At 34.5% G+C, this 72,089-nt stretch overlaps 2 protein-coding genes, 1 long non-coding RNA gene and 1 pseudogene across 3 annotated transcripts; all 4 read right to left on the minus strand.

Annotated features, from left to right (window-relative positions):
- Positions 1-4,780: 4,780 nt before the first annotated feature.
- Positions 4,781-6,268, minus strand: LOC133296391 (uncharacterized). The gene is made up of 4 exons (XR_009749498.1): positions 5,990-6,268; positions 5,616-5,692; positions 5,452-5,516; positions 4,781-5,020 (listed from the first exon to the last, which is right to left on the minus strand). It is a non-coding gene; the product is annotated as an uncharacterized LOC133296391 (long non-coding RNA).
- Positions 6,269-7,074: 806 nt separating this feature from the next.
- On the minus strand, positions 7,075-10,493 carry LOC133296312 (BTB/POZ domain-containing protein At1g67900-like). The gene is made up of 4 exons (XM_061495275.1): positions 10,181-10,493; positions 10,020-10,089; positions 8,625-9,887; positions 7,075-7,962 (listed from the first exon to the last, which is right to left on the minus strand). Exons 1-4 carry the CDS (start codon positions 10,237-10,239, stop codon positions 7,465-7,467), a joined length of 1,890 nt encoding a protein of 629 aa, XP_061351259.1. The 5' UTR covers positions 10,240-10,493; the 3' UTR covers positions 7,075-7,464.
- Positions 10,494-22,993: 12,500 nt separating this feature from the next.
- LOC133296304 (protein DETOXIFICATION 27-like) lies at positions 22,994-32,215 on the minus strand (annotated as a pseudogene).
- A 4,820-nt stretch (positions 32,216-37,035) lies between these two features.
- LOC133296324 (protein DETOXIFICATION 27-like) lies at positions 37,036-41,876 on the minus strand. The gene is made up of 8 exons (XM_061495291.1): positions 41,531-41,876; positions 40,872-41,413; positions 40,655-40,741; positions 40,427-40,483; positions 38,432-38,670; positions 38,199-38,317; positions 37,982-38,071; positions 37,036-37,869 (listed from the first exon to the last, which is right to left on the minus strand). The coding sequence occupies exons 1-8, from the start codon at positions 41,810-41,812 to the stop codon at positions 37,810-37,812; spliced, it is 1,476 nt and encodes a 491-aa protein (XP_061351275.1). The 5' UTR covers positions 41,813-41,876; the 3' UTR covers positions 37,036-37,809.
- Positions 41,877-72,089: the final 30,213 nt, after the last annotated feature.

Raw genomic sequence — 72,089 nt, forward strand, 5'->3', positions numbered from 1 at the left:
TATCCTCCAACGTCTGAATGGTCCTCTCAGTCTGACCATCCGTCTGTGGGTGATAAGCAGTGCTCAGTCTCAACTGAGTGCCAAGAGCCTCCTGCAATGCTCCCCAGAAGCGAGAAGTGAACTTCGGGTCCCGAATCCCACTACGAAATCCATGGAGATACTCTCCCATTTCCATTCAGGAACATCCAGAGGTTGCAACATACCAGAAGGCTTTTGATGCTCACTCTTTACCTTCTGACAAATGAGACACTTAGAGACAAATTCGGCAATATCTTTCTTCATACCAGGCCACCAGAAATTCATCTTTAGGTCCTGATACATCTTTGTAGCTCCCGGATGAACTGTAAAATGACCCTTATGAGCCTCTGTCATCACTTCTTCCGCCAACTGCCTAGGTACAACTACACGACCCTGATATAATAGTATACCCTCATCATTGCAGGATACACCACTCTGACCTTTTAGTCGTCTAGCACTTTCATTTTGCAGCTGGGCTTCTTTGATTCTGGTCATCAATTCATTCTCAATGCTTGTGATTTCAAAGCCACAAATTTTACATGGAAAGATTTTAGATAATTGAATATCTCTGAACCTCTCAATCACATCATAATCTCTAATCATCATGCTTGATATGCTCACAGATTTTCGGCTCAGTGCATCAGCTACAACATTAGCCTTGCCAGGATGATATTTCAATTCAAAATCATAGTCTTTTAGGAACTCGGTCCACCGTCGTTGTCTCATATTCAGCTCCTTCTGATCAAACAAGTATTTCAAACTCTTGTGATCGCTGAATATTGCAAATTGCATTCCATACAAGAAATGCCTCCACTGCTTCAACCCAAAAACAATTGCAGCAAGCTCAAGGTCATGGGTTGGATAATTTTCTTCATGCGGTTTCAATTGCCTCGATGCATAAGCTACCACTCGCCTATCTTGCATCAGCACACATCCCAATCCCTTCTTGGAAGCATCGCTGTATAGCTCAAATTCACCTTCCGGTCCGGTAATAACCAGCCAAACCCAGAAAACTTCTTATTTCTGTTACTGTCTTGGGTCTCTCCCAATCAACAACTGCCTCTATCTTGCTAGGATCAACCGCTACTCCCTCAGCAGAGATAACGTGACCCAGAAATTGCACTTGAGAAAGCCAAAATTCACATTTAGAAGGCTTTGCATATAACTGTTTCTCTCTGAGAATTTGCAACACAGTTCTCAAGTGACCTTCATGCTCTTCCTTACTCTTGGAATATATCAGGATATCATCAATAAACACAATCACGAATTGATCCAGAAACGGCTTAAATATGCGATTCATGTAATCCATAAACACCGCAGGAGCATTAGTGAGTCCAGATCAAGCAAATCATCTATGCGAGGGAGAGGATACTTGTTCTTAATGGTAACCTTATTCAACTGACGGTAATCAGTGCACAATCTCATGCTACCGTCCTTCTTCTTAACAAATATGACTGGTGCTCCCCACGGGGACACACTTGGCCGGATAAACTGCTTAGCCGAAAGCTCTTCAATATGCTTCTTTAACTCGGCTAATTCCGGTGGTGACATCCTATACGGAGCCAGAGAGATAGGCCCCACACCAGGCAACAGATCAATCGTGAACTCAATCTCTCTATGAGGCGGAAGTTGTGGAATTTCATCTGGAAACACATCCACAAACTCCCTCACCACGGAAATAGTGCCAATCTCCTCATGACTTCCGCCTACTAAACCCCCCACAAAGACATATCCCAATGCCCCGGCCCTCAAAGCCTTTCTAACCTGCAACACAGATAGATATGGGGAAGAACTAGTAGCAGAATCATCAGCATCAAGCACAATCCTTTTACCGCAGCAGTCTATCATAGCACAGTTCTTTGACAACCAGTCCATACCCAAGATAACTTGAAGGCTGATCATAGGTAAACAAATAAAATCCAGCACGTAATCTCGGCCTTCATATTTGAATTCAACATCTTTACACAACACGGATGTATAACACTCCTCTCCAGTAGCAGTAACCACTTTCATTGGAGGGCGAATGTCATACATTTGCAAATTTAGCCCAACGGCCATAAAATCAGACATACAGGAGTGTGTAGCTCCTGAATCAAACAACACTTCAACATCCATATTATCAATGTAAATTGTACCTTTCACTAGATTCGGAGCCTTCTCCGATTGTTGACGGTCCATGGTATATACTCTACCAACCGTCTGAGACTCTAGCATAGGTTGAACAACAGAGACCGGAACAGCAGTAGCTTGAACTGCCATAGTCCTTGCTTCATTCTGAGGACACTGCCTGGAGTAGTGACCGGATCTTCCACATTTAAAGCAAATCACCTCACCAGTAGCACATGGACCTCTATGCTCTTTGCCACATCCCTTGCACTTGGGAGGAGGTCCTCTATCAACAAACTTCTTCTGAGTACCGGGTTTTTTGAACAAGTCAAAGGGCTTATTCGCATTCAGCTTCTTGCCTTGCACCTTCCTGTTCTTCCAATAACCTGAGCCCGTTGCTTTATTGGAACTAGGTGCCTGGGCCTCAGAAGACTTCTTGGTTTGGGACACCTTATACACTTCTTCCACCTTTCTACACTGGTTTACAAACCGACTGAACTCTCGGATGTCACAATTTGACATCTTCCGAGACATCTTCTCATTAAGACCCCATTGGAACTTGGAGGTCATTTCAGCCGGGGTGGGTAAGGCTCGCCCATAGTTGGCGTATTTCACCAACTCATTGAATTTTGAGAAGTATTGGTCAATAGACATCGACCCTTGTTTGAGATCGTTATACTCATTCTGCTTTTGTTCCCTAGCCTCTCTAGGGAAGTAGTTATCCAAGAACAATGTCTCGAATAACCGCCATGTGATCTCCCGACCTTCAGCTTCTAATGGCTGCACGGTATTTGTCCACCAATCTTCTGCTTCCTCTTCCAGCATATAAACAGAGTAAGCCAACTTCATTGCGTCAGGGCACCTCATCACCCTGAATATCTTCTCCATAGCTTGGAGCCATTTTGCAGCCGCCATTGGCTCATAACCTCCCTTAAAAGAAGGAGGTTTATGTTTTCGGAAAGCCATCAATCTCCTTTCCTCCATTTCATGATCACCGACATTTTCAACTTGAGGTTGACGAACCTCAGTGTGATGACTCCGACTTCCGGAGTGGTGACTACCTTCACCCTCATTGTTACCCACTCCACCCTCTTCCTGTGAAGGAGGTGGAGAAGGCGTAGCAGTGTGAGGAGGAGGAGTGGGTTGCCGGTTCACGGGCCTAGGACCCCTCAACGTCCTCAGCTCGGTCATCATCGCGGCCATAGCAGTCCGCGAGTCTTCATTTGTCTTTAACAAATTTTCATTGGCTTGCCTGCTAGCAGCCAACTCTCTCTGAACGGCTGCAAGAGCTTCAGCCACGGGATCAGGCTGTACGCCCGTTGCCCCACGGCCACTTCTAGGCCTCACAAGAGCAGCCAAAACAGGTTCTGGCTGAGCATTGGTGTTTGATGGTCCGGGGTTGTTTCGGTTCCTCGTCATGTCACTACACATGTTACACAAAGAAGTGAGTTGATCAGGCCCACACTTAGTGATCACAAATGCAATAATCATACAGAGTACTAAAACAACTATACGTTCTAGAACCGGTTTGTTAACATCGCATTATGATATTAAGCGCAGTTACAATCACATGGGTTCAATTAAAATCCGGATAAATTTTTCATTTTAAAACGTACCGAACTTATAATACCCAATTTCGTGATCATAACCATATTACCTTGCGGAAACAGATAAATTAAGCTTAACATCATGTTCATTTCCCATTTTTAAACCATTAATTTACTTCTTGTTTAGTTCAATACTTCTACTATATTGTAGGTTTCTTCATTAGCTACCTGTGGCTTCAAACCGTGCTCAAATCGGAGCACTGTAGCCCAAGTTAGGACAATTTGAAGCAACACAAGAGAGTGTTGGTCACAGGCCCCGCGCGCTTCAGCGCGCTACCGGGCGCTCAAGCGCGCGCTATCGGGCGCTAAAGCCTCCATCTGGGCGCTTAAGCGCACGGAGGCAGTAAGCATCAGCATTTCCAGTGTGGATGGGCGCTTAAGCGCGCAACAGGGCGCTCAGGCGCGCTAGCCTGGGCGCTCAAGCTCCCACTGGGACGTTTTAGCGCGCAGAGACAGAAGCATCTCCTCCTTCAGTGGCGAAGGGCGCTTAAGCGCGGACCAGGGCGCTCAAGCGCGCAACCCTGGGCGCTTAAGCCCCACCCTGGGCGCTAAAACACGAGGGGGCAGTAAGCCACCCAACTTTCTGCAGTAAAGGGCGCTTAAGCGCACGCCAGGGCGCTCCAGCGCGCAATCCTGGGCGCTTAAGCCCCCACTTGGGCGCTCCAGCGCGAGGAGGCAGAATGCATTGGCACTCGCAGGGGCAGCAGGGCGCTTGGGCGCGCTCCTGGGCGCTTAAGCGCGCTGCCAGGGAATTCCAATTCCCACATTTCTCAAGTCCAAGCCTAGGGGAAAATGCATCCCCATTACAAACCCCAAATGTCCATGCCCCAAAACTAAATCCTAGCACTCATCCAACCTCTCCTCATGAGATTTAGCTAGAATTTGGGCAGCATGACCTTTGTTTTCTCATCGTTTACCAGTTTAAACAAAAGGGTACCTAATTGATTTTCAGCCCACCCAATTCAACAACTCAATACATAACAAGCATGCATATATTGAATTCCAAGTAGACATCATTTACATTACATATCCTTTACAATTCATAGAACTTAGCTTACAAAACACTATGATCATTCCCTTGGCTCCCATCAACAATAGGTGTAACCAAAGGCATGAGCATAGGCTAAGTTCATCCAATGAATCAAGATATACATATGATCATGGGCTTTCAAAATAAAATCCTATACATGTCAACTACAAAAGGCATGCATAAACTCAAAGAAATGCCATATTTCATGCATAATCCAGATATGGCCACTTGCCACCAGAGGCTCCTGCAGCATCCTTACCTGAAAGGGGGTCCCCACAACACGGGGTGAGATATACGAATATATCCAGTAAACCAGGGGTCCTTGGAGCATCTCTCCACCCCACAGTTCCATATCAGTGTAATAGCAATAACAATAATAATGCAGTAAATACATATCTATGCAAAGTGCAATACATCTCCAGGAGAAATCCCTCGAGCTCTCAAGCTGTCCTAAGGAAACTCAGATGCAAATAGTCCTACTGGCCAGCTAACTACCAAGTATGATTTACGCATCGTCATGCAACATACCAACATAGGGAAACACCATCCTATGCCACACCAAATGCATACACATACGTATAACAAAGCATTACACTATTTTATTGCATTTATATACACAATCACAACCTCCACCCTTTCAGGGCTTGGTAGAACAGTCAAGGGAATTACACCCAAGGTCCGAAGGCTTACCTCAATGCTTCAGTCGACCTTTGTTCTTCACCAATGTCAACAATACTCTACTCCAAAACCAACACCTACACATGGTGTAATGCAATCAACACATTGCATCCAAGAGTATTTCACAATCAACCATCAATTACTCAATTCAAAGCACAACCCAAGTATGAGCTTACCAATTCCAATGAGCTATTCAAGCTCCATAGCTTGCTCCAATGGTTGATCACTCACGGTTGGTCCAAATGTCTCAATCCTAGACATCACAAGGATCCAATCAATCATTCAACTCACTAATTGTTCAACATGCTAGAATACTAACCAATCCAAGCATGAATTTTCCAATATTATGAACAATTATCAAATGACTATCTAGGCTCATTTCCACCGATTAAATGACATTCCTAGCATTTTCCATAACATGCTCTAAGCTCCATTCTTCCTAGAACATAGCTAATTCGACTACATTTCATAAAAATCCCAATTTACTATTCACAAACCCTAACTCATGCAAATTTCTAGGAATCATGAGGTTCAAGGGTTAGAATCTTACCACCAATGGTCACACAACCAAGGATTGATGGCTCCTCAAGCTTCAATGGAGGTAGAAACTCTCAAAACCCCAATTTTCACCAAAGGGCCGAATTTTTGAGAGGTAATATCTCTCTCCACAATGCTCCCCACTCAAAACAAAGCTAGGATTATGAAAGAGGGCGAGATTCTAAGCGATTTAGGCTTTTGAATCATCCAAAACCATCAAGGTTTGATCTCTCTCTCTCTCTTCCTCCCTTCCTTCCTCTTCTTTCTCCTTCTTCTTCTCCTTCTTTCTGTTTCTGGCTCGACGAAATGGGTGGGAAATGGGGGTTCATTTTGGCTTTTAGTCACTTAACATAGGTTAAGTGGCTTTAAGCGGGTATTGGTTCGTCTATCTATTCAACCCCAATAATTACCAAACTTTACCCAAAAGTCTGGAATATTATTCTAGGAATATTACTATTTTTATTTTTATATTTTGGGTACTTTTGCCAGTACCCATTTATACCCCTTAATTTTCACTGAGTACACTTTTTAACTCCAAAGTGACTCAGATTCATTTAATTAAGCCTTATACTTAATTTCACTCACTAAAATATGTTTAATTAATTAATTACACTTGATTTACTAATTAATTAAGATGGGCTATTATAAATGCCAAGAAGATTTTGCTTTTAATGGAGTAGCCATATTAGCCGTTATGGTGGATTTTGCTTAGGTTAGTCAATACAGATACATAAGAGATTTATGTAAGTGGTTATTTGAAAGGAACCATGCTGACTCATGTAGATCAAATACCCCATGTAGTTTTAAGTGGTCTTTGTTTTAATAATGCTACTTAGCAAACATATCAATGCCAGATCTTATTCTTTCTTGTTTATTTGATCTACTTCTGGGTCGGCTTTGTATTGCATTAGCTTTGATACCATTGATAACACTGGATTGTTTCACAGGATGATGGATCAATGACAAGTCTCTTCCAAAAAAGAAAAGAAAAGAAAATTAAATACATGTTTGACCTTAATTATGTGCCACAATACTTCAAATCTTGTTCATAATTGGATATCAATTCAATAAGAATCCGTGTGGATACAAATATATAGAGACAAATATAATCGGATATTACAGTATTGCATTGCGTCAGAGACACATGAAAATACGAAATTTTTTGTCAATAAGGTCAGGACAGAAGGAGCTACAGTAAAAAGACAATAGACAGATGTTGCATATTTGTAGACAAACGCAGCACCATTGGCCCCACGATTTGTCACTGACACCTAAGATTCCTATTCCAGCTTTTGACGTATGAAAATTACCAAAGAGATTTCCTCATGTTGAGAAAAATCTTTTCTTATTATTATAGGTTACATCAACAATGGACATTTAGATTCTTTGATTTTCCTAGATGTTACAAGGCATTTTGCAGAAAGAAACATTGAGTATATGCTACCCCTCTAAATTACCATTACCAACTGGAAAATTAACAGAATTCACTCAATTCTTTCCAGTGGCAGTTCTATTGGTAGACCACAACTTACTAAGCATTCTTTTGGGTTGGGTAGGAAGAGCACAGAAAGCCTTAAATCTAGAGTTTCTCCCAATTCCATCGTGGGGGAAATCATTTTCATCTAAGTCATCATCCTCAGCTAGCTTCATCCTCAGAGTTGAAGACCTTGACTTTGGTGATTTGAAGCCAGAGACACTCCAATTATCCTCAGCATGTATACTTGTAGTAGTGCTTAATGGTGCTTTATGTTTTGATGGGTCAATACCATGAGTAGCGAGTAATGCTTTGAGATTGCTTGGCAAGTCAGTCACTTTGCCACCAGCTGCTGCTGCTCGAGCTTGCTCAAAGAAGAGAACTTGGACAACAACACGTAGAGGGAGTAGCTCATTTTGTGCTGCATGCATGCAGGCTTCCATGGACAGTTTTTTGCAGTCAAGAATTCGACATAGTCTTTTCCTTTCGCTCTTGTTGAGTTCTGGATGAGCCTGTATGTTACCAGTTAAAAACAACACATAAATTTTAGTAATACAAGACATCCCAGCAAGCCAGAAATTTTACGTATATTTCTTTCTTCCATACCCTATTTTACAATTTCTACTAGTACTAGTTTGACTGAACTGACAACCAGACCTGTTACATCATTGAAGAGTTCTTTGAGGTGGAATTTAGCTACATGGAGTGAACACATAAATGGTCAAAATCTGTCTTGGTAAATAGGGGAGACACACAATCAATCATTTGAAGGACTACAGAACATGTATCTCCTTTTTCCTTTCTCCCTATCTACTGGACATAGTCGTAGCAATATGATTTAATTCTATCACAGATTTGACAGGCAAATTTTTCTTCATGATTTTCGCCAAATGAAAATACAAACACCAGAATACACACTGCAACTATATCAGTCAGAAACAGTCAGGCTAAATTTCTGGTGGGTCAGTTCACACCTAACCGCCAAGAAATGTTAAATAAGACAAGATTTTAAGGTCAAGAGAGTTGGTTATCCACTAATTGTCACACATTCAAAAATGTGAAAGGGAAATTTATTCAGCCACTGATTTTTTTTTTCTTTTTTACTTATTTTTGTCATAGTATAGAATGAATTAATTTGGAAAACAGAATAGACATTTTTCTTCGAATATTTTACCTTAAGATAAATGTCAATAGCTCTGTAGAGATGATCATGATCAAGTCTTGCAAAATCTGGTATAATTTCAGCAAGAGCAATGAATTTCGACAAGTGAAAATTCACATCTCTGGCAACTTCTTGAAGATACCTATCCACAAGCTTTGCCACCTTCAATTTTGAACTGTGAGATGCTGAAGAGGACCTCCTACTCTCCTGGAACTCAAAGTTAATATTCTCTGCCGAACGAGACCTCCTTCTTTCAAAGGCCAACCTGGATCTTGGAGGGCTTGTTGGGGGACTCTGCCCTTGCAACATAAATTGTTCCAATATAGTCATCACCAACTCAACATCATACAGCGTATCATTTGTGTAAGATAGTGAGGGTATTAAAAGATCATTCACTGTGGCTTCCTCCAATTGAAGTCCTACTCTTCTGGCTAATTCCATCTTTGAAGAGGAAGAAGCATTAAGAATATTGGATGCCTTCAAGAGTTTAAGAAGAAAGCTACAAGAAACAGCCCCTTTCTCTGCTGGAAGCAAGCTTACTATTGATTCCAATAGCAGACGATGCTTTGAAGTTATTTCACTCGCCGAGTCTGAGTCTGAGTCAGAAGCACCTTGCTTCTTGGGATATCCATTATTTGTAATATTTGGTAGCCATCGAGATGCATAAACCTTCAATGCATCACCAATGAGATTTGAAGGTATCTTCCCACCAGATTTAATTGCTACCATGGTTCTCCAGTAGAGGTCTATGCTCAGTTCTGCTAAATCTTCAGCCCACCATCCTTTGTTTGCTGATTTATGTCTAAGGCTTTCGGTCCCATTGCAAGATATATCATCCCTCACCCTTCTGGAATGACTATGTGACAAACTAACCTTTGAGGGGTGGCTTAAGACTTTTGAGGCAACAGCTTCAATGCATCTACTTGTAATTCCCAAGTCCTCTGACAACAAAGGCAATGCTTTTGTGGTCTGAAGACTCACAATAGAATCCTTCCAGCCATGTAGAATGCATGAATTGAAGAAAACCTCAAGCTTATAAATCAAGTTCCCCTTCTCAACCTCCTCAGACATCTGCAAGTATTCAGCAGCACATCGTGCGGCTACAATGTTGTAAGGACAGAGAGTGATGGTAATTCCATAGCAGAACTTTGCACACAACTCAAATGCTTCCACCCCACCAGGGAAATCATGAAGTTGAACTATCTGGTTCTGAGTAGAATCAGGAGATTCTGAGCATAACCTTTGCAGTCGCAAACATTTGGACAGCAGGGGAAACTGAACACCATCAACATGAACTTCAGTTAATTTACATATGAGTAACAAAAAAGAAAAAAGAAAAAGAAAAGAAAAGAACTGTTATTATTAAATCATTCACATCCTCAATTTAAAAAGCTTCCAGAAGCATACCTTGTGAAGAAGATATCTACTTCCCTTCACTTGAATTATGAGGTCACTGGAAACTTCAGAAGAGACTGACCTGCATACAAAGAAAAGATACTCCTGTTAATAACCAGAAGGAGATGCATCATCTAAGGAAAAAGGATCAACTTGAATAGTTAAAGTCTTGCCTCACTGCCTCAGCAGTGTAGAAGGTATCTGGACGAGATCCCAGTTTCATGAACTTCATGGCTGTCAGTTTCTTATCCTCTAAATCATGTGCTAATTACTTGCATAATTCAGGCAGCTGAAACTCTATTTCAGTGTAGAAGAACACAGAAGAAGTGCATCTAACAGCTAGTGCCTCAGAGAGTGTCAGAGCCCTTAAAGAAAACTTCAGAATCAGAACTATCAGAAAAATATAAGAGAAATAAAGGTAGAATTTCCTTGGAGGAGAGAAGATGAAAAGTTTCCAAGAGAAAAGGAAAACCAAGAAGTTTGTTGTGGGAGCAAAATAATATATAGTAGTTTAAATAGGTAAGATAGATGACATAAATGGTTTGAAAGAAACACTGAAGATCAAACACACTTAAGTAATGTCCTTTCAGTCAAACAGTAATATCCCAGAAGTGATTTTGACATTTTAAATAAGAGGATCAAAGGGCAATGCAATCCTATCAAATTCAGGCTCAACTTGCCACTGCCCCACCGAGTTCATCAGTTAAACAAATAAACTGCACGCATAACCTAGCAGCTCGACATTCGAACATTATGCAAAACGAAAAAATTTTAAATTGAAATAATCATAACAAGAATAAATAAATCATACTACAATTAGAAATGCTCAAATAAAATAAGGAATGTGTTCAGAGTTCAAAATAAATAAACCATACTACTACTGAAATGCTCAAATAAAATAAGGAATGGGTTCAGAGTTCATACAAGAGTATCTGGCTACTCGAAAGTTTTTCAATATTACGCGAGTATCAAATTTGGTATTTTTTTATTTTAACCTATATTTTTCTTTATAACTTTTCTTAAGGGTTGTTTGGTATACGGTGATATTTAGGATGCCCCGGAAAGTGGATCTGGGAAGCTTTTATTTCCAAGTTTGATAGAAGGAAAACAGGAAAAATGTCTGGGGATATTTTTTACCTTGGAATTCATTTAACACTAGCGAATGTGATTTCAGAATCCATTTTTGGATGTGGTATTTTTTTCTCCCTGCAGCGTTGGAATCCATTTTACATATTTTTGGTCTAAATTACCCTCCATTTTACATTTTTTGCGCACCGATGGTTTTTTATTTTTTTACTCCTGTTTAAAAAATGTGCAATCACAAGGGTAGTTTCGTAAACATTATTTTCTTTCTCAGCAATATTTTATCATCAACTAAACACATATTTGGTCAAATTAATTAATATTTTCGATAATATTTTTATCTACCAAATACTTTTTTTAACATTCCAGGTAAATTTTTATACCCATCATATTCCCGTATACTTTTTTTCCCCGTGTACCAAACGGTAAGTTCTAAATTTTTTTCCCTTTGTACTTACAATAATTATACCTAAAGTTTCCTTTCAGTATTCTCCCAATACACAATTGCCAATATGTCTGTTTGATTATGTTTTGGTTGTTTTTTTTTTTTTAAATTATTTTGTAGAATAGTTATGAAAGTAAGTATTTTTTATATTTTTTGGTTTGAAAATTTAAAAAAAAAACAACCCATATACCTTGTCTAAATTTGATTTTGAAAATAAAAAAATAGTTATAATTTTTAATTTTTAATTTTTTTTATAAAACAAATCTTATCAAATGAATTATTTTGTTTCAAAAACCAAAAAACTGTTTTTAAAAATAGCTAACAAACAGAGCCTAAGTTTTTTTTTTCTTCCCACCAAAAGTGTTTTTTTTTATGTAAGGAGGTGTTTGGTTTGGTAGTCATTAATTTTTCAGGATTTTTGAGAAACTGATTTTTTTTAAATTTTTAATTTTTGAATATTATCGTAAACTAAATATTTTTATCATATTTTTAAAAATTAAAATTTTTGGATAAAGAAAAATTTCTCCTTTACCAAACGTCAACGAGAGAACTGTTTTTTTGCAACTAGATAGCGTGCAATTCTAAAGGCAAATACCACGTGCTTATCCTGCGCCCACTTGTGCTCCATATTCTCATCATTGCCACTGCAAAATGTAAAATTTCCAATCCTCTTTCCTTTTTTCTATATTTTAAATGTGAGGTACCCCTAGCTTATTTTAGTCAAAGACTATTTTATTTTGTACGCCACATCGTACATACATGATCTCTTTTTCTCTCTCAAGAGGAGAATAACTTAGGGAAGATATTTTATCACTAATTAATTATGAGATAGGATATTTTACAATGAAAGTTTCACTTTTAATATTAAAAATTTATCTCATATATATATATTCAACACAGTTAGATACGAGTACGACTTATTCTCATCCCTTCGGTTGTGTACTATATAAAACTTTTCTTTTTTCCAACCTGGCCCATATAGGGGATATTTTTGTTCAAGATTATTGTTTTCATTTATAATGCTCGAACTCGATATAATGGGGGGCAATTTCTTTATACTTGAAGCAATAGTTATTGGACAAAGCTTTTAAATAAATATTTATTATAATAAATTTTTTATTTAATAAAAATTTAAATTAGTACTTTTAGGTAAAACTTATAATAAAATTTTTGAAAAGAGATTTTTTAGTGAAAAACAAATCAATATAAACATACTTATAATCTTATAAACTATAATAGAAAAAGTTAGGGAAAAAAAATTAAAATATTACTATTTTAATAAATAATTACGAATACATAGCTCTTTCGAAATTATCTACGGATCTATTGCACTTATTCACGTCCAAATTAGGCGTGACTATTCACGCTTAAGTTAGGCGTGACTTCCAAGGCATTCACGCCTAAATTAGGCGTGACTCGTATGGTGTTGACACGTGGCACAAAAAATTAATAGTTTAACCGTAAAATTTTATAAAGCCATAATTTTTGACTCAGGTATCCGATTGGGGTAATTCTTTTTTTGATTTCACATAACTTTTCGAGATCTACGCAATGACATCTCATTTGATATATTTTATCTCTCACAAACACAATTCAAATTTGCAACAATGTTACTATAAAGATGGCACCAAAATGGATTAACTTATCTATAAATAAGATGGCACCAAATTTCTTAATAAATACAAAACGCAATCAGCTCCTATTAAATACAAAACACAATCAACTCCTATATCATTAAATTCAAAATTCAAATAACATTCAGCAAATTTATTTGAATTGGCGACAATCTGTAACCAACTCATAAAATTACAACATAATCAGCTCCTATTAAATACAAAACACAATCTACTCCAATTAAATACAAAATGCAATCAACTTATTGGAGGTTATCTGAATTTTAAATTTTGAATTTAATGTTATAGTACCAAGTGTTTGAAAAAAAATAGTGTACAAGGTTATTTATTTAATTATTAAAATATATATAAATTTATATAATATTCTACCAAGTGTTTAGAATATTTATTTAATTATTTTTTTTATTAATACAGATTTTTCATATTGATTTTTGAGTTTAAATCACAAATTAAATCTTTATTTTGTTTTTCTTATTAATAATAATTTTTTAAATATTTTTGGTAATACACTATATAATACAATTATTGCAAATTTGAATTGTGTTTGTGAGAGATAAAATATATCAAATGAGATGTCATTGCGTAGATCTCGAAATGTTATGTGGAATCAAAAAAAGAATTACCTCATTCGGATACCCGAGTCAAAAGTTATGGCTTTCCAAAGTTTTACAGTTCGTAAGTTGACTTTTTTGCTATGTGTCAACACGAGATGATTCACGCCTAAATTAGACGTGAATGCCTTGGGAGTCACACCTAATTTGGGCGTGAATGAGTACAATAGATCTGTAGATAGTTTCGAAACAACTATGTATTCGTAATTATTTATTAAAATAGTAATATTTTAATTTTTTCCCCAAAAAAGTTATATTAAAAGAAAAGTAATCATATGACTTAACTTTCTATTGTTTTTTATAATAATAATTTAAATATATACTTTTTCTGTATATGCATGTAAGTCATTATAGTATTTTGATATGATCAAAAAATTTCCGACATAAATTCTTTTTATAATTATTATTCGTTATTTTCTTGTTATTTGATTCAATCCTAATTACATTTTGATAAATTTTCCTTTAAAGTTTTAAATAAAATTATTTTGTTAAAAATATATTTTTATCTTCTTACTTTATTGCTATTATTTTAGAAATAAAAAAATATTTAAAAAATATATAAAAGGTTAAAAATATAAAAAGGTTAAGAAAAATACAAATGAAAGAAATAAAAATTTAATAAAAGACAAATAATGGAAGTAAAAAAATTCAAATAATTGTTTTGAAAAATGTCATGTGACAGTTATAGTAGAAGAAATCTCATTATACATGGGTTAATGTTTATCTTTTTAAAGAATATATAATTGTGTCATTTTAATCAAAACTACTATATTTTAATATGAGAGAAACAAAAATGATAAGAGAAAATGAGATTTTTTAATTTAAATATTAAATAAAAATAATAATTTTAACTAAAATGATTGTGGACAAACATTTTTTTCATTATATATATAGGTAAAATCATTTTTCGTGTTGCTGAAAAATGTTTCACTCTCAGATCGAAAAGCGAACCATGTTTTTTTTTTTCCTTCCAAAATTGGTGGGACTTTTTTTTTGTTTTTTGGTAATCGGTGGGACTTTCTGTACTTCTCTCAACTGAAGAATAATAAAATAAAAAGATGGCTGGGATGATTTGAAAGAGAACTTAGAGGAAAAAAATTTAAACATGATAATAAAACAATTGTATTTCTTAGATATCATCACCATCATTTGGTTCCATAGTAATACAGAGATAGGTGTAAATTAACTTTTTAAACAATATCCAAAACATATCAAACCAGCTGATCCAGAAAATTATACTTTCTTGAATCAGAAGGCCAAAATTACGGCAACCCTAGATGCTTCAACGAGCAAAGAAAGCTTTGATATATATATATATATATATATATATATATAGAGGGAGAGATTATATTTACATATATATTTTTTTTATTATCAAATTTTAACCGTTAATTTCCGTTAATCTAACGGTTATAATTTATTGGTCACACTTATTAATTAATTATTAATTTTCAATAAATTATAACCATTAAATTGATAGAAATCAACTGTTAAGATTTCGTAATAAGAAAAAAAGTAGTTAGTATAACCTTTCCTATATATATATATATATATATATATATGACGAGAGATATTTTGACTCTCCAGAGTAAGACTTTTAAGTCTTACTCCTCATCTCAGTCGTTAATGGACGGAAATTATAACTGAATAGTTAATTAATTTACATAACTCAATAAATTATTACCGTTGGATGGACGAAAATCAACGGTTAAGATGAGGAGTAAGACTTATAAGTGTTACTCTGGAGTCAAAAGAATTCTACCATATATATATATATATATATATATATATATATATATATGACTATCATATTTAAAGGTGCCTAAAATATTTTATAAAAAGAAAGAGAGAAAAAGAATGACAAGAAGAAACTTAAAAGAAAATTTTGATACGTGCATGCGTTATCAGTATCAAACATGATTTTCACAATTCCAGTGGATAGCTTCCATATATAAATATATTTCCATCTTATTTTTATATCTATAAAAAGCCATGGATGAAGATTGCCCTTACTTAATAACCTAACTGCCATTCCTTATCAATTTTTCAATTTTCTCTTTGCTTTCTTGATGAGCATTCATTTTCATTTATTGCAAATGGTCCGTAAGATTTAAACTTTGCCAATTATTGGAGTGAAACGAAGAAACCCAAAGTGGTTTGCTCCTGATATGTTGGTATTCGATAAGGTGAAGTCAAGCTTTCTTGTTGACATATAAGCTTTTTGGTGCTCTAATGGAAATGGTTAAAATGTTTTAATCTGGCAGTTGAGGGTCGTCTTCAAACCTTGTTTGGCTTTGGATTCTCACGACGCAATGACTTGTGAGTTACAATATTTATGGAGTTCTTTCTCTCTTAGTTTGATGATCATATATATCAACTATTGACGAACAATGAGACCGATGGGCGTGGGCCCTTTCATTGATAGAATAGAATAAAAAAAGAAAAACAGTCAGTTATGAACGTATGATATTCATGGTTGGTTTCTTTCTATATATCATGAACAAGTAGCGGTATTGTAATTTACACCTTTTATGCTTCGTATATATCAATATTTTGTTGGCGTAATTATTAAAAAAGAAGAATGGCAAAAGGGGGAGAGCGATTCGGGGTTTAATTGTAGGCTTCATCAATTTGAACCAAGCATTAAGAAACCCATATTGCTAGGCTCCACTATAAAGCTTGAACTTTCAAAAAAAGAAAAGAAAAGGTGAAAACATATCAGACTATCCTTGAAAGAATGATCAATACTGTGAAGTATGGGTACTCAAGTACTATATGGCCAATATAATTAAGGGATTTGCATTTGTCATTTAACATGACACAACAAACTTTTCTATACATACAACATTTTGTGGGACCCACACTTTTTGAAGAAAAAAGAAAAAAAAGAAATTACGGCACGCAAAACGAATCTTTATAACATTACACAATCACTTTTCCTACAACATAACTCTTATAAAACCCTATAATTAAATAGTCAATTTTGAGAGGTGAAGAGGTCATTGCCCTCTTAGTCCCTCTTTCCCTCCACCACAAGTCTTATACTTTTGTTTGGTTTTGATGATAACAAATAAGCATGTTATGCCATTTAACAATTTATTGAATTTTTCAAAATTGGTTGCATGTTTTAATATGTATTGAATTGTGAAGAAATGAATATAACAAAATTATAATGAAAAATATTGAAGGTACAAGATACACTCAATCCGCTAGAGCAGAATAGATTCTCCTTGTACATTAAGATTAAAATTTGACTTTTTACAGGGACATTGTTTTTGCCATTTGAATAAAGGTAATATGTCTCTCCTATAAAAGGAGAGACAAAGTCCTCTTGAACCAATGAGATTTTTTTTCATATAATTTCTTATATGATCTTTAAATTTTATTCTTTATTATTCGTTATTACAATTCTAAATTTATATAACTCAATTTTAATATATGTATATATATATATATATATGTGGTTCGCTTTTTCTACTACTACAGATAAGTTATATGCAGTAAGTCTAATATAACGTTGTTTTGGGGCAAAAATCATGATATTTTTGTAATTTTAATTTATTTCAGGGTTATTATAGTCTTTATAATTATAATTTTCTAATCTTTCAATCCCAAAATGACGATGTTTTGGAAGTAAATGCAAATAAGTTATCTGCATTAATTGTAGAAATATTTTTCTGATTATATATATATATATGGGTCAAGATCATTTTACACCAGTGTAAGTTACACTCTCAATCTTGTCCGTTAATCCTACTTATATCTAAGGGCTCAAATTTTTTAGTAATGTGAGCCATTGGATACAAGTGGATCAGTGGTCAAGATTGAGTGTAAGACTTCTAACTCTTACACCGGTGTAAGTTGATCCTATCTCATATATATATATATATATATATATATATATGGGGCAGGATCATCTTACATCGGTGTAAGAATAATAAGTCTTACACCAAATCTTAACCATTAATTTTTTACATCTAACGGTTAAGATTTATTAGGTCTCGCTTATTAATTAATTTTTATTTGCCAATAAATCTCAACTGTTAGATGCATGAAAATCAACGGTTAAGATTTGCTGTAAAATTTATTATTCTTACACCGGTGTAAGTTGATCATATCCCTATATATATATATAGGGGCAGAATATTCTTAAACTAGTGTAAGAGTTAGAAGACTTACCCTTAATTTTGATCATTGATCCACTTATATCTAATGACTCACATTACTAAAAAATTAGAATCCTTAAATATAAGCGGAATCAATAGTCGGTCAAAATTGAAAATGTAACTTACAAAATAATCCTGATATATATAGGCAGGATAGTCATGGTCTATGTCACAAATTTATGTAATTGAAAGGACAGGTCGTATGATCTTTACCCAAGGTGGCGGAGAGGGTTCTGCCGGATGGTGATATAGAGATGCCGGAGACTCTATAAGGGAGAGAGATTGGTAAAGGAAAAGTTATTTAGAAGAGGTAAAACCTGAAATCCACGAAGAAAGAGACAATAAAAATCGACCCAAGTATCACGCTAAGTGGCCAAAAAAACAGTTCCGGCGTAACTTAGAGAGAGATAAGGGAAGGAAAGAGAGATCTTAAATTTGTGGCGTACTGGCGTACATAGCCTGGACCTTTTTTTTTTTTTTTTTTTTTTTAATTGTTGGCAATTGGACCGTTTTCTAACTAAATACTGTAGAATTATCATCAGTTTTATATTAGAGATTAATGTATCTGTAGGATTTTTCAAACACATAAATTCAATTTATTTTGTTCTTTTTGAATATTTGATTAATTATGTGACTTATTATGAGTTGTTATATGTATTAAATGTAAACTATATTATATATATTAAAAGATGTATGATCCTTTGACATCGGTGTCAAATTTTAATTTTGACACCTCATATCAGCGCCGTTAGATAAAAAAAGATCAATGGTATCACATGTTTTCAAATCAGAGTCATTGATTTTTTTTGTCTAACGGTCTGAAATGAGGTGTCAAAATTGAAATTTGATACCGGTGTCAAAAGATCCTACCTCAGATTAAAGATATTATTTAATATCAAAACGTGTGTCGAAATCTAACATTTTTTAAAATTAACAGAGCGCCGTGCATCGTTGGTGGCAGGAGCAAGAGCTTGAACAGAGAATATTAAGGACAAGATCAGATATCATCCATAATGGTGGGCACTTGAATTCTTATGAGAAAAGAATTTGTGCTCAATCTCCAGTGCAGTTGCCCACCAATCGTGTGTTTAGCCAAAACCAAAAGTAGACATAAACACTGCAAAATGACACGCTAGCTAGTTCTTGGCTCAATCAGTGTCCGGTCGATACCCAGACCAGAGGCCGTGTTCGCTACATAAATGCTTCGTGTGAGTGAAATAAAAAGATAAGCAACGGAATTCAATTAGGCAAAAATTAAATTGTAACAGTGATAAATAGTAATGAGCATAGTGGTCAAGAATTGAACTGACAATGAGTGGGGATCCTGGGGATGAAATTGTTACCACACAGGTAAGTAAAAAGAAAAAGAAAACGTTAATAAAGATTGGTGTGGAATGGGAGATTAGAGCCATAGACGCTGCTGTCAATGGGTCTTTCTCAGTGCTACCCAACGGGGCAACCAACCGACAGTGTGGGACCATATATTCTTTTCTTTCCTCATAGTTTGGGACCCTCTTTGTTTTGCCACTCCATCTCTATCCGCATTCCGCATACCGCATAGAGCACTTGGCTAATGGCTGGTATTAAAGAAGGATTTTAAGGTAACTTTACGGGATATGGATACAGTCAAATAATCGACATAAAATAACATTAATTTAGTTGAATAAGTAATTCTGTCGTAGGTTTGCTTATGGATGTCTAGTTGTGACTTGTGAATAACAGCGATACGTACGTATCTAGTTAACGAGCATATATAATATTACACTCTTTTGTGTGTTATTTAACATCATCATATCATATAATGTAAGATGATTAACCCATTTGGATGAGTTTTTTTCTCTTCAAAAGCTGCTTTTTTTAAGAAAAAAAAGCACTTCTCGAAAAAAGTCTGTTTGTATGCCTGCTTTTAAAAAAAGCAGAAGTCATAAAAAAGTCAAAAACTTACTTTTTTCGAAAGCTAAAAATTTTAACTTCTCAAAAAAGCTAAAGTCAAAAGCCAAGTATCTTTTTCAAAAATCAAATATTTTTCTAAAAATCTAAATATCTATAGCTTTTATAAAAAGTACTTTTAAAATAAAGAAGTGATACAAAGGACTTTTTTAAAAAGTGGATACAAACGGGCCTACATATATGGGCGAGTCAATAAAATAAGGGAAGAGAAAAAAAAACAAATTAGAATACCAAGTTATAAAATTATTATCATTAATTTATTTATTGATAGTTAAAATCTATGATGCAAGGACACGGGACACGACACGCCGACACTTAATTCTAAAAAATGTCATATTTCGACATGTTGAGACACGTTTTGATATTAAATAAAATTTTTAATATATATAATATAATTTATATTTAATACATATAAGAGTCCATAATAAGTCACATAACCAATCAAATATTTAAATTTCATAACATAAATATAAATATAAATAATTTTTCGTACTTTTGTTAATTTTTCATGTCAAATTTCATAATAGAAAAAAATTAATTATAAATTATTTCTTTTATATTTAGTTAACAAAATAAAATTAAGATTAAAAAAAAAACGTGTCCGAGCGTGTTTGAACGTTGACCACGTGTCGAAAAAAGTTGACTGCTTGTCGAAAAAACGTGTCAGAGAGTTGACCACGTGTCGGACGTGTGTCCGAGCGAGTCCGTGTCGGACACGTGTCCGACACGCAAATTTTAATGCTTTCCAGTTTCAAATCCTTTCACGTTAGATAATCATGTTAAATAATTCATCAGAAGATCCATTTTCAATATTACCCGATAATTTTTTCGAATTACAAGCTTCGGAAAGAGTAAATAAAGATAAGACATGTCACTGTAAACCAAAAAAGAAATGTTTGATAATATGCTAATCATATTGGAGAAATAAACTAAAAATAATGAAGCATGCTAATGTTATTCAGTCTATTTGTTTAAAGGAGTGAAAAGAAATCATCTGAAGGATAAAACATAGGAAAAATCGATTCTCATGTTGCTCTATAGAAAAATTCCTCCCCGCATGCTTGTGGAAAATCGTAAAGTTTGGAAAATTAAGTTTTTATCTAAAAGCGAAAAGGAATAAAAATTTGAAAAACATAAAATTGTAATAAAAAAACGTAAAAAAGATGAAAACAAGAGAAATATGACAAAAACGTTTTGATGCAAAAAAATAAGATAAAAGTGCCGATTTTAAGTTTTAAAGTGAGTTTTTCACTACATGGGAAACGGTGTCCGCATTTTTTTTTCTTTTTTCTCTTTTCAAATGATTGAACCCATTTCAAAAATTGAATTTGCAATGAGATAATTTCTCTCATATTATAGGACAATTGTTTTTCCCTAAAACAAAATTGAAAGAGAGAGAGAGAGATCAACGAGCTACGAAAAAAGGGAGTTACCGGGATAAAAGAGACAGAGCGATCGTGCAAAATGCATTATTTAACAGGTATAAGATTTTGCAGTATTGCATTCGAAACAACATTGTGGGAGTAGGACTTGGGTCCGTAGGCCATGCAACTGTGGCAAAGCTTGAAAACTTAAATTTGCAACTTTTAGGTGTTGAAAATGGACAGCTTTGATTAATTCCCTTATCAGTAGTTGAATAATTTGTTAGGACACCGGAAAGTGACATGACTTGAAGGGTTAATTATCTGGTGGGTCCACGAAATAGGTTACCCCCGACATATGGCTACGTAGCTAATTGCCATTTCTTGGAGGCTATCAACGTTAAAAACGCAAGCCAGGTAAGGTAAGGGAATCCCTTTCTTGTTGGACCCAAGGTGCCCGAAGCATCTAAAGTCACTGCACCCCCTTTGAGTTATCACTGTTGTTGTTGTCTAGTAAACCCCTTTATGTGACTTAAATTTTGTACGCATTTGAGGATACATACAAATCCCACAAGGCTAATTAAAGAGCCAGTCAATAGTGCATGATGGCATGGCTGGCCAGATGGTGCGTATATATATGGTGGTATCTCGTTGTGCTCATCAAGGGCACAAACTTTATTCTATGACCTGTATCATTCCAGAGAGTAACACAAGGACCAGCGCTGGTAAAATGATATTGGGATTATTGGCCATTGATATATAGCTAGGGTGTCCAAATTATTAAAGTGTCTCATTCAGCTTTTTTCCAATGTGGCTGCACTTTGCTTTCATATTTCGCTGAGGTGTGCCAACATATCTATCTCTCCAGTCTCTAGTCTCTACCATCCTTCATCTTGTGGGGTCACCCTGTCTCTCATAGCTGTAGACACGTACGTACAAGAAGTTGAAAAGGGAAAACACATCAACCGCACCAAGTGGGAAAGCCCAAGTTATATTCAATCCACCTTAACTTTCAATGGCAATTAGCTGCTGTCTCTGGCTAGATTGCCCCATATTTGTTTTCTTCTTTCTTTTCTCTCTTGTTTGTCAGTGGTATAGATATATACTATTCTTTTTGCTTCTTTCTATGGACATCAGAATCACTTTTTCTTTTAAGAGAATCGGGTGTCCTGTGTCCTTGTCTATAATATTGACAATTTCACACACTGACATTGGGTTATTCTGTATAAAGATATCACAGAAAAATATACAACAAACTAAATTTTTCCTTTTTTTTTTTATTTCAATATTGGTCTAAACACATTGGCATAAGTAATTCCATCATTGCAGCTAAAATAATTGCTTTAGCATTTACATAATAATATGGTATATATGTATATCATTATTTACCATTACTTAAGTAGTTGATATGAGAAATTATTGTTAATTCATACCCTACCATGCCATTTTTCGCCATAAAATAAGAAATTTTTAACTTTTAATAACAAGATTTGTGCTTCTCTTCCTAACGATTGAACCGGACTTTAAAAAAAAGGGTTCTGGTCACTTTATATGCAGTAATGCAATTAGGACTCTAGCTAATTTGCACCATAACCACTATATTTTGAGGTTGATGAAAGTGAAAAGCCTATTGCAATATTTTAATCGCATGGGGTTTGTTTTTGTTAGGAAAAAGGCAAATTCGTCATAGAAATCAGAAACTAAAAAAATATAATTTCACATAACTATATAGCTGATCATTGGATTAGTACAACTAGAACCGTACACAGGCCCGCGTCTAAATGATCAACCTCACCTCCATGAAGTTTATTTATATATAGACTCGTCCTCTTCGTTAGGTGCCCCAATCCCATGAGAACATATCATGTATAACTAATAACTTAAAGCTAGTTGGGGCAATGGGGTCAATTTACTATATAAAGGGATGGAGTGAGGTTTAGGTGCTCTCACTTGAAAACTTTCTTCCTAATTGAATAAAAATACATGATGCCAATCATAACTTTCAATATTAATTGGGATATACCATTGTAGATGATATATGGCTTAACGTTTATGTAGATAAGTTATATATATTAACTACCAAAACAATATTATTTTTGAGTTGAAAAATTAAAAAATCATAATGAGAAAGACTATTATAAGTTTGAACTAAATTATAATTACAAAAATACTTTGATTTCTCCCCGAATGACATCGTTTTGGATTCAACGTAAATAACTTATCAATATTGATTGCAAAAAAATGAACCCACGAGATATATATATATATATATATATATATATATATATATATATATATATATATATATATATATATGGGTAAAATCATTTTTGCAATCACTTTACGTACAATGACGATAGGTATATGGTTATGAATCTCCACATTTAATGTTTTCATCCTTTGTATGGTTATGATTCCCTGCGTATTTAATGCTTTTAAGTATATATATGACAAATATTTGATTGCTGTACGTACAGGAGCTGAAGAAATGTAAATTCATATATATATATATATATATAATAGCATCTTTTGGTCTTTCTAGTCTGATCAGAGTGCTAATTTTATTTGCTAGGTGGGGAAGAGACGCGTTGATGGAAGAATACTAGCTGATACAACTGGTCAAAATCCAAGAAGCTTTAAATCTCACAATTAATTGTAGTTGGTAAAATGACGAGGAATATGTAAAACTCGGATCCCCAAGTAGTCACCCACCTTTGATGTGGCCGTTTGTCAAAGATTCGCGTGCAACGCATGGATTGGGCACCATGAATGTGACTCGACAAAATATGTCTCAGCTTTAGCTAATTATTGACTCACAAAAACAAAAGGTGATATGAGGATTTTCTATGTCTTTGATTGTATGATTAGTTCACTAATCCAATTGATTATCATGCTCCCCTTTTTTGAAATTAAAAAACTGTTGTTTGACATGAAAATTTATGTATACCTCAGCAGTCATCATATACCTACCATTTGGTGGGCTTGAAATTCACACTTTTTTTATTCGATAGGCAGAAAGTTCATTTGGGTAGCAAAGGTGGAAAGGACTTGGAATTATGTGTTCGTTTTCCCAAACTCAATTATCTCAGAATGCTAGCTAGAAAGGAGCTTGTTTAAACATATTAATTAGTAAATCTATGTAATGTATTTTGTTATGATAAACATTTCAATGATTGATAATCATATTTTTTTAAGCGAAAGGTTTTTTTTCCTTCCTTTTTACGAGGAAAAGACATATTTAATGGGAGTGTTTTATATTTGCAAATAGTTTTGCTATTTCCTAAAAATGAAAAGTACTTGTAAGTAATGAAAATTCATAGTTAAATAGAAACAAAAAGAAATTCATTTTTTTGGGTCATTAATTATAAAGCAAGATTTTTCTTCTGGATTTTGCTTTCTCAAGCTCTATTCTTAGATTTTAGTTTCTTAATTTGTGGCATGTCCTTGTATTCTGATTTGGAGTGTGTGTAGCGTTGCTTCTTCTTCTCACTGTTAATGGGTTCAATTTATGACCGAACCGTAACTAAAATTGAATCTTTATCGGAAATTGGAAATCACGTTCTAGAAATACTAGCTCATTTATACTCTAGCCATTTCATAGGACTCATTAACATTTAGCATGACTAAAACTTTTACTACTTTAAGTTTTAGGTTGATTGAGTATAAGGGGAGAAATAAATTATAAGAAGGGTTGGGTAAAACGAAGTTTTAGGTTGATTGAGTATAAGAGTAGAAGTTGCTCATGTAACACGAAGTTGCTCTGATTTTATTGGAAAATATAGGGTTGGGTAAAACGACAACATTAACAAGATAAAAAGATTTGGCAAAGTGTGCCGATCCAAAGAAGAATAAGAAGGAGAAGCAACGGTTGTGTATATTCTGAGACATGTTTTCAGCGATTGGGCTCCATGTGACAGCAGAGGGAGGCTTTTAGTGCATAGAGAGCCAAATTGGTATGTTGTATTGGTTGATGTGTGGACAAGACTAGGAAAAGCACTGGACCCAACCCAAACAAATGAGAATGCAATTGGTGGCTCTATCAATATTCAGCGCCAATAATACAAACACAGTGACCATCCCAACATGTGAAGATTGTCACTCGGCGTTGTCAATATTAGCTTGCCTCAACCTTCATTCAACAATAGATCACACAACGATGACAAAACATCCTACCAAGAAACTTTTATGTCACACGTGAGGTTTGCCTGGTGCGTGCAATGTTTGTCCATTCTCACTTGTTACTTAACCAATTGTCCTGATATATCATTTAACAATTCTTTTCTTTTCATTTTTCTTATTAACTAATATGGTAAAATAACACCTAGTTTTATATTTTTTAATATAGTGAACTCACTACAGAAGCATGTTTACGTGGACTACAAAACCATGAGGAAAAAATAATACACATCAGCTACCAATTAGAGTGGGAGCAACAGATGGCGTTTTAAATGATATTCCTGGTGATAAATTTCCAGTGACGTTCATTGATAGAGACAGATGGAATTATGGATCCTTTTCTATTGAATTATCTTCGAAAAACCCCTCCCCATGTTTGTGGAAAAGAAATGGCATATGGATATAGCTTAAAATCTTACATATTTAAGGTAGCTTGTATTTGTTTTCTTCTATATATAGTTCTGTCCCCCATGTTTCTGGAAAAAAAATTATTCTTTGATTTCTTTCCCCCTCATGAGCCCAATAAGAGTGGAGCATAATCAAAAGGATGCGTGGGCTCCAAAGTCCAAGGCCTGCTATTACTTGGCTCGCTATTTGCTATCTATGATTCTAAATAATGGCGGAGAAATTAGCATTCATATGAGGCTCTTTTTTAACGTGAGTTATACTATCATGCATACAAGATAATTCGGTCACTTTGTTCTCAGAGTACGACCATAGAAGCAACCTCTTTATTGGAACAGAGAGAGGGAGACACATCCTCTGGCCTCTAATTTTTTTTCAAGAATTTGCTTTAGGCAGAATTTGAAGTCCTGACTCAATCAAATCCTTGAAAGCTTAATTGCCAATTGAGCTATCCTTGCGAGTTCATAGAAGACAATTAGAGTATGATAATAGCTAACTCTTTAGTTCAATCAAATTTAGATCAAATGTTAGGCCTTGCCCACCCCACATGCCAGGACCCACTGGAAAAAGGAGAGAGAGAGTACTAAAGAGCCCATTTATTAAAGTGCACTTTTGGTATTTCGGTACCAAACTGAGTTCAATTTTTATAGTTTCTACTGTAGTGTATAATATAAATTATAAAAGTTATTTTTTTTTCTCTCTCCAGTACAAAGACAGTTAGCTGATATGACATGTTTCTATTGGCTGGTTGCACTCACACCTATTGTATTCTAGATTTTTCGCATTTATTATTCATTATTCTTCTCCTCACGCCTGCTACTGCATGTGAACGAAGTGTTACTGGTTCAGTTCTTGTTTTGGACCTTCCAATTTACTAAGATGCGGCCTGCAGGCGTTAACCAACAAAATGTATCAAAATAGCTGGCTAAATGCAATTGCAAAGACATTGAATTAATAAACACTAGTGAATTTTGTTTTAGCGAAATTTTTATTCACCTCTCTGTCCCAGTCACATCGAATAGTAATCGAAGACAGTATCAAAGTCTGAATTGCTGTTCCACCAAAAATTAACCCCGCCCAGATTCCCTGATGGTTCATTCTCAGAGTCATAAGCAATTAATGTCAGCACTATATACCTAAACTAATCATAAAGATTGCTATATGCCAAGTGCCAACTTATGCGACGTGGGCATTAATTAAAAAATATAAACTTAAAAATATTAAATAAAGAAAAATAAAAAAAATGTATTATTTGCTTCTTTAAAGTTATTCTAACATTTAATGAAGAGTATTAAATTCCCTAAATTACTGCTTTTAAAGCACTGTTATAAAAAAAATATTTTTTATGAGCTTAATTGCCTTTGTCATTTATATTTTTTTTTCCAAATAAAAAATTTCTTTTATTGTTATTGTCACATGTGAATCTTTTTTTCTGTTTTGTAATTATTTTTTTAGTTTATTATTTCATGATTATATATATATATATATATATATATATATATATATATATATATATCATACTTTTGACATTTTAAATTTTTAATAAATAAAAAAATAGGCACTTTATTATAAAAATATGTATTATTAAAATAACCTAAAAATAATAATACTCTGCTATCTATTTATAAAGAATTTTATTTCAATCTTGATATTTTAAATTCTAATGATAACAATAATATTTGAATAAGTTTACGTGAGATAATTTTATTAATAGAGCTCTAAAAATATAGTGAGATTATTAGATTTCAAATTCTGCGATATACAATGGCCCTTTCTCGTACTATTTCTCCTGCACATTGGGCTTTCCTGAGGCTTACTTATATGATGGGTTCTTCCTTAAATCCAAAAAAAAAAAAAGATACTTTTTAAATAATACTATAATTCAATTTATTATATTTATATTTTTTGATGATATATTTTTATTTTTTTTATTTATACTAATAATATTAAGCTCAAATATGTCAAAATCTCCATAATATAAAATAACATGATAAATAAAGATTGTATTTAGTATATAATATTTCCAAGAAAAATTTCCAAAAACATTTTTTTTTTTACAAAATAAAATAAATAAAGAATAATAATAATAATCATTTTTCATATCTTAAAAGAATTTAACTAATATGTCGAAATAAATATAATAATATTTAAGTATCGTTACATATAAAAGTTAAAGAGTGCATATAAGTAATGCTATAACTAAATGAAATGAAATTAATAATTACTAAACTTTAAATATAAATTTATTTATACTTTATGAGAAGCACATTTAACATTTTCAACTAAACAATAATTTTAAAATATTTTAACTATAGAATCCTTTTAAAATAAAATAAACTAGTTCAAACATATACTAATAATTTTTTAGTAAAAAATTACAATAATAAGTATTTAATTTAAGTAACTCGTATATTTTTTTTATCTCAATTTGTGCTGCTATAAAAAAAGACACATAAAGAGCGTACCTGGACACCTAAATGAAAGACGAAACCCAACAAATACCAAAGCGGTAGCCCAATAAGATAGTAGCAACCCAAGTTTATGTAAGCCACATATTTCGGCCACCCACATCCCACAGCCACCCCTATTGATATATGAAAGATTCTAGCATTCATTGTGGAATAACTGAAAACTGGTTGTTGGTAAAAGTTAGATTATAACACCTGATAGGATAGGCTGAACACTGTGGAGAAGAACTGTAAAGCCTAAGAGGGGTGACAGCTTGTGTACCTATTCAATCACAACTTCACTTGAAGAAAATACATAGCCAAATTGTCCACGAAATATTATTATCAATATCCAGAAAAAAAAAGCTTATTATAATTATTGATGTCACCACTGACACTCTGGAAGCAAACTTGGCTCCTTTTACATTGCCAGCTCCAAGCTCATTTGCAACCCTTACTCTGCATGATGAGCCATCACTCAACAAGGTCAATACACGGTTTTATTTATATGTTCAAAGGCATTGCAAAACTACCGCACCATAATATAGGCTATGAGTATGTCATTAAATATTAATTAGCCAGAGCCAAGTGTTTGATGAGCCTGTTGATTTGAGCTAATTGCTATCTATGAAGGACGTAGCATCCATTTTTTTTTCTCTTTACACGTAAAAAATAGAAGCAAAGAGTGAAAGTTAAGATGCATTACCCAGTTGCAGCAAGGAATGCTAGAGGAAACATCAACTCCCATCCATTTATGGTCAAGCTGCCACATGAAACAAAATTAACAAACAACAACAATCCACAAATAGAACAAGAAGAATAAGACCCTTTTTTTTTTGAAACATACCCTAATTACCTCTTTGAGGCAAGTAGACTCCTCTCGGTATCCCCACAAGTTTTGACTCTTTGAGCCAGCTATGAGATTAACTCGGAGTGCGGGGTGGGTCCGGGATAAAGATTTTAAGTCCTTTCCAAAGGTGGCATGTGAGGATCGAAACGAAACTCTTTCTTTTTCACTGCTCACCAACTGAGCTAACATCATTTGATTCACAATAGACTTTCTAGCTAGTAGGTTTTTTAAGAAAGGAAAATCCTTGGAGTGTGTGCTGTGAATTAAAAGGTAAATAACTAAATATATATTCCATCATGCTCATCATACAGTTAAAGCCTCCACATAAGTCTTTGAGTTCTGTAGATTTCTGGTCATCAACATGAGTGCCTTATCATACCAAACCTCCAAGCTGTAAAAGAAAAATCCAACAGCCCATGATAAAAATGCAATAGAAGTAGAAGAGCATAGAATGAAAGGTGAAAAGTTGCATAAGAGAAAACTAATATTTGTTCGAGAGGAAGTGAAACTTTGCTGCAAGAAGGGAAAAAAAGTAGTACCAGAGCATGACTCCAGAAACAGCAGAGAGTTTAGCAAATTCCCAAAGACCAGAGAATGCTTCCATGGAGAAACCAGTTCATGTTAAGGGGAAATCACCCCAAACAGTACAACAAAAACATCCCAACACCAAAATCCACCAAGCGAAGTTTCCAGCGGCAGCAAGGGCAATCACTCCGAGCTGAAACTTGTTCACTACCAACCAACAAAGAAACACATGCACCAGCAGAGCCACAAGAGACACCCAAGCAATCACCCTATTCTTGAGCTGGCTTTGCAAGAAAAAATGCATGGGGAAATAAAATGCATAAGCCAAGTGTGTCGGTATCAGCCACATGGAAATCACCCCAGCTAGCTCAGCTATCTCTGAAGGTTGTCCAAAGAACTTCAAGATAGGCGTGGCAAAGAGAAATAGAGGTAAAAGCACAACTCCACTTATGAAAAGAATGTTCCATGAACGCTCAATGTAAATGCCTAATGTTATGGACCTTGAGATCACCACCACGAAAGCTAGTTCAAAGGGTGAAAGTGTCCAAAGACCTTGCCTCACATTAGTGGTATAGGCAACTAATGTAGTACTTGTTTAAGGGTCGTCCACGGCGGCTTTCACTCTATCGATACTGACCCGACGGTAGCCATTTCCCCCCTTTGAGCGGCTTCACTCACTTATTAGTATTCAGTGCCCGAAGACACCTTAATTCAGCTTATAGGTAGCTCTTTCCGTGGCCTCAACTCTCAACGAGAGCACCAATTGTTACGGGCCTTGAGATCACCACCCAAAAAGCTAGTTCAAAGGATGAAAGTGTTCAAGGCTTTATAAACCCTACATTAGTGGTATAGACAACCAATATAAGATTTGTAACACCTAACATGTACTACTTCTTGGCCCCAAAAGCTTGCCCACATAGCGTTTCAAAGGCACTTGACATACCCAACTAATAAAACAAAAATCATATAACACATCAAAAAATAAATGGGGAATATATTTATTTTTTTACTCTTGCATTTTGAAACCAAAGAAAAGATTTGGACATTACCATCAGGCCAAAGTCGAGTCCCGAATGACATTAATGGCAACGGAGGTAGCAGCAAACTCATAGTCACATAAGTGGCTAGCAAAGGCTTAAGTGATCACTAACATTGTATAATTGGCAACACGATGGAAAATTGCGAGGCCTGCTATGTGCCAGAGCTTCTTGGATTCAATCCAAACCCTTCCCATGAGATTTTTTTGTTCATCATTGTAACGTTCCAACAATGGATCCATTGCTTTCCCTATTGTTGAAGCCTTGTCGTTTGACAATTTGGACGCGTCTAAGTGATCCAATTCTTGGGACCGAGCTAGAAAATGCACGCTGTCAACATATGGAAAATGTATAAGGGATTTAATTTTGATGCAGTCGCTCAATAATGCATTTCTGTATCATTCAAAGGACGTTATGAAAGTTCAACTTTTTTTAATAATATGGCAACAAATGATTCAAGGATAACTATCAAAATCAAATCCAAACAAAGGGATTAGTGTTCTCACGTTATAAGAGATAATTTTATCTCCTACACATATATAAAAGTATATGTGCCCATATTTTCTTCTCTCTCTTTTCTTTTGGCCTCACATGTGCCCGTACACTTTTATGTGTGTATAGAAAATAAAATTATCTCTTACAACATGAAAAACATTAATTCTATATTTAAAACAATTAGATTTGGAGACCTGAAAAACATATAGATTTTGAGATAATAAAGTTTTCAATTAAAGAAAATATTGTTATTAGCTTATATAAACATGTGGAATAAGACCAACGAAATCTTCACCTCGCTATTCGATTTATGTAATGAAACTTTTGTAAATGCAAAATTATGCGTCTTTCTTTGGAGATTTTTTTATTGTGATCCAGGACCATATTATTGTTTTGTAGTCCTTTTCCAAAAGGGATAAAATTTCATCTCATTTATACTTTTTTTTTTCCCCAAATTTCCCCTCCATCTTTTTTTCCTTCTATATTTGGAAAAGGAGTTGTTGCTCCAGGACCACAGCAAACAAGCTCCTTCTTTGGAACTTGCGCATAGTGGGAACATAGTGCGTTATTTTGATGATTATTATTGATCTGGATAAATACTATGCAAATACAAGGCCCAACATAAAAGCCTTCACAATGAAGCAAAACCTTAGTCCAAGAAGGCTGCAAGCTCCACCATAATAAATACATGTTGCTATCTTATCTCTTCCACCAAGGCTATCTCAGCAAGCACCTTAATACTTATGGCTACATGACAAACAAGCTCCATGACAGCCAGCAAGCTCCTCAACCTTAAAGACACCATGACAGCAAGCTCCTCAACATTTAATCATGGCAGCTCAATTACTTAGCCTCGAAGGCAAAGCAAACCTGATCACTAAGTAACATCTTCCCAAGCTGCTCATCTCTCCACTATAAATACATGTATCAACACTAAGGTACATCATCTTCTTCTACATACTTAAACCTGCTTGAACCATAACTGACTTGAGCATCAGAGTGTCTTGCAGGTACACCCGCCATCGCGTTCCACAAAAGACCCATGGGATAAAGCGGCCTAACTGCAAGATGCTCTGATCCAAGACGATCACAGGCTGTGTAGAGGAAGATCACATGATCGGCCCATTTGTAATTATCTGGTCTGATCAGGCTCATCCGGTGCAACGTGAAGGACGAAGGACAAAGAGCTCAAGCTAATCCCACATCAACAGTATCAGGCCCAGGCCAGTTACCATCTAAGGAGTCTCAACCGTGTGTGATTTGGGCTTGATACGCATTAGGCCATCCCTACCGTATCTGGTCTGATCATTGGCGCCCTATGTGGGAACGAAAAATTTCTACTCCCACCACCATGTGCAAAACCAACGCTATGTGCAAAACCAACGCTGAAGGATACTAGGGAAGCCCCAATACTCTTACTTTTCTATCTCGCTATTATTTTCGCACAGCTCCAACTCCTACCCAAAAAAGGTACATGCACTCTGCTTGTGTTTTTTATATTTCGTGATTGGAGGTAATTATTACTGCAAATATATGATCATTGCATAAGCCATGATTGTCTACCGCGCGCAAGGATGAAATGTTTCATCGTGCCAATTGGATTATCCTGATTACCGCGCAATAATCCCACTTCTAATGGGATATCTCCCAATAGTGCGCGATGCCCATACAATGAGAGCGCGATGCAACACTTATTGATGTCCAGATTTGAAGTTCAAGGGATGCTTGTAGTCTGACCATTGGGTTTTTGAGTTATTTTCATAGGCACTATGATTAAAAACTTCTCATACATATCGCGAGTCTAAGAGAGGGATATCAACTTTTCACATGTGGAAACCGTGTGACCATTACCTACTGTCCACTTTTATGCTCTCTGAAACCACAAACCCGAATGCTTATTGAAAAGCCCATATTTGTACATATCATATTTATATGTGTTGCGCCATATTCATATCTATCGCGCGATAAAAATTGTTCTATTACTTTGAAGCACAAAGGGATAAGTATCGCACACCAAAGGATAAGCCATGATATTGGATATTGTCCTTTTGAAGAATATTTTAAAGTTTTAGGACATCATTGTGCAAGGAGAGACCATGTTTTGGACATCATCCTTATTAGAATATTCAAAACCAAAGCTAGAGTTTGCACAACCCTTGAACCGTATGCCAAAGTTTACCCACGTCAACTTTAAAGGATCCATATGTCAACTTTTTTGGTTATCGCGCCATTACTTTTGGTATACTACCATTTTATTTGGATCGTGCAAGTATATTGGATTCATTATAGGATATGATCATGAGCTGAACTTGCTTTACATGGTTAAACTTTAAAGTTGTTGGGGACTTTACTCAAGGATCCAGTAACCAAACTATCTACTTGATCAAGTAGCCAAAATTTAGTGAGGCTGGATATCATTATTACGATGACAGAACTGCCAAAGGTTTATTAAAACAATGTTTTATAGAGCTGGAAGGTCCCATATGTCGCAATAAAAGAACTTGAAGGATGAATATTTTTAGGCTTACGATCACAGTATGGCACAGAAAGTTACAAGTTTACAGTTATATAAGGCAACATGACCACCTAGTTGCAGGATGCTTTGAGTAAAAGTCAAATTAAAAAAGTATAGTCTGAGCACATCCTAGGCTTATGAATCATTTTTATGAATCATCCTAGTCCTGCTACAAGGGTTTAACTATGACAAACATAAAATTAAGGCCTAGCAAGCTATCATATATTGAATCTTCATGTGCCCCTTTCAGAAGGTATTATGAATGCTTACATCACTTTTTAATCATATATATGCTCACATCACTTTTTGATCATATCTCTTGTGAGACTACATAAACTAACAGGATGCTCACGCAGTACAAATCGTGACATATCTGACTTATTTTGATAATCTTATGTCTCTGTTATGAAACTCATACAAGTTGCAGGGACCCATGGACAATAAACAGTGAAGATCTCAATCTCACTGAAAATACAGATAGACTTAGAACAGTTTATCTGATTTATATGCCCTTATCTTGAGGTATCTTAACTACTTTTATTGTGAAATCCATAAGAGATTGCAGGGCTACATGACTGCTAAAAGGCGAAGACAAAGATCTCGCGTTAAATGCAGACAAACTCAAAAACAAATGCTACATTTCCTATCAGCAACATTATTATTTTAACATGATCTTGTTACAATTATCATCTCCATGATATGTTGTTATTATTATGTGAGATCTATGGAAATTAAAGGTTTCACCAAACAGAAGAAAAGTCCTCCAAGTTAAAGCGCAATGAAGAACATTACAGGGTTCTCTCATGAATCCTCCAATCTACAGGAAACCTCTTACGTTTCCTATCAACTTACAGGGTTCTCTCACGAATCCTCCAATTTACAGGAAACCTCTCACGGTTCCTATCAACTTACAGGGTTCTCTCGCGAATCCTCCAATTAACAGGATACCTCTCATGGATTCTATCAAGTAACAAGATTCTCTCACGAATCCTCCAATTGATAGGATTCTTCCACGAATCCTCCAATCAACAGACTCCCTCACAAGGATCCTCTCAACAGATCAGAACCATTCACATCGCGATCCTCCATGATCAAGCGCGATACAAGGCAGGATGAATCCCACCTAGGGTCAAACTCCTTCCTAAAGCGCGATACATCTGGCATACGACAACATGCCAATAACAAAGGTACGCAAAATATATGCATTATGAATTATGAACTGTATAAAACTGCAGGATACAACTATGAAGCTCTCCAGAACTCATACAAAGTACAGACCATAGTTCCAGATAAAGGAACAAGCGCAACGCAGCTTCCAGGTGCAAGTCAAATGAATTTCCTAGGCTGATAAACAGACAAATCATCTCGCATACTTATACATCTCGCTCCTCATGCCTTCGGCATAAGCACCGAGTTGGGGGGCTTCTGATCTGGATAAATACTATGCAAATACAAGGCCCAACATAAAAGCCTTCACAACGAAGCAAAGCCTTAGTCCAAGAAGGCTGCAAGCTCCACCATAATAAATCATGCTGCTATCTTATCTCTTCCACCAAGGCTATCTCAGCAAGCACCTTAATATTTATGGCTACATGACAAACAAGCTCCATGACAGCCAGCAAGCTCCTCAACCTTAAAGACACCATGACAACAAGCTCCTCAACATTTAATCATGGCAGCTCAATTACTTAGCCTCCAAGGCAAAGCAAACCTGATCACTAAGTAACATCTTCCCAAGCTGCTCATCTCTCCACTATAAATACATGTATCAACACTAAGGTACATCATCTTCTTCTACATACTTAAACATGCTTGAACCATAACTGACTTGAGCGTCAGAGTGTCTTGCAGGTACACCCCCATCGCGTTCCACAGAAGACCCATAGGATAAAGCGATCCAACTGCAAGATGCTCTGACCCAAGACGATCACAGGCTGTGTAAAGGAAGATCACATGATCGGCCCATTTGTAATTATCTGGTCTGATTAGGCTCATCCCACATCAACAGTACCAGGCCCATGCCAGTTACCATCTAATGAGTCTCAACCGTGTATGATTTGGGCTTGATACACATTGGGTCATCCCTACCGTATCTGGTCTGATCAATTATACAAATTTTCTTTTTGTTAAATCTAAAAAATGATACATAATATACTGCGAAAATTTTCGATTCATATGAACATCATCCATATATTCCGCAATAAAGTATTGACAACCGTTTGGAATTAACAGAATGATACTGAATGAGATTTGTATTAGCCAAACTAATCAACTTGAAAGCAAAATGATACAGTTGACAAAGTAATATTAACCTATATTAATATAAAAAATTCACTTCCAATTATATTCCCGAGGAAAGTGGAGTGAGAGTTATATCCTTATACACAATATTACTTTACATACATGTAAGCTTCGGATTCAAATATACGACCTTTCAGTAGTACAAAAACACTAAATTTATATTAACTCAAATTAATATAAGGATATTATTAATCTCATGTTAAAAGAGATAAGTTATCTCATGTTATATAGATAAATATATAGGTCTCATCATCTCAAAAAATAAAGAAAAAGAAAAAAAAATGTTGCACAGATATGTGTAGGAGAAAAAACTAAGGATTAAATGTATTTTTGAGATTAAAATATTTTACTTGTTTACTTAATAATTTTTGTTTTGAATAATAGGAGAAATGGAGCATCACTTTCTATGTTCTGTTTACTTTTTTTTTTGCTTAGCAGCTGGTTTTTATTTATTTTTCTTGTAATTAATTAGAAATCGATTAATTTGATTCGAGTTCTGTCGAATTTTATGAATAATTCTTTCGACAATCATTTTCTTTAATTTTCAAAGCTAGAACTTGAAATCTCTTATAAAAAATAAAAAAAATTATCGCCTAAAATTTTTTATTAAGGAAAAATGTTTTTTTTTTCTTTAAGAAAAAGGTAAATAAACTTCTGGTTGTTGGTATTAGCCTAGTCCAAGCATGCTTCTCAAACCATTCGAGAATTTTTTTTTTTTTTTTCCAAAATCTTTAAAAATAATAATAAGAAGAAGAGCCTAGTCCAAACATGCTTCTCAAACCATTCGGGATTTTTTTGTCTAAAATATTTTAAAATAAAATAAGTCAGAATGAGTTAACCGTTTAAGTTTTTTCCAAGACACATTAAAAGGACATAAAAGCCCAAACGCAAATGCAAGCACAATAAAGAAAGGGATTAATGTTTGCGATTATCTCTTACCATTACATAAAATATGTTATGAGCCATTTAGAAAGAAAAAAGAGAAAGAAAAAAATAAAAACACGAAGCCTACAAATATTTATATATATGTAAAAAATAAAATTATTTCATATAATATAAGAATAATAATCCCATAAAAAAAAAAAAAAAAAAGATGCGCTGAACGAAAGTTAAATAATAATCATCATCCCACAATTCTACAATTCTTCAAGCTGTCACAAGTAGGACGGTAGAATCTCCTCCCACATACAAAGCAAACTCACTCAAACCTATAAAATTCAAAACTTTGCGAGAGAACAACCAACCATCTTAAGTCTTCACCTTAGGTTTATATTAATATCTGTAACACCTCCTGCTTAGTTTGAGTTAGGCTTCTCCCTTGAACATTCAACTTTAGGATTAGGCAACACTCCCCGTCCCCGCCTCCAAAGAACTCTTTTTTTAATAAAAAAATTTGAAAAAATAAATACAGTGATCTTTAAACATTTGTCTTCAGAAACCGCCAAATGGAAAGTAATTTTATCCACAAAATCAAACAATTTCGTGAATGGCTTATGGGAACATGATGACATTTCTTGCTTGTGGAGAGATGGGAGAAACATGGAAAGATAAACAGAGAGTAGAGAGTGGAGGATATAAATGGGCCATGTTGAGGGAAATAGAGTAGATGCAAGAGAAGTATAATGAAGAAAACTATAGCCCACGTTTTCCACCCAAGAAGTTCATTTATTGGGCTTATTGTTTAATGAGTGGATTTAAAAAGAAACTGGGCTTTCACTTGGGTTACGAAGAGACCAGCCCATCAAGGAAGTTATGAGCAAACTCATTCTTCCACTTGCCCCTCTTCTGTCTTAAAGAAGCACTAGTTCAGTTCTTGTTTTGGATTTTCCCATTTTCTTAAATGCAATTTTGCTTTCTCAGCCTGCAATTGTTTACCAATAAAATATATCAAATAAGATTAGATTATCTAAAGTCAGAACCAATAACACAAGTTAAAAACATGACGTGGGATGAATAGCTCTATGTAAGGTTACCTCTCTGTCCCAGTCACACCGCATGGTAATCAAGATCAATATTAACGTCTGAGTTGCTGTCCCACCAAAAATCATCCCCGCCCAGATTCCCTGATTGCTCAATTTCATTAATTATATCTTAATACATATGAAATTCACATTCTAGGTGAGAAAAAGAAAAAGAAAAAATGCACTAACTTTAGAAACAAGACGAAAGAGGGGAAGAAAGAAAACATACCATAACTCCTTGATTGAAGACCCAGCCCATCACAAATCCAAGAGGTACCCCAATAATATAGTAGCAACCCAAATTTATGTAAGCAACATACGATTGCCACCCTGATCCGACAGCCACCCCTGTTCAAATTATCCCAAGGGTGAAAAAGAAATATATATATAGCATATGGTTTTTTATGTCCCCATTTCAGATCAAATATTTGAAAACTGAAAGGTGAAGGGTTTAGGTGATACCTGAGAGAACTGGCTGAACACTGTTGAGCAGAATTGTAAAGGCTAGTAGAAGAGAAAGCTTGTTTACTTCATCAAGGACGGCTTTGCTATTAGAGAATATATACCCGAATTTATCATGAAATGCCAAAATCAACATCCAGAAGAAGAGTCCTATTATGATGGATGTCACCACAGCTACTATAGTAGCAAACTTGGCTCCTTTTCCGTTCCCAGCACCAAGCTCGTTTGCAACCCTCACTCTGTAGATTGCATGGTAAGCTACAATGTTATCATTTATATTTCTACTTTGAGTTCTTATAACGTTATAAATTAAAAGATAGTTTATAAGTTATACGATAAGAGTCATCACTAAAAAGGGGGGGTGGTCACTGGTCAGCATCTAGAGTGAAGCAAGCAAAGACACAGGGAGTTAATGACCCATAAGCTCTTTTGAAACAATTATTAGAAACTCGAAAAAATTTATGTTACACTGGGAGAAACATACGGATACAATGAAATGGACATGGGTCTCACTTTCTCAAATGAAAATATGTCGGCATAGTCCAGTCCACAAAGAACTTCAGCCCAGTCCGCAAAGAACTTCCTCCACAAAATTGCAATCATAAACCACGGCTTTATACTATATGCAAGAGTTATTTATACTAATGCATAGATTGACTTATTCTTCGTTAAAATTCAATTTTTTATATAAAATTATTGGGTGATAGAGATTGAACGATAAACCATATTCTAACATTTTCAAAAATTTAAAATGTTAAATAAAAATATATATATTATATCTCTAATAAAAATATTATTATAAAGACCACATTTTGGCTAAGGAGAGAGCAAGTAGGAGTTCCAACATTCAAGTGAAAGGAACCTTAAACAGGCTCACGGTGTGTTTAGATTTTTGTTGAAGTGCATAAAATCATTATAATCACGTTCAAGTGACAAATGGGTCTCAATTATCATGTCATGAAGTTTAAAAAATACAAATTTTGTAAACTTGAAATTGTATACTTAATGATTGGGACTATGGGAGAACCCTTCTATGAGTACTTAATCAATGATTATCTTGACGTGATTTGGGGGGGTAAAAAAAAGAGAAATTTTAAGTTTTGGCTCTGTGATATCTGTCTCTATTCTCTAATACTAAAGGGAAAAATAATGGCGTAAATTGAATTATTAATGGTATTGTGAAAGTAATGGCGGGGCTAACAAGGACATTTTGCTGACTATACATTTGTTGTTAATCTACCTATAATGATTTTTTATGTTCATAGAACACATTCAACTGCGGCAACTGGATTGTCACAGCCTCCATATGGATCAATCATAGCACAGTATGCAGAGGTTGTCCTTGTCTCAACTAGATCCGTGTCAAATATTTATTATAAAAATTATTTAAAAAAACGAAAGGAGGAAGAAGTGATAACTTGGGAAAAGAAACTCCTAAGGAATCTTTGTCGGATTGCGTATCATGACGCAACAGTTTTTCTTCACTACCAATCCAGAGTCTTCTAAATTGATAGATAACCATTCATATGATTCCTATCATTAGCTCCACGACAAACAGCAACTCCATCTATGAATAATGCAAAATTTGGTTTTGACTAGGCACCAATTGTTTTCTCTAGCCACCGTACATATGTTTTTCTTAATTTTTTATACAGACACTGATGTTGATTCCGTGATGAATGGTGATTATAGAGAAAAGACTCGATCGTGTAAAGTCGACGTGTGTTTATTTGTACCTCTGCATTAATGTCCAAACGTTTCAATCACCACCTCAATTTAGTATTGGTTTATATTTCTTGTTAGAAAATTATTTGTATGTCATGTTAATCCGCCGTGCGACATGCGCACTAGCACGCGGTTTGGTCTCATCAAGTTAAGGTTATGGCCTACATCTTGGACTATGCAGAAAACTCCAAAAAAATTACAATCATGTAGCCAAATAAAAAACTAACACTACAAGAAACGGAATAGAAGGGTTAAAATAAGATATGTTACCCCGTTCCAACGAAGAATGCCAGCGGAATCATCATTTCCAAACCATTTATGGTCATACTGCCAAACAAACACAGCAGATATCAGCCCAAAAAATTAATAAGAAAAAAAAGAAGACAATTTTTGAATTGAAAACAAGAAAGAAAAATCCAAAAACTGCAGTCACTTTACAGGTAATCAAACGTGTATGATTTTGCAAACACACAACACAGACATACATAAATTAATTACCATATAGATAAAGCATCCACGGCAATCTCTGCGTTGGGAAGATTTCCAGTCATCAATATCAGAATTCTATAATACCAATTCTCCAAGCTGTAAAACGCAAAAAATTAAAAAAAAAAAAAAAAAAATCCAATGTAAAAGATGCTGATAAAGACAGAACATTACATACATAGCATTTATAAGAACAAAAAGAAATAGAGAGAGAAAGTTAAACAAGTACCATAGCATGACCCCAGAAGCAGCAGAGAGTTTAACAAACTCCCAAAGACCAGAAAATGCTTCCATGGAGAAGCCAGTCCATGTGTGAGGACAACCACCCCAAACTGTGTAACCAAAAAGGCCTAACGTCAGGACCCACCAAGAGAAGTTAATGGTGGCAGCAGCACCAATCACTCCAAACTGAAGCTTGAACACGAACAACCAACTAACAAACACATGTGCCAAGAGTGCCAGCAGAGAAACCCATGCAATAGCCGCAGTTTTGAGCTGGCTTTGCAAGAACCTCTGCAGAGGAAACTGAAACGCAAAAGAGAAGTGAAGTGGTATCAACCACATGGATACAACTCCAGATAGCTCTGCCAATTCCTCAGGTTGTCCCAACAGCTTCAACACAGGTGAAGCAAATAGGTAGATAGGCAAAAGCAATATACAACAAATGAAAAGAACAATCCACGAACGCTGCATGTAAACTCCTAACATGAAGTACTTCTTCGCCCCAAAAGCTTGCCCACATAGCGTTTCTAATGCGCTTGCCATACCCAACTAATGAAACAAAAACCAAATCATGTTAATAAAAAGTTTCAATAGTTACCTTTTTTATATGTCTTCTTAATTTGAAACAAATTATAAAGGAAAAATGGAATAATAATAATACTATACCAAGAGGCCAAAGTCGAAACCCACGACAACATTATTAGCAATGGAGATAGCAGCGAGTTCGAGATCACCAAGGTGACCAGCAAAGGCTTGGGTTATGACTAACATAGAATAGGATGCAATACGGCTGAAAATTGCAGGGCCTACTATGTGCCATAGCTTCTTTGATTCAACCCAAACTCTTCGTGCGAGATCTTGATCCTGTTCTCCTCTATCTACTAAAGTTTTATCTTCCAACAATGGAACCTTTGCTTCTCCTAACGATGAAGCTTCCTTGCTTGTCATCCCTGAGTCGCGTAATAGCGTTTCTTTGGATCCCGAAACCCAAATAAATGATAGAGAAGGAAAGGTTGAGAGTTCCAAAGTTAGGAGGCTTTAAATAGAGTTTGTAATTTGAAGTATGCTTATACATATTAGACATGATTAGAAGTATTTTATAAAAATTTAAAATATTATTCTTTAAATTAATTTATTCCTAGAAATTAAAATGGAGAGAACTGTTACCAAATTTTTTTTTTTTGGAGAGAACTGAAAATAAATATTCCTAAATTAAAATAATTATTACTTTAATCCTACTCCCTGTATGAATCCGAGAGAACTGAAAATTGAATTATTCGGATTTATTTTTATTATGCAGAAATAAAGAACAAAATATAATTTATTTTAATATTTAAATTATTTTTAAATTTTATTATTATCTATGAATATTTTCGTTTAATACGATGAAAAATGACATTAATAAAATAAAGAATTATTAAACATAGATACATTTCTTATATAAAATTTGGATTTTATTAATCTCATATTAAAGGAGATAGATTATCTCATATTATAAAGACAAACTTATGAGTTCCACCATCTGAAAAAATAAAAAAAAAATAAAAAGTAAAAAGTGATACAGTTATTAAAAAGTATATAGGAATAAATACTTATATTATGTAGCATGATAATATTTTTCCATCAAATTTTAAACTAGAGTTTCTTAAAACAAGAAACATACGCCACAGCAAGATTGCCCTCATTCTTGTGGTTCAGATTCTAATGAGAGAGGGAGGGAGGGATGGTTATCATATATATCCAAGTGGGTCGGGGCAGGAAAAAGAAAGACCGCAACGGCGGTCATATTCTCTGCCCACTAACCAATAGGTCACCGCTTACGTATCTGGTTTATGTAGGCGTCTTTTCGCTTTGAGGAATAAATTTTTAGTACCACACTTGTATACAAGTGGATATAATATTTTGTCATTTAAAAAAAAATGCAATATGACGGGGAAAAAAATTTTAAAAATTAATTTTTTTTTCCAAAAGTATAAAATGTTGTATGAAACCTTAAAATACACCACTCAAAAGCTAGCTCAAAGGGTGGGAGTGCCGAAGGTCTTATGAAGGTCACATTAGTTGTTCATAGAACCAATGTGGGACCACATATCTCAACACGCCCCCTCACACGAGAGTCCACTGGGCTTAAAAGGTGGAAGAGTGGATAATGCACAGACCCAACTACCTGTGCGAAGAAAGAAATTCCACCGGAAAGAAAGTGAGGGGCAACGAGATTTGAACCCAGGACCAGGACACGAGGCTCTGATATCATGTAAAGAATTTTAGGATACACCACTTCAAAAGCTAGCTCAAAGGGTGTGAGTGTCCAAGGCCTTATAAACTCTACATTAGTTACTCATACAAGCAATGTAGGACCAAATATCTCAACAAATGTTATAACCACTTTGATACAATAGTGATACTAAAAATTTATCCCTCGTATATACAAAAAAAAAAAAAAAAATTATCCCTCGTTGACAATCTAACTTTTTATTATATCATACATATCTAAAAAAGTTCGGAGTGACAACTGTGCCCATGTGTTCAATCCGTAAACGTTCTTTAGGTCATAGATGATATTCTTGCACTCTAAATCTTGACGGCAATTAGTCTCATTTTAGTGAGAACTATTCAATGTATCCCTATTGTTACAATTCTTGGTATAGAGCTACCAAGAATCACCCCAGAAAACCAACTAGCAGAAAGAGAAAACATAAAGAACAACACCAGAATTTATACTTGGTTCAGAAATTCTTTGTAAAAGAATTTCCTACATCCAAGTTGGCCAGTGAGGGTCAAACGCCCTCTAGCATGCACTAATATTCAGAACAGAATAGTACAAAAATTATGTTCAGCAAATCCAGCAAAACAGAAATACAGATACAAATATTACAAGACAAATAACCGAGGAAGATAACCAAGGTTACAGATGTATATCAAATGACAAAGAAAGATCATCAACAGCAAAGAAATAGAGAAAGATATCACCAAGACTATGAGCAAACACCAAGCACCAGTGTCTCCAGCTCCTCCAACCACACGAATCCCTCTTCTCAAGTTGGGAACGTCACCATGCTCAATCTTCTTTGGCTGTATGATGAATCTCCAGAAAATGCACCGAACAATAGCTTCTCCTTGACACAAGGATCACTTCTCACCAAAGAACCGAGATGAGATTCTCAGTTTATCTTCCTCAAAATGCCTCACCAAGGTTCACGAACAAACCCTAAGTTTCTTCTCTCAAGAACGATTTTATCAGAGAACGAAGAAAATAAAAAAGTGTATCTTAATCCGGTTTTCAACGCATCAGCACATATGTATCATTAACTCAGTAGCCAAGAGAATGAAACGGTGCGTTTTTGTTACTCATATGCTTATTAACAAAATGACCAGCATGTGGGCCTTAGCAAACCAACACAAAATATTCATTGGCCCAATACAGTAAATAACCCAAACTGAAACAAAAGTCAGTAAACATATCAGCCCACATAATAGGTAATAATTCTTGTTTAGAAAATAAACTAACACCTATATTAACGAGGAGCTAGCTTTCGTTGCCAGGTTTCAAGGGCAAAGTGACAAGAGAAAGATTAAATAGGAATACCTCCATAATTAAAAAAGAAAAGAAAAATTCAAAAAGTTTTTATAAATAACAATTCAATAATTAAAATACGTAACTTGATACCAAAAACTATCAATTTACTTAAACTGTATTCCGACTCAAGACAATAAATAAAAAATACTTTTGAGTTCCCATAGTACTTAAACACTTTATTTAAGCCAGTTATTTAAGAGAATTTAATATATTTTCTTGATATTAATTAAACATTTAATTTTGATAAGTTGTGCGTGTCAAATAATTTATGATTAAAATAATTTTTGTTATCAGTACATGAACAATGTCATAAAAACAAAAAAGTAATAGTTTTAACAACAACAAAAGTCACTTTCGGCTTAGCTAGGGTGTGAATAACAATTTTTTCAGAATTATTTTTTTTTTTTAATTTTTGTTTCCGAGAACAAAAATGGATAGAAAACTCGTTTGGTAAAATCTGTTTATTTTTTTATTCTCGGGATGAACCGGATTAATTTTTGTGCTGGGGAAGAGAAAAAAGAATCAAAAAATTTCTGCTTTTTTGTTCTCGGGCACAAAATGAGAAATAGTTATCTCTCTTAATCACTCTCCATCTCTACCATCATCACCACCACCACCACCACCATGATCCCAACACAACCACCGCCACCATTGTTGTCACCGTCGCCATACCGCTAGTGCTGTCGTGACCACCCCCACCACCACGATGTCACCGCCACCATCACCACCACCTCCACCCATCACTACCACTATGCCACCATCACCACCACCACAACTACCACTGCTGCAACCACCACCACCATTATCACCGTCACCGTCCCCACCACCATCACCACTACCGCCATCAACCACCACCACCATCATCACAACCACTGCCTCCACCGCCACTATCGCTATCACCACGCCACTGCCACCACCACCATCGCCACCACTACTACCACCACTACAACGCCACCGCTACCATCACCACCACCACTATTATTGCTGCAGCCACACTGACACCGTCGCCGCCACCAACCACCACCACCATCGTCACGACCACTACCGTCACCACCACCATTACACCACCTCCGCCACTACCATCACCACCGCCACCACAGTCACCTACTATCACCACCACCACCACCGCAACCACTGCCACCATCACCACCTCCATGATGTCATCACAACCACCACAACCATGCCACCGCTACCATTGTCGCTGCCACCAACCACCATCCCCACCACTACCGTCGCCATCATTACCACCGCCATCGCCGCCGTCACAACCATCACCACGTCACTACCACCATCACCACCATGTCACCCCCCGCCGTCACCGTCACCTCAACCACACCATATGGAAAGGAAAGTGATGTTCCAAAATTTTTTATATTTAATTGGAATTATTTTTTATTATATTATTTGTTGTGTTATCAGCAATTCTCATTCTCGGAATAAAAATAAAACATGTTATCAAACATATTTTTTTTTCAGAAATTATTCCAAGGAATAGAAATTGAAAAGAATTACTTCTTTTCAGAAATAGTGCTAAGGAATAGAATGGTTGTCATGCACACCCCTAGTTTCTGAGGGACGCGGTAGGAATAGTAAGAAAATATTACTGTCGTTTTTAAAAAATTATTTAATTCAAACTAATTAAATTCAATTAATCAAATTTAAATTGGTTTTGATTGAGTGTCAGGGTCACATTGTATTTAGTTTTTTTAAAAGCATTTTACTAAAATAAAAAAATAAAAACCCCTTGCGAGGAGAAAAATCACAGGACGACAACCAGTATTGCGACAAGATGACAATCAAAATTATTTACAACAATGAAGTCGTCATCAAATTTATTAAAATTAGGAAAAATAAAAAAAAACCTATTTCTTTCTAAAACTAATCTTGGGAAAAATTGAGATTAGGGTTCAAGAATGTAATTATACATAGGAATGGTGTAAATTTAATCTCATTGCACCTATGATGCATCCATTCATATGAAATTGAGTGAGCTTAAAATTTTTTTGATTAGCCCAAAAAAATATAAAAAATTAATATGAAATTGTGACATCTCTATCCATACACGTCTGGAAGGACGTCTGTTTGATTATATTTGAGCGCAAACAAAAATAATTCATTAACGGATAATAATTTTTAACAGAAAACGTTTGAGGTGAAACTAAGAAAAATTTCCTTTATTCAGAAAATCATAATAATTCGAAAACCTCACCGATTGACCTGAAATTTTTATGATAGAAAATAGACATATGAGGCTTTAAAATTATATAAAATTTACCTCATTTGGAGGTCTGTAACTCCAGATACCAAATTTACAAAATACTGGGCAGAATTGAAAACAACCAGAATTTGGGAAAACCTTTGTGTAAACTTAGTCCATCCATTTGTGGTTTACCTAAACTAGGGACCTCTTGAAACCGGATCTGCTATCCACTCATAAGTGTTATGATTTCCTTTCCTCTCAATTGAAAGATTTCAGTTTGCATTCATTTAACTTACCGATTGGTTTAATGGGCTCAAACAACCACATCCCTAAGTTGAATAATGTCCATACTTAAACTCATACAAGATTCTAAATTCTTTACTTGTTTCCAACCTGATTTATGTTGTTTAAAAGACATTGGGCAAAATATAAAGTCATCGAGAGATTTGAATCCGTATATGATATCAGATATATTAATTAATCCTACAAGCACAGCACAATAAAGAAGTATGATAAAATTCAGAGAATGTTGGAAAACATGCTTGTATGCAAAAAAGCTTAGCCCAATTATGTTGTTTCCTCTATTGATGTCGAAGGATCGATGAACAATTGTCTTCCAAGATAAAACGAACTTGAGTCTCAAGAATGATTGCACTATTAATTAGGAGCCCCCACAAACACAACCAAATGCCAGATAGAATTGCACTTTCTAAAGCCTAATGCAGCATGTGCTATGAGTATGGATACATGTAGGGGTGTGCAAAATAACAAAAAATTGAATCGAACCATGAACCGAACCGAACCGTCCTTAAAATAATCGGTTTTTAAAAACCAGTTCATGAACCGAATCGGTTTTTAAAGAACCAGTTCATGAACCGAACCGGTTTTTAGAACCAGTTTAAGAACCGAACAGCACCGTTTTCAAACCAAATCAAATTGATTTTTATAACTTTATTTTTAAATTTTTTTTCAAAACAGGGTCGACCCGAACCGATTCCAAACCGAACAATTTAAATCAATTCGGTTCGATTTTTCAAAAAATCAGGTTCGGTTCGACCTATGCACATCCCTAGATACATGCAAGTGACTTAGAAAAGTTCGGATTAGTTTTTTCTAACCGATTATGTGGATATATATATATATATATATATATATATATATATATATATATGAGGTATGATCCTTTGACACCGATGTCAAATTTGAAGTTTGACACCTCATCTGAGAGTCGTTAGATAAAAAAAGATCAACGAATCTGATTTGTAAGCATGTGATAACGTTGATCTTTTTTGATATAACAACTCTCAGATGAGGTGCCAAACTTCAAATTTTACACCGGTGTCACACACACACAATGAATAGCCGACGAATCAATGAACCACCACCGGAGATCACACACAATGAATAGCCGCCGACAAATCGATGAACCACCACCGGAGAACCATTATGACTGACGACTGCGAACCGGTTAAAATTATCGAACACACCATCTCAGTTCAAAATGGCAGGAAGGAATCGAAGCATTGTTTATGGTTCAAAAAGGCAATTCAAAATGGCAGGGGAGCAACGGATAGGATAAGGGCATTTTGAATAAAAAATTAATAAAAAATAATTTTTATTTCTCTCTCACATCAGTTAATTTGTGTTTGAAATCGTTATAATTGAAATTGATTAATTGAATTATTTTAATTTAATTTATTTTTTTCTTATATTTGTAATTTTATATTTCATAAAAAAAAGTAAATTTGAATTAACTTATAAATTGTTTTGTGTGTTAGTAATAATTAAAAAATAAATAAAATTTATTTTATTTAAATAATTTTTTACTCTTAATTAAAATGGGTAGAGAGTATGAATAAATAATTGTAAAGTTGTTAATTTAAATAAATAAAATCGAAACAAGTTCACCCTAATAAAACCAAATTTGCTTACCAAAAAATAAATTAAATGGATTTCAAATACTGTACACACAACTTAAATTAAGAGAATGTAAAAATCAAATCAATTTGTATTTTGAAACTTTGCAAAAAAGGAAAAGAAAAAGATTGTTTTTATAAATTAAATCTATTTTAAAATTAATTATTTTAAACATACTCTTATCTAAATAAATTTTTAAGGGATAGTTAAAAGAGAAAAGACAACATCTTTTCAAAAAAATTTTTGTAAAAAATTGGATATTAAACAAATGTTTAAAAATAAATAAATAAATAATTGAAAGGAAAATAACACCCCAAGAGGAAAATAGCTCTGTCCCTGGCTACGTAGGCCTGTGTGCGAAGTAGTGCTTTTGTTGAGCTCATTCAAAATCTCAAAGTAATTTTCCTTTTTTCTAAGGGGGTGTTTAGTAGAGGAGATAATTTTTTTTTACCAGGGAAGCACAATTATTGCGTATATAGTAGAAAAGTAAGTTTGTTGGTAAAGTTGAAAAAAAGTTATTTGGTAGGGTGAAATATTACCAAAAAAATTGATTAAAGTTTTCTAACTCTATATTTGGTTGAATGTAAAATATTGATGACAAAATGAGTTTAAATTACGAAAGTAACCCCTTTAATTTTTGAATGTTTAAAGAGACATAGCCATAATTAATTCTGTATTTATGGGTCCTATACTTGTAACTAAATTCAGTAAGTTGAATCAAATGGTTGTAGCTTAGTTGGCGCATGGGAGCTAAGCAGGTGATGGTGAGAGCATGTGTTCGAATCTCCCCCAGTACCACCTTTGGGAGGGGTTTAAAGCTTTAATCCTGGACCCGTTCCGAATCGGATTAGTTGCGAAGCAATGAACCGATTGGAATATTTCAAAAAAAAAAAATTCATTAAGTTGAAATGTCTAAATACTTAAAATGTAGATTTTAAAATCAATTATTTTCAATGGTATAAATTCTCCAAAATATAAGGAACCTTATATGTAGTTACAAAACTAAGGCCTGAAATGATAAAAAAAAATGAGGCAGCAAATTCGAATTGAAAATAGTGGCTAACAAAGAACATTAGGGAGCCTATTTTGTTACGTGCGGCTAGTTTCTGATCGAAAACTGCTGCTGCCACCAATGCCAGCAAACACAACAACATTCCATTATGTTTCGACGGCCTAAGTTCAGTGGCGGACCCAGGAAAAAAAATTTATGTCTGCACATTAAGTGGCGGGGTTCGGGGGCAGCGTACCCGAATTTTTTTTTGATATAACTTTCACATGGAGGAGTTAACTTATCAATGTAGGAAAAACATATAGGATAAACAACAATTCTAGGTAGATAGAAATATAAATTAGTAAAAAATGATGTATAAATTAAGGGAAAAGTATGTGTCATTTTAAAAAATATAAAATTGTATCATTTTAAGTGAAAGAAAGAGATAGATCATCAGGAAGAGAGTGGACAAAAAAAAGTGTGGGATTCACCTTTTGTGAGAGTAAAATGACACAAGTTGTGTCATTTAAAATGACAAACACTTTTTCCATAAATTAAATGTTACTAGTGAAGCAAGTATGACAGTGAAGCTATGTCCAATGATTGTTAAGTTGAGCGATTGAAGTGTGCAAACTTAGAAAATCAAGTCATCCTATCTCTTCAGTTACTACATGAAAAATAGTATTATGCCATAAAAATTAGTGACATTTAATCTCAACACAAAAAAATATTTAACATCTGTATTGCAAAATTAACATTGACTAATATAAATATTGAACAAGAGACACATAAGGACATATAACAAAAAAAAAACCTAAAATCTAAATTTCATGTCCGCAAGTGCCGGCAGTGGCGGAGCTGGCCCAAAAATTTAGGTGGTGCCAAAAAAATTTACATATTAAATTATCAAAATATTTATCAGGAAAAAAATTTACTATGAATTCTAACATAGTTATCTAAATTATGTACTAAATAATGTCACATAATATTAAAAAATTCAAATAAACAATTATCGTTGGTTATATATCAAAGCAAACATATAAAAATGCACTAACCTTTTCAGTAAACATTTCAAACATAAGAATTTCACTTTCCTCCCGCAACATAATAAATAATGAACCAAGCATTATCCTAAGGATATGAAAACACACAAATATAATAATTATATGTATAATAAGCATTGTCCTTTGTCTTTTCTTTCATTATCTCTATTCCTTAAATTTTTAATATCTCACGTTAGAGAACATTGCACTTGTTTGCAACAGCCATAAGCACGATGAAAAGTTCTCATATTTGGAAATTAAGTTTTTGACTATTCTTTGTGTGTGCAATAACCCAAAACACAATAGTTCAATGGACCTTCATATTCCATAATTATAATCTTGTTATTCATTTGGTTTCATGATTGTTACTTTCAAGGGTTAAGTGTTTGTCCTTTTAAAGGACACAAATTGAGTCCTTTTAGTTTTTAGCACTATGTCTTACCGATAAGACATAGTTATATCATGAAGAAAAAAAAATTCTCTCTCCAAGTCAGCTGAAGTGATTGAGGAAATAAAAAAGAAGAAGCAAATTTTCATATTATAACTATGTTTTACCGATAAGATATAGTGTCAAAAACTAAAAGGATACAAACTTGTGTCCTTTAAAAGGATAAACCCTTTTTTCCTACTTTTAAATGATTTTATTTGGTTTAGTTGGGCCCAAATTTTGAAATAGGTCAACTAATCATTTTTGTGATTAAGTTTAAAAGTCTTTCTTTTTTAAAATAATAGGAGTAAGAATAAATAACATAACTGATTAGAACAAAGCAGGAAAAAAAACAAATATACTGGATAAAAAATAAAAAAAGGTAAAATACAAAAATAACCATACTATAATGTTTCTTATTATTTGTTTGCATTTAGATAGTTTGTTGTTATTTTGTAGTGAGTATTTAATTTTCTATATAGGTGGTGCCAAATTATAATTTTTATCTTAATTAATTGTAATTAATTATATAATAAGTAAAAAACAAACAAACAGCTGCCAAGGCACCTGCTGGCATGGATGTAGCTTCGCCGCTGAGTGCGGGCATGTGCCCCTATGTGGGTCCGTCGTTTCCTAAGTTGATGGCACCTTGGAAATTCTTCGACATGATATATATATTGATTTCTCCAATCATTTCATCAAGCAAGCTTACCACCTTCTTCTCTTCATAATTGTTTCCAATGTTAACAGGGTTCTTTGACAAGCTTCCATAAATTGAAGGAGGCAAAAGTTCAATGTGATGATGCAAAAATTCCTGAAGAGAGAATGAAAAAATTATTGAAAGTAAAAATTCTTGTGGGCACTAGACCCATGATTGAAGCCATTTTGACTTTGTATTTAATCACAAATCAAAAGTAAATAAACAAAAAGAAAAAGAAAAACTAGATTAACCCTTTTTATAATGGAATTACACTACACCATTTAGACACTGATTCATATAATAACCATATCCTGTGTAATATGGAATTATGATATGATTAATGGATTAGTCATGAAAATTATGGTCTAATTAGGTAAAAATAAGGCATTTTTGGAAAAAGTGCAAAAAATGTGAGTTTTGGAGTATAATTGCTAATAGGCAAAAGTTACCGGAACTTAAAAATAATTTAGTGAAATATAATGAAATAATTTTAGTGAAAATCTAAGATCAAGTTAGATGAGTAAAATGGATGAAAAGACGTGAATGCGAACACGCGTTTAATAGTTCGACCTTAAGGACACTTGAGATATTTGTTAAATACCTATGTTTTAAGACAAAAACAGAACCATCTTCGTTCTTCTTCCAGCGTGTGACCGTGTGACCATTAAAGAAGAACTTTGATTTCTAACTTGCTTGTGTAGTCATCCAATCAAGAAAGTTTCAACTAGGAAGTTGCTTAGAATCACAACACAAGCTTAACCTATAATTCACTTTTCCTTGAAAATGAGTGTGTGGAGAGAAAACTCATTGGGAAAGTGGTGGGTTTTGTGTGTTCTTGAGCTTGTAAGGTTGTGTTGATATCATCCAAGGATTAGAGGTTTCTCCTAGCTAGGTTGTGGATCTTTTTGAGGTAAGAACACCTTATTTTCATTGAGATTTGATAATGGGTATTTCTAGGTTACGTATTGCTCTATTTTGATGATTGATGTGGTTAGAGTGATGTGTAGCCTTAGGCCCTTTCGAAAGTATGCTAAGGGACTAGAATAATCGGTAGAAATGTGATCAAATCATCATTTGGGCTTGGTTGGATAATTTCGAAAATTTCAAGTGATTTTAGAGTGTTTCTTGCAATGCAAGTAATTGGCTATTTGTGATCGATATTGCTTGTTGTTATTGAATACTAGGAGTGATTCAAGTGGAGGAATAAAAAGCAAACAGCCATTGGATCAAGCCTAGGTGTTGCTAGTAGCTTGTGAGTGGATACTTTGTTACAAAAAAGGTTGCATAGGAAAGCTATTGCAGGTAAGCTTTCGAACCTTGAGATTTATCTCGTGCTTGTTCCACCATCCTTTAGAGGGGTAGTGGTTTATGTGATATATGTAATTGCATAGATTTGATATGATGCATTGGATATATGTATGTGTACGCTATATTTTTGCACTTGGTATGTATCAAGGAGATTTCCTTGTGTAATTCATAAAGTGTAGGTTCTCTGGCTAGTAGGATTTATTGTTATTGCGGCATGAGCATTCTGAAGGAATGTTTGGATGAGAATTATTTTCATAGGATGGATATGTATATTTGTATCATATGATTTTTTGCTTTTGTGTTGTGGTGAACTTGGGGGTGGAGGAATCTCCAAAGGCCCCTAGTTTACTGAGATATATGTATATCTCACCCCATATTGTGGGGATCCCTTTCAGGTACTGACGCTGCAGGAGCATCCATGGACAGGAGGCCACACACAGGAGACTACATTGTATATTATGGACTTGCATATGGCATGTTATTTTGGATTACTGTAATATCATATGTTTATATGGTCTTATTTTGAGAGTATGTATTGTTGATGCATGGAGGAAGGACTTAGCCTATGATCATAGTTATTGGATATCTTTCATGTTGTTGATGCATGTAAAGGACTTTGATCATATGTTTTGTATTAGTTAAGTTCCTATTTATGTAGTTTGTGGCCATTTAAGTATTTTGATACAATTACAATGAAAGGGCTTGCACGCCTATTGGATAGATTGAGATGATGTTAATATTTATTTAACTGTTTATCAGGTTGAGATACCATGTGGGAATTTTCCCTAGATGTCTGAAAAATAAACGGAGCTCTGCTTGTTTTGTTTGGGCGATGTTGGTAGGAGATTATCACCTTGTGTGATTAACTATCTTCTGTTAGGAATGTGGCTTCCATACTCAAGAGGGAGGGTGAATTGAGTATTACAAGATTTTCACAAAAACCCCCCTTCTAGTTTATAAATAATCATTTCAAGTACACTTTGACATATGAAAAGCTAATCAATGCATTCAAACAATATATAACATATAATGTATCACAATTATAGAACTTATACTAGCACATACAACATATCAAAGAAGCAATTAAAGTGTTAGAAATAAAGAATTTAGAGTTTAGAGAATTGCAAACACTGTATATCCTGGTTCGGTCACCACCACTTGTGACTTACGTCCAGACTGAAGTCGCTCGATCAACTCCTTCACTAATGGTCAAGCTTCACGGGTGCTTGACAAACCTTTACAATCTTCCAAGACTTCGGGTTCTTGGATACCTTACAATCTCCAAGTTTACGGGTACTTGGAAACCTTACAATTCACTCCAAATTTCCTTAGGTATTTGGCTACCTCTCAAACAATGAGTCTCACAACCCTTTCAACTCAAGAATATAAGGAGAGAAATATTTGGAATATACACTCTCAAAGTGTGGATATAGAACTTGAAGCACTATGGGTATATGGATTTTCAAGATATGAGCTCAAATATGTTTGATCTTTGAAATATATGAAAGAATATGTAAATGATAGTGTAGAAGCTCTCAATTCATCCTTAGGATGTGTAGGAAGAGTGATCTTAACGTTTTAGGGTCATAAGGAATGAATTTATAGTGATTTTTAGCAAAACTAGTTGTTTATAGCCGTTATAGGCTTTCTGTCGCAAGGGGAATCGATTCTCACTCATTGGGAATCGATGCCCAACTTTTCTAGAGAGTGGGAATCCATTCCTTAATGGATTCCCAACCTGTTGGAAAGGTTGGAAATACGACAGCAATAACATTGTTTCGTATTTTGCGTATAACTTGAGTTATTCTTGTCGGATTGATGTGATCTTGGTCTCGCTTAAAATATAAAAGAAAGATCTACAACTTTTATGAAGAACACAAGATCTAAATCCATCATATTCAATACGAAAAATTGTATTGAAGGCAGAAGCAAAATTATTCAACAAATTCTAAGTTCAAATGTGTTCTAACTTGCTTCCAACCACTTTTTATGAAAGATCTTGACTTGATAAATATGTTTTGAAGTTATAAAACATGTCAATGATCTTTTCCATGGGTTTTTCAAGTTTCTTTCAAGTATATAAATGTTTTGATTATGCAATTCAAAAAACGCGTTTACTTTGAAAAATAACTTTCAGCTCATGCAATGCAATCTACCATATACCCTCACATATATTTTAACTCCTAAAGATATATTCTAAATATGATTTTAGACTTAGATTCATGTCTTGTGTCTTGGATCTTTACTTGAGCTTGATGCTTTGACTTGTTGGATATGACAATGCTTGACACTTTGTTGGTTTTGATCATTTTTCACCATGGTTATGATATCGAGCCTCTCTTAGATGTTGTCAATGGTTTGTTGTCTTTGATCTTAGTGTTGGTCTTCTAAATATTCCTTGTTGATCTTGATCCAATCATCTTGCCACTTTGATATGTCATTACTCTTCTTGTGTGGCTACATCATACATCTTCAATATCCACATATGGTTGATGCTTTTTGCTCTTGATTAATATTATGCTCTTTTTGTTGTTGCCACTTTGTAATCATCAAAACATACATTGTATCTACAATCTCCCCCTTTTTGATGATGGCAAACTTAAAATTGAGAAAGGGTTAGTATAACAAATATCCTCAAATAATGTATATCATACTCCCCCTCAATTTATGAATGGTTCCAAAATGTTACAATTATGGAAGTGAAGCATTACAAACCAACATATATGTATATGGTAGAAGAATATAATTTTCTCAATTTTCATATTTTCCTCCCCCTTTTGGCAACATCAAAAATCATAAATCAAGATAAGCATGTGAATTTGTGAGCAAGATAATAAATATTCATTAAGCATGGTAATAAAGGCCACATGTTATTTAGTAAAAAGGCAATAATAGCAAAGCAACTACCAATACTCCCCCTTAATCCATGAATGGTTTCAAAGACAAAAGTATGGAAATTCTAGGGTCAACACACCTCATTTTTTTTTAGTGCATTCTCCCTCTTTCATATTTGATTTTACCTTTTCTTCACATGTTAGGTTGAAGAGTATTATATTTTCTCAATTAGCACTTATTCTCCCTCTTAGGAAACACCAATGGCATTGAATAGTTCAAGATATATAACAAAAGATTCAAAAGATTCAAGTAAGTGCAAATATGCCTTAAAAGTGAATTTAAACCTCGAAGTGCTCAATATATCATAAATCCAACACAAATGATTCATACAAGTCAAGATATCCAATATGAGCATATGATCCAAGTATATAGCCAAATTGCCATAATATCTAAGAAATAAAACCAATAAAGCAAGAGATATCAAGACAAATGATTGTTTTGATTTTTGCTAGCGTACAAGTATATGTGCAAATTATGGGCATATGACTAGCATGACTTTCATAATAGCATGCATAAGATTTGTAGATATGTATTAAGCAAGTGGCTTTAATAGAATAAATCATTCGATATCTCTACACAAATTTTTATAACAATATCATGTCATATGCAAGCAAATAGAGAGATTAGGAGACTTAGCTAACTTATGAAGTATTTTGCAAATTAAACCTTTTTGAAGTATCTCTAATATCGTTATCATCCATTCCTTTGTAAGCTCTTAGCTTTGTTCTTGTTATTGAGGTGAATTTTCAATTTTGACTTCTTTCATTTGTTCTCCTCCTCTTTACTTTTCTTATCACCAAAAGGAAATAGGTCAACTTTCCTACAATATAATCATCATAAACATCCTTTCTAGGCATAACAGAGTTAGTCTCTTAAAAAGCAAAAATTATTGACTCTTACATTGTCAGAATTATTTTATAAGCCAAGTGATAGATATAACAAATAAACGCTAGGCTCCCCCTCAAATCATGCACACTAGTAAAATATAAGTCATATGATTACACATGCATATATTAAGAGAAGAACTTTTCCTTTTCGAATCACAAAATAGATCAAATGAAGTAGATTTGCCAAAATCATATAAGCACATTATCATAAATAAAAGCTTGGCAAAATGTACTTTCTCTCAATCCATTAAGTATAGACATTCTTAAACTTAATCCTCATTTCAAAAGGCATTTAAGAAAGATACGTTTTCCATTTAAGAAAGCATATCCCTTGAGTGTAATCAAAAGAATATTGAAAATATCTCTCAATCCCCTGCTTTCTTTTTCTCATTAGTTAAAAAGCCTTGAAATAATATAAATTTTTTGAAGACTAAGACTCATCTTTTGAATTTTCAAATGTTCATATTTGTAAATCATTTCAAGATATTGATTTTTGGAACTTCCTTAAATTTTCTCTCAATATTTGATAGGACTTTTCAAAGCAAGTAGAGAGACTATTACATTTATATCATGTATCCAAATATTTTTCCAATTTCAAGATAGCAAAAAGGTGAAAGATACATTCAACATCTTGAAATAGTTCTCAAGGGTTTGGAGTTTTCAAAAGCCCTTTTATTTTTATTTTATTTTTGAAATGAAATAAGGGATTTTTCTTCAAAATCAAGTCAAAAGCTCATTTAATAACAAAAAGATTTTCATAAGTATTGTATCACTTAGAAGCAAGATGATTATTGATTAAAGTTCCATGTGAATGAAATATGCTATTGGAATCAAAGTACGTATATATTAAAAAAAGGTTTACTTTATATGCAATGACAAAATTCAATAATAAAATCTAATTATACATTTTTGTCATGCTAAGCATATTTCTCATGCAAAGAAGGAACAATAATCATATCATTCATACTATAGAATTCCATAAGAGTTAGGGATAGTGATACTTATTGAGATCAAATATGATGTGATTCTTCTTATTCATGGTGATCCTAGTCCCTTGAGCTTTCTTCCTTTGAGTTTTTCATTTGTGAGCAAGTGAAGAAAATCTCTTTTGGTGCTCTTCATTCATCTCTTTATTTGTCCACATACATATGTTTGGCACTTCAATATTTGGTTGCCATATTTGATTACCAATTGAAGAATTAACTCTTAAAGCTTTTCAAATCAAAGGTTAGCAACAAATATTATTGATGTACAACATGAGCCATGTATCATATTATCAATCATAAATATATATTCAAACATAAATAAAGCACATATGCTCTTGAATCTTAAAATATATATATTTAAGCATAGTCAAAGCATGATTCAAGATTAGCAAGAAATATATGACCATCATCAAAACATATTGGGACATTTTGAAGAAAGTAATGATCATATAAGTCATGTTATTATATATGAGCAATTTTAAACACAATCACATGCAAATCCAAAAGATACAACTTCTTTTCAAAAACTAATACTTGAAATATCATGGAATTAGCATGTTACACATGTTTTTCTTGTTTTAAGAGTATGACGTATGTCAAGCAATTAATACAAGAAGATATTTAATTTTCTAATCTTCAAGTAAGCATATGATACATTTAAGCACATAACAAAGAAGTCAAATCATTTTTGTGCATGTATAACTCTAAGTAAAAACAAGGATATACTCTAAAGGTCAAGCTCAAAAAGATTATCATGTCATTGTAACAAATACATATGCCTACTAGCATGTATAATAACATTTAGGACATATTGCTAAAATAACACAATCAATAGAATGTGTAAGCATATCAACTAAATCTCAAAGAATTCCCTAATTATCATGTATATAGCTTTTAGAGCACAAAGAGGGATAGAAGTAACCGAATTTGAATTCTTTCAATTTAGAATATGGCTCCTTGAGATTATCATGAATATCCTTGTACTTTATCATGCTTGCATCCCTTCTTAGATGTTGGATACTTTCATGCTTTCCAAGTTCAAGTTGAATAAATTTATTTCATTTGAATGCATTCTTGAGGTAGTCATAATCCTATAATTCAAAACACTTTTGGTATCCACTTTGGATCCATAGAGGTTAGTCATTGATCATCAATTCATTATGCTCTCATAAAGATCAATAATACCACACACAAATTGAGCATAATAAGTTAAATAATCATTTTAGCATTGAGCTCAAAGTCAATAACATTTTCACAGTTTCTTTTTCATAAACCCGTAATCTTGTATTTAAAACTGGGAATTCATCAATACTTAAAAAATTCTGAATTTTGGATATGTTATAGTACACTTCTCAAGATATAGATCATGTCAATCGGAGTTCTAAATATAAGCTAATATTTAGTCAGATATTTTTTAAAAACTTATTTTTGCCTCTATATATGAATAACCTTTGTCATAAATAAAGTTTTTCTTCTTTATTTTTTCAGGGGAGTACTAAAATTAAAAAAATATATATCACAAAAGCTCAATGACAAATAAAATACTACCTAATAGTAAAAAGAAAATGACCCGCGGGCCAACCAGCCCCGCTTTGCCACCAACCCATTTTGACCCACAACTAAACGGGACGAGTTGGTGGGCTGAAAGGTATAATTCAACCCGTCCCGTTTTGACGGGTTGACTCGTTGGGTTTAACCCATATTGCCACTTCTAGGTACTACCCTATCATCGAATACTTGATACGACTTCCATTCAAAATAAAATTATAAATTATATATTCTTTAAAATATATAGGTATAATATATAGTAAAATTATTATTTTTTCTCTTCAAAAAACATGTCAACTGATGTATTATGTTCCTATTGATAGGATGTAGGTGCTACGATAATATATTAGATTTTTTTTCGTTATTTTGCTGGTATTTCTCAAGTGTTCGGGAGTGACATTTCTAGTACAGAAATTTATAGAATATTTTATGGACCATTTAATAGAAATAAACGAATTCGTTCAGTGCTTGATGATTGAGTTCACCTCTTCAGTTTTTGTGATCCAATTTTATTAAACAAGTCATAGACAAAATGACAGAGCAATACAAACAAATTACTGAAGAAAATCAGAAAGAAAAAAAAACGACAGAGAAAAATATTTTGCTTATTTTACTGGTTGTGGCTTGTGTATTTTCCATGATCCCCCATTACGACTTCAGACCCTTTTTCTTCCGATAGGAGAAGCAGGAGCCATTAACCTTCTTTGAGTACTTAGGTTTTTTTTTTTTTATTTGCTGTGGAAAAAAAAAAGGGTCATAATTAAGGACTGCTAAAACACGTATCTGAACAAACATGGTGTGGGACTATTTTTACGTGTCGTACTTTACTTCTTTATTTCTGGCCGTTCCTTATTTAAGACACCTTTAACACATTTGGATTAGGTATAATAAAAAAAATATTATGATTCATTTATGGGTAATATTACTCTTATGTAACATGAGAGTAGTTCTCTCATGTTACAGAGAGAATTCAAGTAGGGCTCGCTATTTAAAAGCAAAAAAAAAAAAAAAAAAAAAGAGCACGATTTTCGAAGTGAGAGAAAATAAGATAACTACCTCATGTAAAATGAGAGTAGTATTTTCCTTCATTTATTATTTGGTTTGAACACTGTTTTATCAACATTCATTGAATTCTTCTAATACAAAGCCATTTTATGGTTTCTGAATTCCTATAGGACATATAAGTAGTATTCATAATGGTTTATCTTGTGGAACCAAAGAATTCAATCATTATTACTTGGTATCTTAATCGATAACATTCAAATATCAGTAAATATCTTTTTTAGTCCCTAACAAAAAATACGATATCCACTTTAGTTCCTTACAAAAGAAAATTAATCTCGAGGTCTCTAACAAATTCAAAGTGAACTCATTTAGTTGAAATCGTGATCTCTATCAAATTCAAAAAAGACTCATATTAGTCCCTTTAAAAAGACTAAAATGGGTCCACTTTAAATTTCTGAAGAACTAATCGACTAATATTTTTTTTGTAAGAGACTAAAGCGGGGACCGTATTTTTTGTTAGGGACCGAAAATAGTATTTACTCTTCAAATATAAATTATGAGAGTGTCAAGTTATATTAAAGTGTATATTATTATATTATTTGGTTTGAGCACTATATTATATAATTTTATTGATTGAATTCTTATACATTAAAACAGTAGATAATTATTTAATTAGGTTGATATACAAGTTAGGAAGGGATTAGGCTTAATCTGGTATCCGTCTCTCAGGAATTGGGTGATTAACACTGAAAAACGTGAATGCAATAAATGAGAAATTATATGACTATGAAGTTGCGCGAAACGAATCAGATGTTGTGCTCACTGGTTCATTAATTGTCATTGGGTCCCAAATAATTGTTAAAATTTATTAAAGATGACCTTCTAAAAGTTCCGTATGCATTTAGTTTTTTTTTTTTTTTTTGTAAATCTATGAAATGCACAAATGACAAAAAATGCTTGTCCAAGCATTTTTTGTCAATCGAACGAATGAATCTTTTGAGCGTGTAAACATAGCAATTGCTCTTTTGTTAACTGACCAATATACATGTTTATGAAGCTGGTCCAAGCACTCAGGCATAGGAACATTGGACGAGTCCTAAAGAAGGGCTGGATCCAACCCACTTTGCTGGTCCAAAATAAGGTCCTTTAGAAACCACTTACAAAAGTTCCCTTAACAATTTTTCGAAAATAATGCTGTAGTGTAACTCATCGTCGTCCCTTTCTTTTTCGCGTGTCTGGGGGCCCATCATGAGTTGGGTCTGTAACATGGGCTTTTACTCTACCTTTTAAAGTGGGTTTGATCAATATGTTTCAACTCAAATCACAGTGGGTTAAACACAAAGAACAAAACTAAAAGCGCGTGTAGGAAATCATATTTTCTCATAAAAATAAAAGGATTATTATTTCGCATATTATATCAGATAATTTTTTTCATATAACACATAAAAATATATATGAAATTATTTTATTTTTTTCTCTTTTTTTAGTGGAATCTATATTGCGAAATCGGCAAGTATACCATTCGTTTCAAGTAATAAAAGTGATAAGTAAAGATCATTTCCTCGAGGATTAATGCACAAAGTACTAATTTAACTTTTCCCTTAAGTTGGAAAAGAAAATTGGTTTGATTTGTGAAAGTAGTTGAGTGTTGAAATTTTAAAAACAATAATATTAAAAAGTATGCAAAAATTAATCAAGAACATAAAGAAAATATGAATTTGAGTAAAAATTATAAAAAGACTGTAGGCAGGATGCACTTCACCTCCGATCCTCCATTATATTCCTATTTGCATTTTATAATTAACTAATTGGTTTGCTCAGACAATTCATTATTTTTCTATAAATTAGTTGAACCCTAATGTCTTAGTGATTTCAACTTTTTAACTCAATTAGAATCTTAGTGTCTTAGTAATCCCTCTTGAATTAAGCATTAAGCAAATGAATTAAAAGTCTGCAATCTATGTAAGCCTATGTCTAGGTCATGAACAAATTGTTATTTTACCCTTGTCCAGACTAAAACCCCAATATGTCTATTGTGAGTCCTAACTTTCAAAGCCTTATAATTAGAGTGGCCAATTCTAATCAGGATATGAAAAAATTAACACAGGTAGAATAAAATAAACTAACTAATTAAATTATAAAAATAATATCACATTGGGTCCGTGATCTCAACTACAAAAAGAAATTAGCCAGACATAGTTAGCTTAAACAAATTAAAATAGTAAAAAGAATTCATAACAAAGAAAGAAAAGAAAAAGATGAAGAAGAAAGATCAATGATCTTCAATCTTCAATCTTCAAGTTCTCCGGAATCCAGATCTCCAGCATGAGTCTCCTCCTCTAAATATTGTTGCCTCTGTCGAATTGTGTCTTTTAGTTTTCAAGAGATGCCTTTTTATAGGGATGAAAACCATATCTTTTAATTTTCCATCATATATTCAATGGAGTCTTTACTAGAATCTCTACTCATATCTTTGATTAAATCCTTCAAATCTTTCCCTTTTTTTTAATTTAATGAAAAACTTTCTTTAAAAATATTCAAAGTAAGATTTGATAAGATCTTTAATGATTCAGAAATCCAAAACAACTCTACTTGATATCTCCAGTTTATTTCTTTATTGAGCTGAAATTTACTGCAAAATATAAAAAATCTTATGAGAATATTATTGAAAATAAAATAACAATTTAATTATAATTCTCATAACTTTTAATTACTTTTAAATCAATTTCATATTCCTATTAACTTTTAATACATAGTAAATTAGAGACTCATCATTCTACCTATATTTTTTGTATGTTATATAAGACATAAAATAATTTATCTTACGCAACTTACTCAACATGAGAAATAATATCCCAAAAAATAAGAGCTGACTTTTTTTCAAAGGTTCTTTTCAAGCACAAATGTTGTTGTTCTTTTTGAAGTTCTTTATCTCAAAAGTAATTTTTCTTTTCTTTTGAAAATGTAATTTTTGAAAATCAAAAGTAATGTTGTTGTTTTTTCTTTATATGGGTGTGTACGTCCCGCGGGATCGGAGATGCATACTGCTAAAGCATTAGACTGACTTTTTTTATTTTATTTGCCCAATCCCAATTAAAGTAGGAACCATCATCTTTTGAAAAAGAAAGGGGAAAGTAAAGTTGAATTTGACGGTAAAATTATTTCTCTTTATGTAGAACATAATCCTGGAATATATGCAGAGTGATTCTTAATTTCCAGTAGTCGGACATTTTAAAGGGTTTTTAAAAAGTGACTTTTAATTTATATCTTCATCCCCCCCCAACACACACACACACCAAAAAAAAAAAACCAAAAACAAAAAACAATGACAAAAAAAAAAGAATAACAAGAAATTCCAAATCATTAGGATTTGTTAATGTCTTGAATAGTGTTTATATCAAAAACTAGCCAAAGTGCGAACGAGCCATAATGTTAAAGTAATACCTTAAGCATTCATATAGTGCTAATACTAATATCACTCTTTCCGGCAAACACACACACACACGAAACCAAAATAATATATTCCTACATATTAAAGTTTAATCTTTTAATTTATTTTCTATTAAAAAATGAAACATGTCATTATTAATTCCTTTTTATATAACTTTTAATTAATGTCTTTTGACTTAATTAGGTATATTTAAAAAGGGTTAGAAACATTTTATACATGTGTAAGTTATACTATTAATTTTGACCATTAATCTTACTTATATTTAAAGACTCTAATATTTTAGTTATATAAATCATTGGATATAAGTGGATTAATGATCAAGATTGAATGGAAGACTTTTTAATCATAAACCAGTATAAAAATAACATATTCCATTTAAAAAAAATTAAGTTTTTCCCTTTTAATTTATTTTTTTAAAATTTTAATCAAATTTAAAAGGGAAAAGTTCATAAACCTGTGGTTTACTCTTTCATCACTTACACTCCTATATATATTTTTTCTTATCAATTTATCCTCTGTGATTTTTTTCAAACAAGTTTCCCTTTAACACTATTAATAATTGAGTTAACTTGTCCATTTTACCCTTATCACATTGTCACGAAGATCTTCTTCCCCCAGGCAGTCCCTGAACATGTCCCAATAACCGAGTTGAAAATTTTTCATCCTAATTTTAATTAGGGATGTGCAAAATAACCAAAAAAACTAAATCGAACCGTGAACCGAACTGAACTACACTTAAAATAACCGATTTTTAAAAATCAGTTCATGAACCGAATTGGTTTTTAAAACCAGTTCAATAATCGAACTATTTTCGAAATCGAACCGAACTTATTTTTATTACTTTATTTCTTTAATTTTTTAATTTTCTTTTCTTTTTAGAATATGGTCGACTCGAATCGGTTTCGAACCAAAACGAACCAGTTTTGAACTGAACTGCTATTTAAACCAACTTGGTTTGATTTTTCAAAAATTTCAGTTCAATTCGACTCATGCACACCCCTAATTTTAGTTGGTATTGGGATTCTTGATTTTGTTATTAAATAAGTGTGCAACAAAGTTTAATCAATACGTCGCTTGTAAAGTATATATTTGGTTTCTAATGCTAGTAGTGTTATATTGGTCGACGATTTGTAAGTGCCATAACCTTCACTAAGGTCTTAGACATGTTTTGCGACCTTATAGATTAATAGTTTTCTCTCTCTTAAATACTTTTCTAGTGAGTGATGGGAGACTATTTTGAAATTAGGATAAACTACCAGTCTCAATATATTTAGATTTTTCTCCCTTTATGTAACAGAAGATAAAAAAGTTGAAAATTGTTCCAACTAAAATATAAGAATTATAGTTCAATGCTATTGCTGGTGGTATCATTCCAGTTGCCACTACCGGATTAAAGGGCCAAGCTTCTGAGCGGATTAAGGGTTGTTGTCGTAAGTTATTATTTGAAATACTTCAAAAGGAACTCACCTAAATGCCAAGCTCTTGAGCATATTAAGAGTTGTCGCCGTCAGTTATTATTTGAGATCCTCAAAAAGAGCTCACCTATACGCCGGGCTCCAATGGCAAAAAAACCATCACCCTTGCTGCTTGTTGATCTACGTAACTCAAAGAATGCCTCGAGCTCCACAATGACATAAGGGTCACCGCCCTCAGTCAATTATCATCTGCAATTCCCCAAAAGGAGCCCACCTGTACACAAAGCTCCTGAGTGGACAAAGAACGTCATCGTCAATTACTTATCATCAATTACCTAACAATATTTGTTTCAAACTTGTATACTGCAATATGTCCATCGTAACATACTAATATGTACCTTCGATGTATAACCAACGCTATCCAAGCAACCAAGATAGCCATTAAGACCTGGAGCAGTTTGAGGGATACCTGTTACCAACCATTGTTCCAGCCAAAGCGAACAACCATTGTCCCGGCCAGAGCGACCTACCATGATTTTGGCCAAAGAGACCTACCACGGTCCTTGCTAGAGTGACCAATCACGGTCCCAACCAGAGCGACCTACCACAAACCCAAGTCTTATGGAAGACCCAAAACATTTGAGTGTAATCTCAACAGGCTCACATGCCCGACTAGAGGGAAACACCAGACAGACTTTAGTCAATAATTTGAAAGAACCAAAGCATCTGAGTATTATCCTAATAGGTTCTCACGTATGACTAGAGTGATACATAGAACAGACTTTGATCAATAATTCTCAAGACTTGAAGCATCCAAAGGAGATATAAAAGGCCATCAAGCCTAATGAAGACACACCAACCGTACTCCGACCAACAAAAAAAGACCATCACATGGTTATATTTTCTTCCTCAAAAGGGATTTACAAACTTAGAAGACTCGTTATGGTCCTGGTTTACATCCTGAGGTCCAACAAAGCAGCAGCATTGCAGCCAGTAGCCTAAGCTCTCGGACTATCGAATTGGGGAAAAACACTATCTTGGACTCATCCAATAGGCCCACAGCTTCTAGAAGCAACATTAAAGATAAGTGGAAAATTAAAGAGACAAGGAAAGATTTTCGTATTATATGCCAGATCGCAATCTAATACCTCGACCAGTGAGTCGGTACCATTAGGGGAAGGCCCACGACAATATGTACCGACCAAGCAAAGTAACCTAGGTCCCGAACTATGAGTCCAAGCTATGAAATTACCCTCGTAAGGGTACAAATGAGGATCTAGCCAAACGACACAAGCCCTCTCGAGAACCCAAAAGCACTAAGACAAGTTAAGCCGAGATGCTAAATACAACATCCTTAAAATGCCAAACTGGCACCGGTCACAGAACAAGCCAAAGTAGCTTGTAAAAGACACATCAAAACACAGCAAAAAATTGAAAAATATAAATCGCCAGGACCTCGTAAAAGAAGCTGGGTCTAGTCAACGAAGGTCCATGATAAAGTGTACTGGCTAAACAACTAAATCTAAGGTTTGAATTACTCGGACCCCACAAGTGCCCTCAAAGAACGAATTGGTGCCAAGATGAAATTGTCGCCCCTGCATATACTATACGCCATGGCAAAGCAAGTCGAGTTCAAATAGTTAGAATAAAAAAAATGCTAAAAGAGGCATAAGGCCCTGAGATGAGCCCAAACAACGTAATAAAAGATGCATCTCATGAGGTCCAGGCAATTTGGTCCAAATCACGTTTGGCCGACCTGTGGATCATGCAGGATTAAACCACGTCTAGATGCCCCATAGCTGCTGAAGTGCCAACAAGACTATAAGCAATCCGGTCGCAAGACCATAGCTTGACACAGAGCTCAAACCCCTTCACACGAATAAGGAGCCATTTGACGAAGAAAGACATTCAGGGCGGCCCAAGAATGCCAAGCATACACCACCAAAATAGAATCCTCCCATAATAGATCCAGACATGGCTGAGGCGCTAAAAGAAGTATCACAGCCTGGTAGCCCAAGCACTCAGACTGCCAGATTGAGGGGCAATTGTTAAGGACCCAACTTATGGGCTCATATCTCATAGCCCTTTTATAGCCCACTGATAACTCTCTCATGGAAAGTTATTTTTAGGCTGTATTTTCATGATTTGGTGCCATATTATATCATAATTTCCTTAGAATTGCATGATATTAACATTAATCTTATCTCTTTATGTTTTGATTGAGAAATATGCTAAATGTTGATATTTCATGTTATTTCGAGTACTGGAGCAATTCACTATTTTTGTTGCAGATCAGAGCCGTAGCTTTGAATAACAGAGCTGTAGTAATCGGGCTTAAGTGAAACGGTGTGTTAAAGGTACAAGAAGTAACTAAATTTTGAAATTCAAATCCTAACAGAAAGATAAAGATGTTGTAGCACTGGATCAGGATAAAGAAGTTGCGCAAGATAAAGGATAAGCACACATCACATCAAATCTCAATATTTTGGCTAACAAGAAGATCAAATCAAGCTTAAGGGATTAACTACTTGAAGCCCAAGTCCGCATTGCCTATTTAAAGAAGAGCCTACACACATCCAAATGGAGCTTTCAAGCGACGAAACACTTAGAAGATTTTGAGGCTTAGTTGAGAGAAATCCAATGAAGCAAAATGTGAGGCTAGGATTTATTAAAGAGATCACTAGGTCCGGTTGATCCCTGCACTACTCTGATGGCTGATAGACGATGGATGATGGTGGAGCTAGCAGTTGCTGTGAGAACAAAGCTACAACATCGCCCCTGTTTATTTTATATTAGTTATATGGAGTCTTTATCATTCTTTTGTTGTTTCTTTTATTCAGGTATGAGTTAAATTGTCTATGATTGGGTGAAAGAGTACCCATATTGTGATGCAATCAATTTGCCTAAACTTTACTATGTAATTTTCCATTAAGTTGTTTAATAAAGTGTTAAATTATCTCAATCTTGTAAACTCATCGAGAGAGAGTTGATGATGACAAGGGATTTGGGCTATAGAGATATAAAACAGCCTGGAAAGTTATTAGATATTGTGGATTAGCTAATTAAAATTAGTTAATAGTGGGTAGAAATATCATTCACACCACAAAATCACGTAAAACTTGCACTTAATGGATCTTATAACTATGAAGCATAAAGATGTGGGGATTAGTATAAATGTATTGTTGGTGAGAGCCCTTGCATGCATAAGTCTTCTGATTACTTATGGATAATTGCTATAGCATCGTTACTGTATTCTGGTGAAATTATAATGTTGGGAAAATTGATCTTAATCTATTTTTTGAATACTTGAATCCTATCTTTTACTATGTTTTCTTAATTAATCACTAGCTTTACCTTAGTTTAATCTTTGTTTAATAGTTTAGTCATTAATTAATTCTCAATTATTATTGTTACTCATGTTGCTTTACATATAGCCGTAGCTTTACTCAATCTCCTTGGGTACTATACTTGGACTCACACATTCACTCTATTATTTGCAACACGTGCGCTTGCATGCTTGTGTCATTGATTTATATAATTAATTGTGAAATTGCACAACACCTACAATGGGCTATTAACTAAGAGAGATAAGGAAATAATCTTGCTTGATAAGTTTTCAAGGTTTCTAACATAATCTTGCCTTTGACTCGTATCCAGCTCTCAAAAGCATGAAGAACGCGCTTCTCCAATGAAATCTATACCTCCGGTGTCAATTATATCAAGAACTGCCTTGAACTCATGAAGAATAACTCAAATAGGTGTGGAAATCCTTGTTTATGTAAAAACCATGTAATAATCCTTAATTGGGTCGTAATCGGACATTAAAATGCGCTCTGGCAAAAGGAACTTCACGTATTAGTGCGTTAAAACATGTTATTTTGTGAAAACCATGTAACGGGCTTTAATTGAACCTGTATTAAAATGCGCTGGAGCTTGTTAAAATGTGCTTTGGCAGAAAGAACTCCATGTATCAATGCGTTTGTTCTGTCCTAGGGACATATATGCCTAGTCTTGTGATTAATATGTTAATGTTGGATCTGTGTGCCCTCTCTCAAATATCTATGGGAGAGCTACTTAGAGATCAGCGGATCACTGTGCACTATAGTAAACAACATAGCCAAATGGTGGGGTGCATGTACAATGACAGCTAAGAAAGATATGGTTTAGAATCTCCGTACCTTATTGGCTTAACCCTTTATTTATCGATGGGTTATTCGACAAGAATGTATTTCTAGGCTTCTTTATCGAGGACCCAAGTCCAACTGCTTAGTTGTCTGTATAGGATTGTCATTAATAGAGGATTTTCTTCCTTATTTGCATTATTTTTCTTTTGTGTTGTTTTTTATTGAACCTTCTAGAATGTGGGCCTTTGTTAGGTCCATAACAATGTTAAAACACACAATTTTGACAATGTTGCTGTACATAGTATAGAAGTCCCACATTGAGTGTGTCTCTTTGTATTCTTCAATTGGTTTGCTATATAATAGCACCAATGTTGTGGAGTTTAATATAACAAGGATTACAATGAATACCTCTTGTCTCTTGGTGATTAACATGGTATCTAGAGCCTAACAAGAGGAATCCTAATCCGCGTTTTTTTTCCGGTGGACCACTGTCTGCTGAGTAATATATATATATATATATATATATATATATATATATATATATATATATATATATTCTTTTTCTTTTTCCCCGGAAACAGTCATATCTGTCAGTTTTCAGCTTCCATATATCGTCTACGGACCTGTCTGATCACTGCCGCCATTAGGCACCACTGTCCACCGCCGTTGACCGCCGCCCACCGCCGTCTCCGCGAATTTTCCGGTGAGTTTTCCTATGAAACCCATATTGATCTGATCGCCACGAGAAGGTGCTCCTTTCTGTCCAGGACCCATCCTCAGATCCTCCTACACGCGCTTTCACGCGCGTCAAACAGCGGCTGCAACCCGTTTTGTTGCAGCGGCGCGTCCCACTCCGGTTGGCCGTCGGACCACCATGGTTCCCTTCGTCTTCTCCTTTCGCACTTCGATCTGTCCTCACTTTGTTGTTTCGACTTAGTTTCGGCTTCTTACGGTGTCTTTTCCCTTGCTGGTCACTATTCACAGGCGGTTTTTTGCTTTTCGTTGCTGGTTCCATTGCTGGACTCTGTTTGGTCTACGTTGCTTCGCATTCCACCTAAGACTTATATGGAGCCTGCAGTATCTGCTCCTTCTTCAATTGACCCATCTGCCCTTGTCTTCAGGGGTTTTGCACGTGGAAGCAAACCCTCTACGAGACGCTTTCTCTGCACTCATTGCAAAAAGTCGGGCCATACTATTGATCGTTGCTGGGATCTTCACGGTCGCCCTCCTCGCTCCGCTCATTTTTCTCAGACTACTGTTCCTGCCTCGGACTCTGCCTTGATTGCTGGATCACAACCACCTCCTGGTACCACTGCCTCTAGTGCACACACGGGTAATTCCTTTGCTGGTGTTTCTCACTCGCCCTCTCTTGGTCCATGGATTCTCGATTCTGGTGCATCTGACCATATTTCTGGTAATAAATCTTTATTTACCTCTCTCTGTACGTCTGGTCCCCTGCCCAGTATCACTATGGCTAATGGGTCACTGGTTCAGTCCCAAGGGATTGGCACTATTCTCCTTTTTCCTTCTATTCCCATTGAGAATGTGCTTTATGTTCCTCATTCTCCTTTCAACCTTATTTCCATTAGTCGCTTGACTCAATCCCTTGACTGTATTATTTCTTTCACTAAAGAGTCTGTCATTTTGCAGGATCGGAGCTCGAGGAGGACACTTGGCGTCGGATCTGAGTCCAATGGCCTTTATCAGCTTTCAACTTCTGTTCCAGTGTGCTCTGTTGTGGATTCTCCGCTTACTATCCACGCTCAGTTGGGTCATCCAAATCTTGCTAAGCTCCAGAAGATGGTCCCACGTTTCTCAAATTTATCTAGTTTGTCTTGTGAGTCGTGTCAGTTAGGGAAGCACACTCGTAGTTCGTTTCCCGATCGTGTCAGTCGTCGGTCTTCGTCTCCTTTTGCTTTAGTTCATTCAGATATTTGGGGTCCTATTCGTACCGTTTCCACTATGGGGTACAGATATTTTGTCACTTTCATCGATGATTATTCTCGATGTACTTGGTTATTTTTAATGAAAAATCGGTCTGAATTGTTTTCTATTTTTAACAAGTTCTTTAATGAAATCCTTACTCAATTTGGTGTTTTGATTCGCATTTTTCGAAGTGACAATGCTCGTGAATATTTGTCTCATCAGTTTCAAACCTTCTTTGCATCTCACGGCATCCTTCACCAGACATCATGTTCACACACCCCTGAACAGAATGGCGTTGCTGAACGCAAGAACCGTCACCTAATTGAGACTACTCGGACACTTTTGTTACATGGTCATATCCCATTCCAGTATTGGGGTGATGCTGTTCTCACAGCTTGTTATCTCATTAATCAGATGCCTTCCTCCGTACTTCATAATCAGGTACCACATTCTGTGTTGTTTCCCCATCAACCTTTGTACCCACTCACTCCTCACATCTTTGGTTCTACTTGTTTTGTCCACAATCTCAGTCCTGGTCTTGACAAGTTATCTGCTAAGTCACATAAATGTATTTTCCTGGGTTACCCTCGCTCACAAAAGGGTTATCATTGTTATTCTCCTAGTCTTCGTCGTTACTTTGTCTCGGCGGATGTTACATTCTTTGAGTCTATTCCATTCTTTGACTCCTCCTCTCATCCCAGTGATTCTGTTGCTACTCAGCTACCTTTACCACCTGTTTCAGTTCACTATATACCTTCATCATCTCCTTCTTTCGATGTCCCCGTCCCTGTTCCTGCCCATGTTCCCCCCCTCCAGGTCTATCAT

This window comes from Gastrolobium bilobum, unplaced genomic scaffold (assembly GCF_033153095.1).
Source record: "Gastrolobium bilobum isolate Gb01-03AN ecotype WA unplaced genomic scaffold, APGP_CSIRO_Gbil_v1 utg9938, whole genome shotgun sequence".
In the NCBI taxonomy this organism is placed as follows: Eukaryota; Viridiplantae; Streptophyta; class Magnoliopsida; order Fabales; family Fabaceae; genus Gastrolobium; species Gastrolobium bilobum.

Coding starts and splice junctions, on each gene's coding strand:
- LOC133296312 (XM_061495275.1), bottom strand. CDS start 10,239: ATGAAGTTCATGAAACTGGGATCTCGTCCAGATACCTTCTACACTGCT. Junction 10,090..10,180: donor TACACTGCTGAGGCAGTGAG/GCAAGACTTTAA, acceptor CTTTGTATGCAG/GTCAGTCTCTTCTGAAGTTT. Junction 9,888..10,019: donor GTAGATATCTTCTTCACAAG/GTATGCTTCTGG, acceptor GATGGTGTTCAG/TTTCCCCTGCTGTCCAAATG.
- LOC133296324 (XM_061495291.1), bottom strand. CDS start 41,812: ATGACAAGCAAGGAAGCTTCATCGTTAGGAGAAGCAAAGGTTCCATTG. Junction 38,671..40,426: donor GCATTCTTCGTTGGAACGGG/GTAACATATCTT, acceptor TGCAATCTACAG/AGTGAGGGTTGCAAACGAGC. Junction 38,072..38,198: donor TCTTCAATCAAGGAGTTATG/GTATGTTTTCTT, acceptor TTGAGCAATCAG/GGAATCTGGGCGGGGATGAT.